At 46.0% G+C, this 60,948-nt stretch overlaps 1 protein-coding gene across 1 annotated transcript; it reads left to right on the top strand.

Moving 5' to 3' along the window:
* Window positions 1–3,346: 3,346 nt before the first annotated feature.
* Window positions 3,347–47,743, top strand: LOC144682420 (high affinity choline transporter 1-like). Its single transcript, XM_078544830.1, has 9 exons — window positions 3,347–3,530; window positions 8,011–8,124; window positions 9,667–9,822; window positions 9,928–10,076; window positions 18,478–18,621; window positions 18,955–19,108; window positions 35,870–36,087; window positions 37,862–38,335; window positions 47,675–47,743. Exons 1-9 carry the CDS (start codon window positions 3,347–3,349, stop codon window positions 47,741–47,743), a joined length of 1,662 nt encoding a protein of 553 aa, XP_078400956.1.
* Window positions 47,744–60,948: the final 13,205 nt, after the last annotated feature.

Below are 60,948 nucleotides of genomic sequence, written 5' to 3'. Positions count from 1 at the left end.
ACGTGAGGTCCGCACAGAAGCGCTATGCACTCCCTGTGTGGGCGGGGGGGAATCCCTAAACCCAAGAGTGTGCTCTTTCGCGCATGCGCATGAAAGAGCGCACTCATCTCCCTGAGGCTAAGTGCTGCCTCAGGGAGATCGTCTCGAATGTACAAATTATTAAAAGTAGAAAAAAAATCCCTGACATGTCCGCTCATGTGACACTGTCAGGAAGATTCCAGGTGACGGTGACTAAACTTGTTCTCACTGAAGAGGTAATAAACCAATTGGATCAATGAGTACCTGAGTGCGACCATGTTCCTTCATCATTTTGTGAGTCAGCTGAGAAGGTGGAAGATGAAACTCAAGTGATCAAATACACTGATATCCACATTTACCCGATAGTGGTGACCCCTTTGTAAATGCACCCACAGCTACCCATCCACCACAAGTGGTAGTTAAGAATGCAATCAGTCAAATAAGTCCAGAACTACAAACAGACCCAAACCATGCAATATCCGCCTCTTTCTTCTGCATTGAATGACACAGATCTTACTGCTACACCAGGGTTACTGGAATTGGGGGGAAAGCAGGATGCTGATCAAGTCCCTTCCTCACAGCTTCTTAACCTGCCTAAATATTCACTTCCAGAAGCAGTAGTCCAGGATTACCCAAGAGTTTACACACAAGAGGCTATAAGGAGTCATAAATCCAGGTGTAAAGAAAGATGGACAAAACCACCAAAAGGAACCAGGGTAAACTCAACAGACGAGGAAAGGGAGCATATCAAATGCAAAGGAAGGGGCAAACTCACAAAACCTAGTCATGAGAGAGAAGCATCAGATTGAGAGAGATGTAACAGCAAGCAGAGGAAAAAGAGGATTAAGTCTCGATCCAAATAAGAGAACATCCATCATCTGTTTGGACGAACTAGATGGCAACAGTCAAACTAACAATGCACCAGATACTGCAACTCTTACCAAAGGCCAAATAAGTCAAAGTAAAGAGGTCCAAAGAGAGGCTACTGATTTTTCAAGTCTGACAAGAACATGATCAGAGAGAGTCGTGGAACCTCCAGACTGATTGAATCCATGAAGTTAGAGACTTGGGGGCAGAGGGGGTAATATGTAAACATAAATATAAAGTATATATGGACAAAGATTGGAGATGTAGTATTAGGATGTTCAAGGTTGAAAAGGTTAATGTGTGGGACTGGAGAAACAGCACCACCCACATAATGATGTAAGAGACACATGACCAAGAGTGGAGAAGAGAATGCTCATGGTTTAGACTGAGTAACATCTATAGTCTTGTATATCTGTATATAAGTTATGTTCATCCAATAAATTGTTCAGGCAAACCCATGTCTCAGCAATCGTTCCTTAGCCAGTCACAACCAATATGCAACAGTAGGCACAGTAAAATTCAGCCCATTGGGTCTAATTCTGGGAATTAGATTCTAGGAATGGTGTTAAAGCTTTGGAGAGGTTTCAAAGGAAATTCACATGTATGTTTTCAGCGAAGAGGGACTTCCGTTACCTGCAGAGATTAGAGAAGCCGGGATTGTTCTCCTTAAAGCAGGGAATGTTAAAGGAAGGTTTAATAGAGGTGTTCATAATCACGAAGGGTTACCATACAGTAAATAAGAAAAAATTGCTCATACTGGCAGGAGAGTTGATAACTAGAAAACATAGGGCAGGATTTTTCCTAATACGGGTGGGCGCAGAGCCGATCGCGCCACCATTTTATGCGGGTGAGCCAATTAAGGCCCGCCTAGTGTAATACTGTGGTAGCCCTCAGCGTTACCTGTGCGGATGGGGGAGAAGGGAGAGTCGGGGCCAGCGCTCTTTCACACATGTGCGCAAAAGAGTGCTTCAACCTCCCTGAGGCATGGAGCTGCCTCAGTGAGGTTGAATCGATATTAAAATGATTAAATAAAAAGCTTAAAAATTCATTCAAACATATCCCCTCATGACTGTGTCACATGAGTTGGGACATGTTTTTATATTTGTGGAAATTTATTTATTTATTTAATAAAAGCTTCAGGAAACCTCATCCCGCTAGTAGATGAGGTTTCCTGAAAAGCGCGAAGGCTGCTTGGCTATTTCGCCTGCCCGCCAACCTTAAGGTTGGATGGGCAGTGTTCACAAGTGCTTCAATTAATTACATGTCAGCGGGCGCGCAGCCGACTCTGGTGCGCGCCTGCTGAACGAAATATCACGATGGTGTGTGATGACGTTGGGACGCTCGCCCAACATCATCACGCGTCATTTTACGAGTCGTCATGTCGGGCCCGCCCCTACACGCCGACCGGAAAATTCTGCCCATGGGTTTAAAATAATTTTAAATAATTATTTAAAGGGAGGTGAAGAGATTTTTTTATATGCAACCACCTATTAAGATCTGGAATGCAGTACCTTAAAGGGCGGTGGAGGCAAATTAAATAGTAACTTGCAAAAGAGAATTGAATCATTATTTTGAAAGGGAAAAATTGCAGAGCTATGGGGAAAGAGCAAGAGCAGAGACTAATTGGTAACATCTTTCAAGAACCAGCACAGACACAATCAGCTGAATGGTCTCTTTATGTGCTGTACGATGATGCTATGAATCATTTTTGATCATGCTTCTTAACCCTTCATTTCTATAAACATACACACATCTTTTACTGATGTAACTTAGCTGTTACTTTCCAGGATATATATTATTAATATCCACTAGATCTCTTTGCATTACGTTATAATGATTTAAATATGTTATAGCACCAGGCTTTATATTTGCAGGAGGTTATATGGAGTAGCTCAGTTTGAAATTGTAGTGCTAATTTGGAACTCTGGCTCCCAAGTTTGAGCTATCATGAAGAAAGATTATAGTTGTAGATTAATGTTAAAATTTTGAGTAGTTCAGATATGTAGAGGTTTTCCCAGTTTCAAGTTGACATGTTAGCCTTGTCAAGACTACAGATGGCAGATTCAAAGCATATTGATTGACATCAGGCATTTCCCTCACACACCTACCTCAGGGTGAATAAATAGCAGCTAATCTTTTCTGATTGTTTACAGTTGAGGGAGATTAGTTAAGGTTAGCGTGGTTAAAACTGTACTAATCAATCAACACAATCAGAATAATTTTTTTTAGCATGCAGATTTTTAAGGAAGAACAAAAGAGGCTTCCATACTTCTGGCGAGAATTCCAGATAGTATCTTAGCAATGAATGTTAAATCGATCAGAATTGTCTTCCATAAACAAATTTTAAACATTGTAAGACAGATTTCTCTAGCAAATACAAATAGACATGTGATGAGAAGTTCTGTGCATGCACGAAAGGCTGAAAACAACATTTCCTTTTCTCCAGAAGGTTCTGAGGAAAATGGCTGTTAACATCCCTGGACTTGTGGCAGTCATTGTCTTCTATGTGCTAATTCTTGCAACTGGAATTTGGGCTGCTCGAAAATCGAAGCAGGAAGAGAAAAAATGCACTGGAGACAAAAGTGAGGTGGCCATGGTTGGAGGGAGGAACATTGGAACCTTGGTTGGGATTTTTACGACAACAGGTAAATAGACATATCTGGAAAAGTAAAGCTGCTGAACGCCACTTTCGTTGCCAAATAAAAACAATCTTCTAGGTATCAGAAGTTGTGAAATCCAAATTCCAAACACTTGTAGAGTGGGCAACCTGCAATGCCCTACCTTTCCTGTCTAATACAGTCACATTCGACAGAACCCAACAAGTCACCGGAGTAGATCCTAGTTGTCTATTTTTAAAGTGATTAATTTATCATGGAATTAGGTAAAATCTAATCCATTGGTTCAATCAACAAGTATGAAGGGAACTCCAGCTGGTATATAATATGCAGTGTTCAATAAGAAGTTAAAGAAGCCACACTCATACTAGGCATTCCTACGAATGAGGTGCCAACAAAGCTACAACACAAGGCTACGTGAATGCTCAGCAATGGAAACAGCATATAATTGAAAGAGCTAAACAATCCCATAACCAATGAATCGGATCAAATATTTGTAGTCTTTCCACATCCAGTTGTAAATGGTGTTTTATTTGTTCATGGGATTTGGGCGTCACCAGCAAGGCCAGCATTTGTTGCCCATCCCTAATTACATTTAAGAGCCGTTAAGCATCAATCATACTGCTGTGCATCTGGAGTCATATATCAGCCAGACCAGGTAAGGAGTGCAGATTTCCTTCCCTAAAGGACATTTGTGATCCAAATGGGTTTTTATGACAATCAATGGTGGTTTCATTGTTGTGCCTTTTTAATTCTAGATTTTTATTAATTGAATTTAAATTCCACCAGCTGCCATGGTGGGATTTGAACCTATGTCCCTAGAGCGTTAGCCTGGGTCTCTAGCTTACTAGCTGAAAGACCTTATCACTATGCCACAGTATCCCCTTAATTGGTGGGCAATTGAACAACTAACAGGAGGAGGAGACTCTTTGAACATCCCCATCCTCAATAATGCCAGAGCCCAGCATGTGAAAGATCAGCATCAAAAGAAGCATTTCCAACCATCTTCAGCCAGAGGTGTCAAGCGGATGATCCATTTCAGCCTCAGGTCTCCACCATCATAGATGCCAGTCTTCAGCCAATTTGATTCACTCCATGTGATGCCAGAAATGTCTGAAGGCACTGGATACGGCACCAGCAACATCCTGCGTGTAGTGCTGAAGACTTATTGTCCAGAACTAGCCATGTTCCAGTACAGCCACAATACTGGCATCTAGCCAGCAAAGTGGTATATCGCGCAGGTATGTCTTGTCTAAAAAGCAGGACAAATCTAATTCAGTCAAATAATGTCCCATCAGTCTAATCTCAATCACCAGCAAAGTGAAGGAAGGGATCATCAACAATGTTATCAAGCAATACTTACTCACTAACAACCTGTTCACTGAAGCGACATCTGTGGAGAGAGAAACAGAGTTCATGGTTCCAGACGATGCCCTTTGATCAGAACAGTTCTGGTGATCAACCTGAAACATTGGGTGGATTTTTGCCACAGAGTTAGGAAACAGGAGCTGGATTTGTTTTTGGGTCAGAATTGGCCTCCGGTGGAAACTGGTTAAAGTTAAGATTTTCACCTAGGGAAGCTCTCAATTGATATAAAAACAGGTTTCCTGACCATTTAGAGCCAGTGTGGGGACAGGAACAGAGGTGGGTCAGATGAAGTAGGAGACCCATTTTGACACACCACAACCGCCATTACAGAGGCTGCTGGTTATCGTGAGGAAGAAATCTGTGGTTTGTGTCAAAGCCTTCCCACTGCACCAGAGGCAAGTGAGGTGTCACAGGGAGCCAGAGGCCTGGCACCTGTGGAAGAGCTCCCCCTGGTTCATCGATGTCGACCTAGATCTAATGCAGGAGGCTGTGTGAGAGAGGAGGGAGGTTCTCTTGCCGGAGGGTGGCAGGACGAGGCAACCTTGCCTTGCAGCAAAGCTTCTCTATGTTCAGCATCATCTCCTTGAGTCTCCAATTCCTCCTCCTCATTTACTTCCTGCTACTGCTGCTCCAATAATGAGCTGTCTCCTTCCAGGGCCTCACCGACCTCAAGGTCCACACTTCTCTGGAGGGCCATGTTATGGAGAATGCAATGGATTACTACAATGACTGAGACCCTTGCAGGACTGTACTGCATGGCATCATCCAACTAGTCCAGGCACTGGAATCGCATCCCCAGAAGCCCAATGGCCTGCTTGCCCTACTGAGCAAGTGGCATTGATTGTGTCGCTTCTGTGCCCTTGGCAGCATTGCCCCTCGTTCTTCTGCCCCCATGATGCCAAAGGGTGCTGATCCTGATCAAAACCTGATCAAAGCTGAGTACCTACTCTTCCTGCCACCTGCACAGTGCCAATGACACCCCCTTACCAAGTATTGAATTCTGCTCTGTTTCTTTTTCCAGAAGTTTTTCCATCCATTCTATGTCCATCAACCTAGCACCAGTGAGGCAACATACCTCTCAGGACTCTGGCTCAATGCCCTTGACTATAAGATTCTGCATTGCTACCACTCTCCATTTGCCTCTCACTCTCTTGGGCAGTCCACTTCTCCTCAGTGATGCTCATGACCACCTTTCTCTTCGTGGTTGAAACTGTCCACCTTACACTTGTCCAACACTATATTGGACAGTTCTAACAATTCAGGGATCCTGTGAGCATACGTGAGCTACGTCTCCCTCTGCTGCAGCTGCTTCATTCTTCCTACACTATCCCTCTGACTTGAATTGTCCAACGCTGCCTCCTAGCTGAACACAGTCTGGAGAGTTTGATCCAGAAACCCCTCATCTTCTCACAACAATCAAAACTCCTCTTAATCACTTCACACATAATTACAGAAGAAAATAATCTTGTCCAATGGCACTTCAAGCCTGAACTCCCTCTAAAGCTGAACTTCACTATGTTTGTGTGGCAGCTTAGTAAAATATTGCATGCAAGAGGTAATGTCACCTGCCAATTTGAAACAAGTTTTACACCCAGCATAGTTAAACTATTTAATAGGGAATCAGTTTGTTTTTATTGTATATTGGAAGTCAGGGATTGATAAGGGGGCCTGAAATTCCTATAGGACCACTCCACTGGTGGAATAGCAGCATAGCAGCGTGGCCAAATGCAGAGGTTCAGACCCCATCCCAAATTATGGGAACATGATCGTTTACATATGTGGGACAGGCACATTGTGCTTCAGTGGAACCCATTCTAAACATTTAGCAAAGATTGCATGCTGCTCCACTGGTGTAGTGAGGGCTGAGGAGGGGCCATTTTTTTTTTTAATCTTCTGTGGAGAAAAGGACCTCTTATTGAGTGTGATCTGTCCTTCTTGGATTGATTTCCTCTCTGACCAAAAGAAAGGGGGCCTTTTTAAGGCTGCAGCAGGACTCATGCAAACTCTCGGCTGACAAGAGTTCTCCTGAAGATACGGAATGGGTGGAACTCCCAGAATCCCCAGATATGCCTTATTAGAGGCGGAGTGGCCAGATGATCTGCTCACAGAAACACCCTCCCCCAACCCCACCAATAGAAATGAGAAAGCATGGGAAATGGGGTGAAAACGTTGTCTAACTGCTCCACCTGACTTTTTGTTTTCCAATTTGGGGTTCTCTGGAGTTCTGTCTTGGTCTAGACCATAATGGTGGGGGTCCAAAGTCTTCTCTAAGTTCTCACAGTAGTGTAAGATGTCCATTTTCCCTTTCTAACTTCAAAAAACACAATCTTGAAGAATGCTATGCTCTTTTGCAATTGGTGGTTGCAATAGAATAGCTGATCATGTGGTCTAATCTTCAAGAATCCGCCTAGTAAGATTATGGCAACTAAATTACAATGTCACACCTTCATTAATATAAGTGTGGCACAGCAGGTCTTAAATGCATTGCAGTAGTCAAGTCTGAAGATAGCAAATATATGAAAGAGTCACATGAGGGAACATATTTCATTACATTTTTATTTTCTTTTTGTTCATATATTGCTACATCTCCCTGAGGCAGTTCTGGCCCTCCAGCATGAAATCACAGTCCAGTCCCAATCGCGCGCAGGGGTCAGCTTCCCAACCTCCCCTGATCGCCCCAGCCGAGCCCGCTCGACATGGGCTAAATTCTGCGCCAAGAGATGGCCCAGCCCAGTGCATCCTCCTGTTTAACTTCTCTACAGAACCATACCTAACAGAAAGGAAAACTTGCATTTATATTTATACTATGTTATTATATTATACTTGCATGACTTCAGAACATCCCAAGCATTTTCAAGTCAATGAAGTACTTTTGAAGTGTAGTTATTGTAATGTAAGAAATAATGATATATAATGATTTGAAATGGGTTAGCAACTTCATTAAAATTATGAACATAGTAATTTTACACAAGCATGTTAAGCAATGCACCTAAAGTCGAAGTGAAAACAATTTTAACCTCTATAAAATCTGTCATATATGGTAATTTGGGAATCATGCATATGTCGGTGTGACTATTGTAGCTATGGCACCAAGTTACAAGTTCATATAAACCATCTTACTTTTGAGCTTTACTTTTTACAGCAACATGGGTTGGAGGAGGCTTCATCAATGGAATTGCTGAAATAGTTTATCTGCCACATCGTGGAATAAGCTGGACACAGGCACCCATAACTTATTGTTTGAGTCTTATTTTAGGTAAGAGCTAATAAACAAAATGGCACAATGCAAGATTAGTCCAGCTACACAGATTTAAGTGCAAGCAAAGATGCAATCCTCTTAAACAAAAGTAAATGTGTGACCAGGAACTTTGTCGTTGTTCAGCTGGTATCCTGGAGAAAGTATTGCGCAGTATATTACACCTAAGGAATTTATTTAATCTTTTAAGCATGTTTATAACCTGTATTGGTTTAAATTAAACAAAATTTGAAAAGTTCATTGGATAACAAAAGCACAGTGAATGACATTATAGTCAAGAAATTAGGTATTCATGTAATTTATAAAGATAATGCAATGGCACAAAACACTGGCACTCGAATGTGTTTCACCACAAAACAATAGGACACAGGTTTTCACCCACAATTTTCTAAGTGGTAAGCTGTTGATCTCAGCTGTATAACTATGAGTAAGCAAGTGAAGACCAAGCACTTTGCTCAGGAAAGAGAGGAAAATTGGAGAGAAATTTGGTTGTTCTTAAATGCTGCCTAATAGAAACTCACCATCAGCAGAGTTCTGGGAGTTGGTCGCCTCACAGCTAGGGATCTAAGATTGGTGAATAATGTGAAGAGATCATCAAGATGGGAAAATCAGAATACTTTTATAAAAAGGATATGGATTTGAAAGAAGTTAAATGTTACTGAAGTATGACCAGCCCTTAATCATCAAATATTAAAATGTACCTACAACCCCAATCCTGCCGGTACCATCATCAGCAGAGCACTTGTCAGTTGAATATTGTACATTAGATAAGTTGAGATTGTGGAAGTTTTGTTCAGTTTAGTTTTGAGCCCAGGCAAAGAATTCACAGTTTACTTTCTTGGGAGCTGAAATAAATTTGTGAGTCTCGACCAATTCAAATGGAATGTTGTGCATCTGAAGGAACTGGTTTGATGGGCCAAATGGTTACACAGTTCCTTACAATCTGATCATATAAACATAGATGCAAGTGCCATATATTAGGGAGCCAAAATTTTTCATTGTTTCACTGGGTCTAAGAGATTTTGGGGATTGGGATTCTGTTCTATTTGCCTTGAAAGAGTTGGGGCTTCCTTTGGCTTTTAAGATAAATGAGAGCAAAAAGTCAGAGCTGGGAGCAGAAACCAGCTCATGCAAAAGGTCCCACTACTTTGTCCCAGTTGACACCAAGTGTATCAATGCTGAGCAAGTTGAGCTATACTGGGATTCAGAAGGAGAAAAGTGGGCCCCAAAAGCCTGAGCACCTGAAGAGAGTGGTTCTACCTTTTAAAACATGTTTATTAACAGGGGGCCGTGTAAGAGACCATAGCTGGAATTGGGTTGGTTAGGGTGGAGCAGAGGAGGGGTTAGTATTTGAGTGCCACGAATAGTGATTTGTACCATTGCTGTCATGCTAATAAGGTGCCTACCCACTGGTCCCATCAACTTTGGCAGGGTCAACACTGGGGGGCAGTGGTAAGGCACATCCTAGCAAAACAAACAGAATTGCAATGTGTAGATGTTTTGCCCTTATAAATATAGCTTCCACTTTTACTTTTAATGCAGGTGGCCTTTTCTTTGCAAAACCAATGAGGACCAATCAATATGTCACCATGATGGACCCATTCCAGATTAAATTTGGTAATATCATGGGTAGTCTCCTCTTTATTCCAGCTGTATTAGGAGATATATTCTGGTCAGCTGCTATTCTTGCAGCATTAGGTAAGTTTTAAAAGTTTGCTGAATATATACATATTATTGTATTTGTTGGCTGGCTTATTTATTATAATTCCATGATTTATTAACAATGATTCACATCTATTTCAGGTTCTACGATGGCGGTAATTTTGGATATTGAAACTTATTTGTCCATCATTCTGTCAGCTTGTATAGTTATTATATACACATTATTGGGTGGTCTCTACTCTGTGGCATATACAGATGTGATGCAAATGGTTTTCATTATCATCAGCCTGGTAAGTATTTTCTAAGTATAACCTGATATCAGAAATTCTGAAGAGTTATCTCTATAACACAATTAACCCTGGAGTTCCTCCTGGGTAAAAACAAGTCAAACAACATAAAAGATTGCAAAAATTTGGACATAAATAAATGTGTTCTGTTTGTAACTATGGCCAAACATCTGCAATCTTTTCATTGCAGCCATTGAACCCTGTACCCACAAAATTCACTACAATACAAGTTTCCTCCAATTGCACCTGTTTCAGGGATTTCATTAGATTGCTCCCAGGTTCTCAGGTACACAGGCATCTTATCTATGGTCACATGAATCCAACGCAAATCAGCTGCTGACTAAAGGCGAGTTCAAGCCTTATGCCTGGCCTGCTGCTGCAGAAATCATACATCTTAAAAAAAAACTTGAAGGATGACTCATTTTTAGGCCAGGGAGAGGAAATTAGGAATACATCAGAGTTTGTACAGAACAATTTAAATCAATTACTGCAAAAGTTTGCATGACAAAGAAATTAATAAGTGCTTATTGTCTTCAGCCTCATTCAGAAGGGAATTATTCCCCACCTTTTTTACTAATCCACCCTAATGGATGCCATCTACAAGACGCACTGCAGTAACTCACCAAGGCTCCTTCGACAGCACCTTCCAAACCCATGACCTCTACCACCTAGAAGGACAAGGGCAGCAGACACATGGGAACATCACCACCTGCAGGTTCCCCTCCAAGGCACACGCTATTCTGACTTGGAGCTATATTGCTGTTCCTTCACTGTCATTGGGCCAAAATGCTGGAACTCCCTCCTAACTGCACTGTGGATGTACCTACACCATATGGACTACAGCAGTTCAAGGAGGTGGTCACCACCATCTCCTCAAGAGCAATTAGGGATGGGCAATATATGCTGGCCTAGCCAGCGACGCCCACATCCCGTGAAAGAATAAATCCCTAGCACTGTGAAGCTCCATTGGCTCTGCTCCAGTCATGAATTAATTACATTTGATTATGCTGATTGATTCATGGGAGATTTTACATTCAGTCTTACGCTAATTAGCTTGCACAGCAACTTTGTACAATATCACTTTGGCCAGACAGGTGCACATTTTAAACACAATTTTCCAATTGCACCTTAGAGATTATTTGCTTACCTCTATTTATTGCATGTATTATGGAAAAGATGAAAATGGAAAGATGGACAGCAAAACTTTAATTTAAACAATTTTTAAAACGTTAAACATTATGTGACATTTTGTACATCGCGTGCATGATGCTACAATTCAGATTGCATTGTAGCATAAATAACTGAAAGCTCAAATTTCTCCCAGAAAACTATTGAGCTCCGGTCCTGGGGCTGCCTGTGTAAAACTTTGGTTGCTCAGTTGGAATAGTTTTGAACAGCCCTGCTACGTGGAAAAATTGACTTCACTGAACATGCATTGGCTTTGAAAAGTGCAATGTGGAAAAGATCTGAAGTCTGTAAGATCTATTTTCCAAAAGAGCAGTCGTGGAGATCAATACAGGTTGTGAAGAAGGTGCTTACCTCTTTCTTTCTCCTTTCACTTGCCTTTCAAATCATTATCATGTGGCATCATGTCCTCAACCATTTATGTCAGTTTAGTTATTTCTATCCATGTATAATTTCAAGCTCATTCTTTATCAGACATTGATCTTTTTTTGGAAGGATTTAATTGACTTGGGGGTTGGCAGGGATGTTGCACCATTAGCTCAGTTAGCTAGATGGCTAGCATGCAGTTCAAAATAATGCCAACAGCAGTTTGTCACTGGTGGCAGGCGATTGCCTTCCACCTGTGTGTTCCATCCCTGTCCTGGTTGAGGTAGACTTGGGACCTACCTTCCTGCCCAACCCCTGAGAGTGGAAGGCAATTACCAGTTACCACTGACAAAAACTGCCAAGAAAATGGCTCAGGATGAAGCATCAGCAGGCAATGAGCCAAGGATCTGTGTTCGGGCAGAGCAAACATGAACGAATGAATGAACAAATTTACATAGCAATCATTTCTGCATGGACTTTGTAGTGATGAGAAAATTGGCTACCATTGTTGTAGGTGGAAGTCCAGTGCTGACACACTTTCACCTGCTTAACATTCAAGGGGCAGATCTACCCTGTTGACTCCTGAAAGGAGGGAATTGCCTGAGGGAATAGTATAGATTTTCCTTCAATTTGTTCGTAGGTCATTCAATTAGAGCTTTTTCATTTTGCTCTAGTCCTCCGGATGATAGGTAGGTTGTCATGATTAGCAAGATTATTTGATTTATTACACATATATTACATACAATTATATAAATATCACAATATGAAAACTGTCCATTTGCCCTATTTGGCTAGAAGGCTAGAGTGTGATGCAGAATGACGCCAACAGCGAGAGTTCAATCTCCGTATCAGTTATAGTAGTTCATGGAGGCCTGCCTCCTCACCTTGCCCCACACGTGTGTATTAATGTCATGACCAAGCTCAGGATAGACAAGAGCTGGAAACCATGCTGTTGAAAACGAGTGAATATTTATTGGCTATTTACACTGTTTATAGGGACAGACTTTAGCAGGACTCCTTTAGAACCTTTTTCCCTCAGGTTCCAGTTACATGTGATCTGACATAATTGAAACATCACTGATGATGCACTCTGACAATTAGCATAATAGCTATTACCCCCTTATACTACACCTCGCCCCAGGTTTGTCATTCTACTCAGAAACTATTTCCATTGTTATCCTACTCTCATTACCCCCACCCCCACACTCTCTTACATCGGTGACATCAACCCCTGACTGTGGTCTTAACTCTCTTTGAGGATGTATAGAATTTATGTGCTCCATAGGCTGGGATTTCCCGCCTGCGTTGGGTGTGTTCGGTGGCGTGAGTGGACAATATGGTGCAATCGGTTTCATGATGGCGTGAAACCAGTTTGCAATCTTCCACTCAGCCCATCAATGGTGGGCCGCATTCTCAGCCATCGGATGTTGGGAACCTCATTGTAATCCATCAGTATATCATTATTAGGCCAGATGTGCGCATGGGGGGCCGCACTTTGTTCAGGACTTCAAGGTTTGTTTGCCTACCTTGCTTTGGTCAGCAGTCGCCGTCATCAGCGCCAGGCTTCACATACAGCACCACATCACTTGTAAGGGAGCTCATGGAAGGTCTCTAGCTACCAAAACAGTCATATTTGGGTGGCTTTTCAATAGCTGCAGGGCAAGGTCTTGCTTGGGGAAGGGGGAGAAGTGACCTCAGGCAAGGGAAGAGGCTGCAGGATGAGGGCTGTATTGCGGAAGGTGGGTATCCCAGGGTATGTGTGGGGGCACATGTTGATCAATGCAAGTGGCCTCAAGATGGTGAGGGCTGAGGAGGCAGCCTCCAGAGGAGTTGAGGCTAGATGGACATGTGAGGGTATGTGTGTGAGAATGGGTGGTGATGTCCCTTGAGCTGGCAGTGAGTGAGATGCCAGTGAATGTGCGATGGGCTTGAATGTGTGTGGCTAGAGTGATGAGATACTTGCCATACCCTGGCTGCAAAGATGAGATCATTCATCCTCTATCTGCGTTGGATGGCCAAACTCTTCTATGGAACATTGGCACTGATCACCACTGTCACTGCCTGCCATACTGGATTAGTGATGATGCTGACCATCCTGCAGCCAGAACAAGGGTAGAGGACATCACGACAGGCCTCCATGGCAACCAAAAGGCATTCCAGTGACGCATCATTAAACCTGGGGTCTACAGTCTTTTTGCCTTTCGTGGACATCTTCCCTGTAGTAGTCATGGGCTGGAAGCACTGAGATGTGTACGCATGGCTGGACTTTAAATATGGCGCTTGGCGTGATGAAGCAGTGAGGTGATGGCATGATGGGCAAATGAGAGCCTGCCCACCATAGAAACGAAGTGTTTCCTGGGAATGCATAAGTAATGAGGCGGGTTTGAGACGATATGGCGTGAAAGCCTGCCATCACGGCTGGCAGGTAAAACGTCATTTTACTCGCCCGCTACTGTGCTTAGCGCAGATCTGGGATGATTCCGCTCATAATCTTTTCCTTGGAAGGCACCGATCTCCGCAGGCAGAGATTTCTGCTTCTGTTCCGCAGGATAAAGGTGATGAGCAGAGATCTTTATTTTCTTCTCCTTTTTCTTTCCCTTCTTCTTGGTACTCTGGGGAAAGGTTGAAATGCTGTCTGGTCTTACTTGAAAGAATGCAGCTCATACAGTTCCTGTGAGGGTTTGTACAGCTCTAGAAGGTCTACAAACTTCTACTGCTGCAACAAGCCTAGTATGATGTAATGCCTCATCCATGACTGAATCAGACGGATGAAGAGAAGGACAAAGAATATCCTGAAGACAAATTGATAATTGTCCTGCTAATACTGTAGGAATTTCTTTTTCTGTAGTTAGTGGTTCAACTTGCACACACTCTTCAGTGTGAGTTTGCTCCTCAGTGGGCCTGAACTTCTCTGGAACTTCATCAGAATATACCATGTCACCAGCATCAGCAATGAAAGGAACATGCAGAGCCAGAGAAATTACACTTTCCTGCACATCTATGGCATTAGTAAGATCTGTAGTAAGCACCTCCGTAGTTTTTGGTCTCCAGATTTAGCTTCAGATACAATGATAGCAGGGATTTATTCTACAATGGTTACGGTGGCAATAGTTAGAACTTCTGGTCTCAGTTCTACATTGTACAAAAGAGTTCTTGCATCAGGTTCTTGTTGTATGTCATTGGTGTCTTCAGAAGATTGTACAGATGGATTTTCAACCTTATCACGTTCTTCAATAATATGCTCTTCCCCCTCAGCAGAGGTATCTGGGCTGTCATCATCTACGCTGTCTTCAAAAAGTAAAGCAAGGTACAGGATTCCTTTTTGAAATCATCGATCTCACTGGCATTTTGGTTATGATCCTCTTCCACCCTTTCCTGAAAGAGCAAATTAAGGTCTAAAATATCATCTTGTGGCTGGTCACCTTCTTCCTTGGTGCACCTGTCTCCCACTTTGTCTAGCTTCTCCTCAAAGAGAAATGCAAGATCTACGATGTCCTTCTGTGGCCATTGGGATGGAGTTTTATCAATGAAGACTCTTGTGGATCTACCACTTCTCCTAAGAATAATACGTGCTGTTCTGCAGTACCAGCTATTTCTTGGACACTTGCAGAATGGAATGGTCTGCCTTAAAATTTTTGACCTGAAAATGGAAGCTTCCTGCTGCAGCATACTATTTAAAATGCCCCCTCTTGTAGCAGGAGCAGCTCTCGGCATTAATGACTGGGCAGGCTTTGTGCTTTTGAAGTTTTTTTCCCTCCACAACACAGACATAGAACAATGGCGCTTACCGCACCCTCTTCTTACTGGCTCTGTTTTCCAGCAGGTGCTTATAACTCTACGGTTCAGGAATTGGACTGAGTCGGTGGTCTGCCCCCAGGAAGGCTCCTTATCACCCCAGATGCATAACCTGTTTTGCTTGCAAGGTTCAGTCTGCCTGGCTAACTGTAACGCTTTGGACAAAGTGGGATCTTCTCCTGACTGCAAGAAGTCTGACAATGCTTCATCAATCACGCCCACTACGATGCAGTCTCTGATGAGCTTCTCTGTCAATGTCCGATGCCCACAGTTATCTGCTAAGTGATATTGGCATTTTTAAAAGGTTCGATATTCTCTCCAGGGTCCTGTCTGCGCCAGTTGAATTTTGCCCAGTATATTATGGTATTGCGCCTTAGGCTAAAGTAGGAATCTAAGGCCTTGATGACCACCTCGTATTTAGTGGTTTCTTCCTCAACCTGCTGCCTTCTTAAAATGTCGTCGGCCATAGCTGCCGCTTGCATAGAGGAGAACACTGACCTGATCCTTATCTGGTTTCTGAGTGAGTCCGGAGTTCAGGTATCGACTGAATCGGCAACACCAGTAACTCCAGTGCGCAGCTTGGCTGAGGGCCTCCATGAGGTCCAAGGGTTCAGGCAGAAGTGAGACTTTCTCCATAGCTCTGTTACTTATCCTCTGATTGTAACTCTTCAACCGGTCAAATAACTTCAAAAGTATCTGCCTCTGCCTCATCACTTCATAATTTCAAACAGCTTTATCAAATCATTTCATAATCTCCTCTGTTCTATCCAAACAGCATTCATTTTTAAAGTTCTATTTATTTGTATTTGCTCTTACATGGGAGTATCCTAATGATTCTTCACCATTACTTGCTCTATCTCAATATACTTCCTATAGTATGGAGACCAAAACTGCACAATGAACTGCAACAGTGGTCTTGCTGAGGTTTCTTACATATCATTAAATCTTGACTTTAATATCCTATGCCTCTTAAAACACAGTTTTGAATTTTTTATGGCACCTGAGGTGTTTCTTGTGAATGTGAATCTCAATAATCCTCTGTTCTTCTACATGGTCCATCTTTTCCACAATCAAAATATAATTATTCACTTATATTTTATAAATCAATGTGCCACTTCACATTTTTGAATTTTACTTTCTCCTCCATTCCACCATTTTGCTGTAATGCCCTGGCAGCTTCCTTTGGTCTTCATAATTATTGACTTTTATTTTAGTATCATCTGCTCCCTCTATCCCTATATCTATATCATTGACATAGTGAATATCAGCAGCCTTTCAGCCCTGAAGGGACACCATTACCCACTTCCAACCACTTCAAGGAGTGAACCACCCTTCACTCCTACTCTCTGTTTCCTCCTTTCTAACAAAGTTTTAATTCGATTTGCTCCTTCTCCAATTCCATACATTTTAGTGTGCTCCAATAGGCTCAGGCTATTTTACATACATTAGAAAAACTAAAGAATATTTTTAAATTTTCTAGTGTGATTAGAACACAACATAACTTTAGAGTTACAGAAATGTTCAAAGCTAAGGGTATGAAGTGACATGTTAGTTTATATAAACTTCATATTTAGACTCTTGAGGAAATAGATATTGCTGCACAAATCAAAGTGATGCTACCTACAATTATAGGGGAATATCTACATATTTCTTCAAAAATCATAAACACATGAAAAGACTAGGATGAGGCAAATCAAATAGATTGCAAGATATTATTTTCATACATCATTAAAAGTTCAATGCACCGTCAAACTGCTATGACCACTCTTCTCGAAAATAATCTGTTGTTTTGAAAATCTCTCCCAAAACTCCACCATCCAGCATTGACCTGATTACAAAACCCCTTTCAAAAAAATCAAGTTTATCAGAAGGTCTCTCACTTTCTGTAGTCAGGCTTAAAAAACAAGTTCTCTTCAATCCTCTTTAAATGTTTTACAATCGATCTGATAATGTTTTACAATCAATCTAATAATGTTATCTTTGATAAGGTTGCAATATGCAATTAGACAGTAATGTTTGATAATGATAAAACGTGACAATATTAACTTCAAGAAACCATTAGCAGGAATGCAGCCTTATTCTAGGGTACTTAAATGCAGTAACCTTGAGTATCAATAGAGGTTCTGCTAAACTCCTGCTGTAGCTGCAGAAGTAGTCCAATAGAACCCACTGAAAAAAACCCAATTGTATTAGGCACCTGCTGATTCAGGGATTCCTTAAACAACCTTCACTCACTACTTATAAAACCAATCCCATCAATGAATGCCTTCAGGAATTAAACCTCGATTGAACTCCCTAAGACAGGAGGCTGCAGGTCAAGTGGACTAGCCACCAGATGGGTGCAAATGGGTCCCACCAGAGAGTTCAGGCAAGGGAGTAGCCTGGACCCCAAAGAAAGGACAACATTTGTTAACTAAACTCTCGATCAACCCCCTTTATAAAGGAGTACAAAGTAGAAGTAGATAGGGATTTCAGGAGAGCCTAGAATCCACAGATTTTTGTAGCATGGGCCAGATGGGTGTCATAGGTCAATCCAGAATGGCCCCGTGCAAATTAGGTACCTTCCTGTTGATCCCGTAGATATTGTGATCACAGCCTACAGATTTTTGAAGTAACTGTGTCACTAAGAGTCCACTATAGAATGCTAATACAAAAGTGCAGGAGGAACAGCCTTAAACTGTGCTTAGCAACATATATAAGTTGACCCATTTCCTTAATTAAACATCAGATCAAAATGCCAAAATTATTGGAACATGATTGGCAGGAAATCTTACGGGATTTATTTTAAACTTAGTTGTATAAAGTATTAAAATGTTAAAAGACACCTCAGTGCAGAATTACAATAAGTTCCACAGCTACACCGTTACTGAGCATAATTGTCCATAAAACTGGTAAGCTTGACTTGTTGATTGTATTGTACTACTGTTACAGCACTTAAAGTGCTATAAAATATCTCTGGTTGCTTAATATTAGAATCATATGCTAAAAAGAGCCTTCATGATTATCTAAGGTAAAACAGGATTAAATTACAATTATTTTATTTTGTTTTCCTTACTAGTGGCTTTGTGTGCCGTTCACCATTACAAATCCGGCAGTTACTGACATCAAATATACCATGGTAAATGAACTTTACCAGAGCCCATGGATTGGTAAAATAAAAGTGAACCAGATTGCCCGATGGATTGACGATCTACTTTATATGGTTAGAATTCTTCACATATCAAACATTGGTATTATAATTATGCTAATTAGTCCATAATTAAAATTGTCAAAGCTTTTGTGACAAGGTTTGTTGTGATAACATTCAGGGACATAAAGTGTACAGAGAAGAGGAGATGTTGTAGTTATATATGTCAGATTCACTTGGGAGATTAATAAAAAAAAGTTGCTCATTTGTAATTATCTTGTGTTTGAGATATTGTGATGAAAGCATGCAATTAAATTGTTTCATTGCTTGAAATAACCATTGCTAAATAATTTACTTCTTGGATATCTTTGTTTTATCTAAAATGCCAACCTTATTAATTTCTTTCAGACTTTGGGAGGTATTCCTTGGCAAGTGTATTTTCAGCGAGTTCTTGCTGCATCATCAGTTTCTCAAGCACAGAAAACATCTTATATTGCTGGTGTTTTATGCTTCATTTTGTCTTTCCCTTCCATCATTATTGGTGCAGTTGCTGTTTCTACAGGTATGGAATATAACCCATCATACTGAGATTAACAAAACACTGGCATTGTTTATTCTACATGTGAGACACTGATTATGATGGCCCTTGACATAAGCGAGCACACTAAACTAGCCATCATGCAGAGGGTATTGTTTTCATTTTACTGGCATGCAGCTTCTAAGCATTCTGAGGAGAGAGGAAACTTGTTGACTGTATCTAAACAAAACCTAAGAAATGAACTATACATTGCCAATCATGATGACCTCAAATTTCTCACAGCCTTTTGGAATGTAGGACAGCAATGCAATGAGACTTCAGCCACCTATGAGGTGACACAGCTGAGGCCATCAGAACAGGTGGGATCAACTGTTATGACCAAGTGAGGAGGAGTGAGCTGGTTCCCCTTTATTCAGCCCCCTCGATTGGTTGCAACAAATGTTTTTTATAATTTCTTTTCTCCGTATATGCCTTTCCCAATCCAAATGTATTTACTTTTTAATAAGGAGCCAATCAAACCAGGTTTTCTTGAGTCATAGAAAGAGTATGTTTATTATTTACTAAGCCCAGGGAAAAAAATAATAAAAGACATGATGGCACACACACTGATTTCAGAAGCAGGAAAAGTCAGAGTCCAAATATAAGTTAAAAGAATATACGATTAAGTCCTTTGCTTGTTCTTGAGATGTAGATTGTTGAACTTTGCAGTTGTTTGAACTTAGCTAGTTTCCTTTAAAATCCTGGAGTTCAATTGAAATTCAGGTAACTGCACTTTGCTGGAGACAATATTAGTTTTGGAGAGAGAGAGAGAGAGAGAGAGCTTCTTTACTGCTCCTTTCAGCAGTTTTTTCCAGATGACTTTGGCTTTTCGCTCTAGTTTTTGGTTTGGCAAAACCAATTCTTAAACTTCCTGTCTGTATATTCCAAGCAGAAATTCGATTAACATGCCTTGCAGTAATTGTTGTCAAACAAGTAATCACATTTTTGATCTTTCATCTTAGAAACTTCTGACACATTTTAAATTAGTAGGAACCAACAGGTGATGGGGTTATTTCATCCTCCACAGGGGGTTTTGAATGTCTGTTGGGTAATTGCCTGGCTAGCAGTTCCCATTCTCTTAGCAGAAGTACACTTGATTAACATCTAGCACTTTGCATTTTAATGCTTTCCTTTCAAGGGTCCCTCACAATTGGACCTTGATACTCCCAGGTATAGAATTCCATGAGCAGCATGTCAGCAGTGCAACCCATACAGTAACGTTCCAGAAAAGATCAGATTACAATTCCTGACATCAGGTGACTGTGGTAGCCATCTATGGTCAGTGGCTTTTTTTTTGTATTTCTTTTTAAATAAATTCCTCCTTAAACAGTTCAATATGTTTTTGGTTAGCTGGTGAAGCTACAGGTAGATCTCACTCAGTTACAATTTCCTGTTGTCATGACGCAACTTTTTTCCACATTTGTTGCTGAGCCAAAGAACATGTCCCATATAAGCTGTCATCATTATAATCATCATCCTCTTGTTCTTGTTCCTCCTCATTTGGTTTGGGGAAGGAAACTTGCTGCTGCAAGACTTAAAAGTCTGCAGTACCTGTAGAGGCAGCAGCTTCCTGAAGGGTAGGCAGACAATTGAATTGAAATTAATTATTACAAAAGAATTCTGAACTTCTCAAGATCCTTTTCATAACAGCACAAGAGTTTTCAGAATCCAAAACATTTAATTTAATTCCCATCAACTCATGGAAAGCAGTCTCAGACTGATCTATGCTTTTATGAATCATTTCAATTGTTTATAACTTGAGAAGCATGTTCTAAAGTGTTGAAGGTTCATGTGGACTCGAAACGTCGACTCTTTTCTTCTCCACCGATGCTGCCAGACCTGCTGAGTTTTTCCAGGTAATTCTGTTTTTGTTCTAAAGTGTATAGTCTGTCATGCCAAGGAGGTTCAAACACTGATATTTTTTATGTATATAATGAGATCCTAATAGAGCAAATGGCACTGAAAGTGATTGTTGGGATTGCATGGGAGAAACCTGCTGAAGGAAGTAACCTGAGCCAGCTGGAGTGAGGTGGCAATAATATTCAATGTCACCTCTCTTGTCTCCAGCATAGCAGACCAGTATCAGAAAGATTCAATAACCTGCAAGGGCAGTTGAGGAAGTAGAACTGCTACCTTCACCTTTTCACTTTGGTATTATGGACCATCACCTTCACTTTGTAAATGGAATGACAAATTGCCCTGCACAGTGGATAGTTGTGCAGAGACTCTCTAGCTCTGGAACTTGTTTGAAACTGCCCTCGAGGATTGCTTTTTGCATGCTATTCTTTCCAACACTAGCTTCTCCTGTTAAAAGGTCCTTCCAGCACTTTTACCTCCAGCAGAGTGATTGCAGACATATGGCAGCTGACCCAGGCTATGGAGTTCTAGAAAGGCATTCTAGTTTGGCTATCAGTGATGGTGAAGTCAATGGGCTGAAGCCAATTGAAGGCAATTGAGTGCAAAACTGCACTTTCACCTGCTGCAGCGTTTTAAAGAAAATCTAGAGGTGTCCCTATCTCATTGCTTTTCTTAAGGGCTGCACAGCCATTCCAGTTCATTTCCTCTTCTTCTGCAGGTCAGTCTCAGTAACAGGAGGACAGATGAGGAGGAAGAGGAGGAGGAGTGAGATGATGATTATTAAGACGGTGATGATGGCAACATGACAATGAAGAGCCTGGCTCCTTTCTTACTGGCCAATACAATGAATGGTAGGAGTTATGCTGAAGTCACTGTCTTCATGTACACCAGCAACAGGGAGGCATTTTTCTTAATTGCAGACACTAATCGAATATTTGTAAGCTTCATTGCAGTTTGCAACAATTACTCTCCCCAACCTATAGTAGTGTCCCAACACAAGTTGATCCTATGGATAGTTTTGCTGCACCAAGTTACGAGTTGCAGCATGAACCTCATTATACCTTTGCTCTGCTGCAGTCTGAGGCCACCGCACGGGTGTCATCAGCCACGTCCTCTGCAGGTAGCTCTTGTCCCCAAGGAACCAAACCTGCAGCCTCTGTGGACCCTGAGAGTGGAGGAGTTGTACATACTCCCTGAAAACTGCGCACAGACTTGCGGCATGCGTTTGTGGTGGTCGCACACCAGCTGCACAACCAGCGAATGGAAGCTCTTGCAGTTGACATCATTGACCCCTTATTACAACAGAGATCTGAATGCCCCGTGAGTGTAGTCAGTCACACTCTTCACCTGTGGGAAACCCGAGATCTAGGCGAATCCAATCCCTCTTGCATCCTGGCTGTCCTGGTCCCGGGCGAAATGCACAAAGTTGTATGGCCTCGCAAAGATGGCGTCTGTGACCTCATGGATACATTTGTGGGTGGAGACTTGTGAGACCCCACAGAGGTCACCTGTGGAGCCCTGAAAGGAGCCAGTGGCATAAAAATTGAGCCCTGCAGTCACTTTCATGGCCACTGGCAGTGGATGCCCTCCATGTCCCCATGGCACTAAATCCTGCAGTAGCTGGCGGATGTGACCGACCATTTCCTTAGACATGTGCAGTCTTCGGTGACACTGGTTCTCGGTCTGGAGGAATGAAAGGCAGTGTCTATAGACCCTGGGTTTAGCTAGGCGGTGACCAGTGACTGTGGCTCTTCAGCAGTGTGTGCGGGAGCCCCAGCCTCCCCTTCTTCCTGAGGATGTTGCTTCTCCCTCTGGGCAGTCAGGCACCTCCATCGCTCTCTTCCCTGTCGTCTTCACTCTCTCTAAGCTACAAGGCATACAGCTAGTTCCCCAGGGCCCATGCTTTTGATGTACTCCTCCTGCAGTATGAAAGAGAGTGGCGCATGGATTAGCTCTCCTGATTTAGTCTGAAGGCCGCTTAATGCATCCCGGAGAGTGCTGACCACCACTTGGATGGTCAGAGGTTAGTGCACTGCATGGCTGCCCGAAACCCCATCTACCTCCGTCCCACTCCACCTGACCGATTGGCAGCAGCTTTGTCCACTGGGCTGCATGCTGTGTTCTCAGCTCAGGCACAGGCATTCTCCTAACCCACACTGCAAAGCTGCACTGTTAGCTTGTACCATGGGAGAGACTGGTCCAAACCGGGATGATGACATAGCAAGGGGCTATGAGCGCCTCCGTCAGTGACTGCTCCATGGCTAGCGTTAGTAAGGAGATTGTACAACGTGCGCAGTCGTCCAACTGTTCTGCAGTCCACTAAAATGCTCATTAGTTTGCAGTCTGTGCCTGAGGGGTGAAAAGCTCTGGAGCATTTGGTGGCACTTCCATGCCCCTGTGTTGCTTGAGTGGGCAGATAAACTGGAGACCCAACTCCAAGCATGTCAATGTGGCTGCACCTGAACTGTCTCAGCTGCAGAGGTATAGTCACTTTATACAAGGTTTCCCTAATGCGTGGCCACTTCCCTCTCCCCCCACCCCGCACATGCTTGTGCGCTACCTTTAACAGCAGTGCAGCCCTTGCCCTCAACCACAGGGCAGCCCTTGCCCCTGCCCTCTCCAACGTGCCTCAGCCTTGAAGTCCAACAGGTGACCCAGACGAGCACTGTGCAACGTTACTGTGCACTCACCTCCGAGTTCCCCTCAAAATGCAGCCCGCCAAGTGCACGCCTTATATATGCTATTGTGAAGCACATCGGCATGGAATCGCACCGACGTGGATGGACGAGCCGCGTGGTGGGATCATTCCGGCGGGCTGGCCTTATAATGATATGCAGATGTATTACAATGAGGTTCCCAATGTCCGATGGTGAGAAACACGGCCCACCATCAACCCCTCTCTGGCTGCAGAATGGTCAGCGGTGTGACCAAACAGGCTTGAGAGGCGGTACCAGTGGTGATCAGTGCCAATGCCTTTTTTTTTTGCAAAAATATACTTTATTCATAAAATATGTTCAATCACATTCCAAACCATTCCAAAAACACCATTTCAAGGGTACAATCCGGTTCAACTTTTGCAAAATATATCACCAGGTGCATCAGTACAAACAATATTACAATCGTTTACAGTCTTTCATTTTGAGCTGTACAGCCCGAGGGGATTTAAACAGTCCCCAGTCCCTCGGTGCACTGTGGCAGAAAGGTCTTAGACAGCGACCCTTCCCCATTGCGCCTTTGCGGCAGCTGCCCCAAGCTTTAGTGCATCCCTCAGCGCGTAGTCCTGGACTTTGGATTGTGCCAGTCCGCAACACTCGGTCGGGGACAACTCTTTGTGCTGGAAGACCAACAAGTTTCGGGCAGACCAAAGCGCGTCTTTCACCGAGTTGATGATCCTCCAGCTGCAGTTGATTTTTGTCTCGGTGTGCGTCCCTGGGAACAGCCCGTAGAGCACGGAGTCCTGTGTCACAGAACTGCTCGGGATGAACCTCGACAGCAACCACTGCATCTCTCTCCAGACCTTCTTTGCAAAGGCACAATCCACAAGGAGGTGAACAACGGTCTCTTCCCCACCACAGCCACCTCGAGGGCAACGTGCAGAGGGGGTGAGACTCCTGGCATGTAGGAAGGATCTGACGGGGAGGGCCTTTCTCACCACCAGCCAAGCCACGTCTTGGTGCTTGTTGGAAAGTTCTGGCAATGAGGCATTCTGCCAAATGACTTTGACAGTCTGCTCGGGGAACCATCCCACAGGATCCACCCTCACCTTTTCCCTCAGGGCCTCTAAGACGTTACGTGCTGACCACTGCCTGATGGACTTGTGGTCAAAGGTGTTTTTCTGCATAAATTTTTCAACGAGGGACAGGTGGTACGGCACGGTCCAACTACTTGGAGCGTTCCGCAGCAGCGTGGCCAGACCCATCCTTCGCAACACCGGGGACAGGTAGAACCTCAGCATGTAGTGACATTTGGTGTTTGCGTACTGAGGGTCTACGCACCGCTTGATGCAGCCACACACAAAGGTGGCCATCAGTATGAGGGCGATGTTGGGCACATTTTTTCCCCCTTTATCTAGAGGCTTGTACATCGCGTCCCTGCGGACACGATCCATTTTTGACCTCCAGATAAAGCGCAAGATGGCTCGAGTGATCGCCACCACGCAGGAGTGTGGAATGGACCAGACCTGCGCCACGTACAGCAACAGCGAGAGTGCCTCACACCTGATGACTAGGTTCTTACCCGCAATGGAGAGGGAGCGTCGCTCCCACATGCCCAGTTTCCTTTTCACCATAGACACTCGCTCCTTCCAGTTTCTAACGCATGCCCTGGTCCCTCCGAACCATATCCCCAGCACCTTCAGGCCGTCAGCCCTGACAGTGAAGGGGACAAAGGATCGGCCAGCCCAGTTCCCAAAGAACATGGCCTCGCTCTTCCCACGATTTACCTTGGCTCCCGAGGCCAGTTCGAACTGGTCGCAGATGTGGATCAGTCTGCGCACCGACAGCGGATCCGAGCAGAAGACGGCGACATCGTCCATGTGCAGGGAGGCTTTTACCTGAGTGCCTCCACTGCCTGGGATCGTCACTCCTCTTATGCCCGGATCCTTCCTGATGGACTCGGCAAAGGGTTCTATGCAACGCACGAAAAGAACAGGCGAGAGAGGACAGCCCTGCCTGACTCCAGATTTAATCGGAAAGCTATCTGTTTCCCACCCATTGATTGAGACTGTGCTACTGATGTTAGTGTAGAGCAGTTGGATCCAATTTCGAATTCCCTCCCCAAACCCCATTTTGGAGAGCACATCCACCATGTAGGTGTGCGATATTCTGTCAAAGGCCTTCTCCTGATCCAAGCTGATGAGGCAGGTATCCACACCCCTGTCCTGTACATAGGCAATCGTATCCCTGAGCAGCGCGAGGCTGTCAGAGATCTTCCTGCCTGGCACAGTGCAGGTCTGGTCAGGGTGAATCACCAATTCCAGAGCGGATTTGACCCGATTGGCGATGACCTTGGACAGAATCTTATAGTCCACATTCAACAGTGAAATGGGTTGCCAATTTCTAATTTCCTCCCTTCCCCCCTTGTGCTTGTAGATGAGGGTGATGATGCCTTTCCTCATGGATTCTGACATACTACCAGCCAGGAGCATACTCTCGTACACTTCTAGCAGGTCTGGGCCGATCAAGTCCCACAGAGCCGAATACAACTCCGCCGGCAAGCCGTCGCTTCCGGGAGTTCTACTCTTCTCGAAGGACTCAAGGGCCTTAGTCAGTTCGTCAGGAGTTAGCGGTTTGTCCAGGCTCTCCCGCGTACTGTCGTCTAAGACCTCCGTGATAGAGGACTGGAAGGACTGGGAGGCTGTGCTGTCCGAGGGCTTCACGTCATACAATCCGGCATAAAAGGATTTGCTGATCCTCAAAATGTCGGACCGTGATGACTTTACTGAGCCGTCTTCTTCCTTCAGGCTGCTGATCACAGAGCTCTCTCTGTGTACCTTTTGGAAGAAGAAACGTGAGCACGCCTCATCCTGCTCCACGGAACGGACTCTGGAACGGAAGATGATCTTGGAGGCCTCCGAGGCAAAGTGCGAGGCTTGCTGGCTCTTCACCTCTTGGAGTTCCTCCTTGACATCGACCCCCATCGACTGCAGCCGGAGCAGATTTTGCAAGTTTTTCTGGAGTCGGGACATTTCCCTCTGTTCCTTTCTAGCTTTCTGGGTGCCTTTGAGGATGAAAAACCTCTTGATGTCTCCCTTGATCGCTTCCCACCAGTGTGTCAGGGACTCAAAGAGGGGTTTCACGGTTCTCCAACCTTTGTAATCCCTCTTGAGCTCCTCAATGTTCTCTGGGGTCAGCAGTTGCACATTTAGCTTCCATGCCCCCCTGCCCACCCTCAGGTCCTTCTCCAAGTGGCAGTCCGCCAGTAGGAGGCAGTGGTCAGAGAAAAACACCGGCTTGACGTCGGTGGATCTGACTGTGAATGCACGGGACACAAACAGGAAGTCTATCCCGGAACGAATGGACCCGTCTGGCCGCGACCAGGTGTATCTACGCTGTGCTCCATCTGCAGGGTTGCTGAAGACGTCGTGCAGCTTGGCATCCTTAACTGTTTCCATCAGGGATCTGGACGTAGCGTCCAATCTGCTGTCGGCCCTGCTGGATCGTCCAGCTGCATCGATGATGCAGTTGAAGTCACCGCCCAGAATGACCGGCCTGGAGGTCGCCAGCAGCAGTGGGAGCTGCTGAAAAACCTCCAGCCGCTCAGCCCCTTGTGACGGGCCATACACGTTAATTAACCGGAGTGGAGCGTTCTTGTACATTACGTCTGCTACGAGGAGGCGCCCGCCCACCACCTCCTTAACCTCGGAGACGGTGAAGTTGCCTCCCCGCAGCAGAATACCCAGGCCGGAGGAACGAGAGTCGTTTCCGCCCGACCAGATCGATGGCCCATGGGATCACCATCGTGACCATTGCCTGTAGGAGCTGAGGTGCGGTATCGCACACTCCTGCAGAAACAACAGGTCAGCTTTGACCTTGGCAAGGTAGTCCAAGGTCGCAACACATCGCGTAGTAGATTTAATGCTACGCACATTTATGGATACAATCTTTAAACCCATTTTAAAGCATTTATTCTCCTACCAAACCTATTGTCTCTGAGAGTCCCAGACCCTTAGTCTGCTCCTTCATACCCGTAGTGAGTTCAAATTCCTTCACTTTGGATGGGCTGAGGTAGATCTCCTTGGCAGTGTTCTGCTCAGGTGGCATCTGGAGGTTCGCGTAGAGAGCGGGTTTTGAGATGCCCTTTGCTGGAGAAGCTTCTCCAAAACACACCCCCTCTGGGGTGTTGCTGTTCCCGGCTTCCTGGAGCTGGGGTGCGATGATTGCCTCACTGCTCCCAGATTCCAGGGGCTGTGGTGCACTGGCCTCCTCAGGTTGCAGGCAAAGTTGGGGTGCGCTGGTCTCCTTGTTGTCTCCAATGTTCTGGAGCTCGGATGTCTCGTCCTCCAACGCCCTGGAGCTTTGTCGCCTCTTCTGTCGGTGCCGCCCTGGCCCTTCTTCATCCGAAGAGCTGCTGCCCTTGTCATCCATGTCGGATGGGAGACGCCTCTTGCCGCTTTTCTGGGAAATGGCTTTGCTTCTTCTTCGCTCCTTCTTCCTTTTGGCGTTCTTCACCGTCCGCCACTCCCCCTGCTGCTTTTCCACTGCTGCCTCCTCCTCCATTGATTCGCTGTCCTGAGGACTGGGAGGTTCAGGGGGTAGTGCTGCTGATTGGCTATCTGTTGCCTCAATCTCTTCCTCCACCTTGTCTCTCTCTGTGTCCTCCTTTGTCCCGTTGAGCTCCCTGGGGGCCTTGGTGGTTGGAGTGACACGAAGCGTTTCTTCTGCTTCCCCCTCGTTGGCTTTGGCTGACTGTGCGTAAGTACGGCAGCATTTGGGGCAGGTCCTGTAGAGATGACCTGCCTCGCCACACAGGTTGCAGCACTTGGCCTGTTTGCAGTCCTTTGTCTGGTGCCCTTCCTGTTTGCAGATCTTGCAGAGGGAGGCGCTGCAGTTGGCCGCCACATGACCAGCCTTGCCGCATGAGCGACAATGCTTGGGTTGCCCAGCGTAGACCAGGTAGCCACGGTTTCCCCCGATAGCGAATCTGGAAGGAGGGTGGAAAATGGCTCCCTTACCGTCGGTCTTTAGCGTGACCTTAAACTGGCATTTGCCTGTCCAGATCCCCAACTCGTCTCGAATCTCGGTGCCGCTCCCCACCCTATCGAAGTACCTGGTGAGGAAGGTGACCACGTCGGCGACAGGGACGAAGGGGTTGTACAGATGCACCATCACCACACGTTCCCGTTGCAACGGCAGAGAAAAGAGCGGCTCCGCCGTCAGGATCTTCATCTCCGGCAGGTCTCTCTTCTCCTCAAACACCCTCAGGAGCTGGACGCAGTCTGCCACTCGCTTGAACGTTACGTCGAAAAAACCAGCTTTGGGGAAGTCCTGCAGGGTGAAGATCTCCGGAGCTTCAAAGCCGCACGCCTTCAACAAGATCCTCCTGGCGAAGAAGACCCGATCCATAGGTAATCCTCCTTCGCTGTCCTTCACCGTGACTCAGACGGTGTTAGGTAACCCATGGTATGGATTTCGATTGGTTGCCAATGCCACACAGAAGAGTTTGGCCATCCAATGCAGATAGAGGATGAAGGATCTCATCTGTGCAACCAGGGTGTGGTAACCATCTCATCACTTTAAACTCACACACTCAAGCCCATCATGCATTCACTGGCATCACACACTGCCAGTTCAAGGGTCATCACTACCCAATCTCACACCATACCCTCACATGTCCATCTGGCTTCATCTCCTCTGGAGACTGCCTCCTCAGCCCTCACCATCTTGAGGCCACTTGCACAGATCAACATGTGTCCCCCGCACAGACACTGGGATACCCTCTTTCCCCAGTACAGCCCTCATCCTGCAGTCTCTTCCCTTGCTTGAGGCCACTTCCCCCCCTTCACCAAGCAAGGCCTAGCCCTGCAGCCATTGTAAAGCCACCCACATGTGGCTGATCTGGTAGGTAGAGACCTGCCCGTAAGCCCCCCTAAAGTGATGTGGTGCTGCCTCTGAAGCCTGGCGCTGATGACTGCGAGTGCTGACCGAAGCAAAGTAGGGCAAACAAATCTTGAAATCCCGAGTGAAGTGCAGCCCGCCAGGTGCATGTCGATTATGTGCTGTCGTGAAACAATTCAGCATGTTTTCTCCCCGACGTGGGCGGACATCCAGCGGGGGGACGATTCTTGCGGGCTGGCCTTATAATAATATGCAGATATATTACAATGAGGTTCTCTACATCCAATGACAGGAAAGGTGGCCCGCCATCAGTGGGCTGAACGGATGATCGCAAACTGGTTTCACGCCGTCATGAAACTGATCCCGCCATATTGTTTGCTCACGACACCAAACAGCCCGATGCCGGCAGGCACAGAAAATCCGGCCAATGTCTGTGTTTAACCATTTATGGTCAGATTGTAAAGAAACCAGCCTGACAGACATTCTTGAGTTTAAACACAATTTTTATTGAGCTAAAAACTCACCCAGGTAAAGACATAAAGGTAGTTTAAAAAGGTAAACTCATGTCCCGACCTTCGACACACACACATGCACACAGGCATGTAGATTAACAAGTTATACAGTAGGAGGTTACTTTTTAGCCAAATTGAAATTCAATGATAAAAGGCAGAATTTGAGAGTTCACAGTTATGAGTCCTTTGCTAGTATCCATGGCTGCAGCAGAATTTTTCCATGGTGGTCTTGAAGTTTTAGTGGAGTTGAAGCCGATGTAAACTGCAATTTCTGGAGAATGTCTCTTTTTTAAACATAATCCATCTTTTCCAAAAGTCAATGATTTTTGCATCTGATGTTCCTTTCATTTGAAAATTCTCTATCTCTGTGCTGGATTTCAAACTGTAGTAGAGATACAGAGTGGAATTTTATGGTCCTTCTCACTGGTGGGATTTTGTGTTCCTGCCAAAGTCAATGGAGTTTTGAATGGCTCGCCGTATTTTACAGCCCCGCCCCCATTGCGACATGACTGTGAAATTCTACTCACAGTCTTGAACTTGAGAGAGAGGGGGGAAAGAGAAATGGTTACTGGTCCATTGGCAGATTTCTTCCAGACTCCTATTTTAGCAGCTTGGGCGTCGTATTAAAAACATTTCAAAATGGTTATTCTGGTCACATGACCTCTCTTCCCAATGTGGTTTCAGAAGGTAATTGATTATCAATGTCTGGTCAGATTGAGGCTATTGTTTTATGGCCTAGGTGATTAGATTCTGTAATGTCCCAGCCATTAACTCCTGAATATCTATCCTCCATCTTGATGAGTTAGGATGGACACCTTCCATATAGTTACTGTCCCTGATAAATTTTCTGTCTCTGCTTGAGAAATATCTTTATTAAAATGCAAATGGTGAGGTCCAATACAGTTTCAGTTCATCTTTTGAACTGGTTCTTGGCATTAGCAGGTGTAAATTCCCATAGGAGACTGTCATGGTATGTCTTAATTGTAATCTACATTGGAACCTTCCAGAAACTGGTCAACTTGAAATACCAGATGTCAGGTGACCTGTAGCCATCTTAAGTCAGTGTCTTTGGTTGTTTTTTAAAAGGTCCTTTTAAAGCAGTTCAATATATATATTTGATCAGATGATGAAATTAAAGATTAATATCACACATGAGGACATCACATCATCGTGACAAAATAAAGCTCCAAAGCATGTGGGGAAACCCAGACTACCGAGCTTCCCATCTGAAACTCTATCGGCTCACTGGTATAGCCTACCCCTGTTAACATTCAAGCCAAAGTGGAGTCATGATCCATGAAAACTATTGTCCAAAGTCCGATCCTTAACTGTCTTTCCTGTATAGAGCTGAGAGATTGGACTAACTCATGACAAAACCATTGTAAAACTCCCTACTAAGCAATCTTTGATATGAAGACTTTATTGTTTCTGGTCACAAGCAATCTGAACATCCAGGATACAGAATTCCTTTCTATTTAGGAAGTTCAACTAGTTCACAGTGTGATCTGGATCCCATTTATTGCTCCTGAACTCTGAGAAAACCAACAACATAAGGCTTTCATGCTGCTTCTTGAGAGCCATCCCAAAATGGATGCTGGCAGTGCAGAGCTGCTGAGCTGTGAAAGGCTGGCAGCTCTCAAGGGAAGACATGGCTGTGCAGCAATTAAATGACCCTGGGGAGCTGGGAGCCCCAGCCCTGCTGCCGATTAGAAACTTTATTCCATCGGGGCCCCCACAGATTGGGTTGGCGGGGGTGCCACCGCATTTCATAACAGATGACGGGCCTCTCTGCCACCCACATTAAATTCCACCAATGTCATAAAATAGTACCAATTGTGATAGAATTGTTTGGGCGGTTGATCTAGCCTATAGGTCTGTGTATAGAAGCTAGCACAGGTCAACATAGTTTCCATTGTGACATTTGAAATAAATTCTATGAAAGCAGAAACCCTCACTCTTATCCTAACAAGAATTCCGTGGCAAAGGGGATAGTTGTGAATTGTTCTCATCCTTCTGCAATGTTGCCACTTCCTTCAGTTATTCACTTCTGATCTCCTCCTCTTCCCCTATCACTGCATGAAGTGCAACCCTCATGATGAAACCCATACTACCCATAACATCATTTGCTGTGGGTGGACTTTATAAATGAAGTCCCTCACTCTGTCACTTTAAAGTTCAGCTCCATAGCACCTCAAGGAAAATAAAATTACCAAAATACGTAATCAAATCTGTGATTTGGACAAAGATTGCAGTAAACACTTTTAAATGCAATGGTTGTTGGGATCGGCTGACCCTGGCAAGTCACAATGCCTCAGGTTAAACAGAGTGCAATTGGAAAGAAAATTATAGAGATTCAAACATATGACATCACCCCCTTATTTCCATCCAATTTCACTGCTAAAAGAGCTGACAAATGATTGGCCCATCTCCCAACCTGAACTAGAAATTTTGGCACGCTGAAAGCAGGTTGGGAAAGCTGCCAATGCATCTCCAACGCATCGAAAACTACCAGAAAATTTGGCTCAAAGTCTTTAAATTTTGACTTTAAAACCTTAATTTAAAAACTAAAGTATGTTTTGAATGAAAATTCATATGGGCAGAATTTTGATGATGTTGGGCAAGGGCCCCGACGTCATTGCAAACCCACGTGATATTTTGGTCGGCGGGTGTGCGCTAAACTCAGAAGCGCGCCCGCTGACAATTAAGAGGGCAATTAAGCCCATTAACAGCACAATTAACAGAGATTTTCCATTGCCCGTCCAACGTCACGGGTGGCGGGTGGGCGAATCGGCTAGGTGGCCTTTGCATTTTTCAGGAAACCTCGTTCACGGGCAGGATGAGATTTCCACGATAAATTAAATAAAAATAAATCTCTGTGGACAACATTTTCATTACCTACATTTTCAGGTGACTGATTATGGAGCTCAGGTGCTTTTCTCCAGTTTCTGTGACCTTTATTTTAGGTTGTTCAGGTCTTCAGCTCCCTGAGGCAGCTCTCTACCTTCAGTGAGCTTTCCGTGAGCGCTCGCCCATGCCCGCACTGACTTCAGCACTCGCCCTCCTCCTGCCCCCGTCCCGGCAGCACTGAGCCTTTCAGCGCGTGCTTCATGCTGGCTGGCCGTTAATTGGCCAACCAGCGTAAAATCGCGGTCGGGGGCTGATCACGGTTGGCGGCCCATTCCCCGGCTGATTCCGGACATGCCGACCGTACCCGTCCGCCGAACTGAAAATTCTGCCCGTGGTTCTTAGGAATGTTATTGGGCTATTTGAAAATTTGAATGAATACATAATGAACTCCAAGGGCAGAATATTATGCTAGGCTGTGGGTGCACGCCCGACACGCCTGTGCGGGTGCATCCCGACATCATTGCACAGTCTCACGATATTACGTTCGTTGGGCGCGCGCCGGAGTTGGCTGCAGGCCCGCCTATAATTAAAGGGCCTGTTAAGGTCATGAACAATCTAATTAAATTCAAATTTCCACTGCTCGTCCAACCTTACGGTTGGCGGGCAGACGAATAGGCTAGGTGGCCTTTACATTTTTTAGGAAACCTCATCCACAAGTGGGATGAGGTTTCCTAAAGCAAATAAAACATTAAATAAAAACTTTATTTCTGAATTAAAAACATGTCCCAGCTCATGCGACAGAGTCCGCTAGGCCTGGCTCTCCCTCCTCCCACTGCCCGCACAGGCAGCACTCAGCACTACCCCTCATGATCCATGCAGGGCTGGCCTTAATTGGCCTGCCCGTGTGAAACCGCGGTGTGGAGCCCATCGTGGGTGGCAGTCAGCTTCCTGACCGCCCCTGCCCACCCCCGCTGAGCACCCCCGCCAAGGGCAAAATCCTGCCCAAGAACGTTTGAGTTTGCAAATGATCATTCTCACAATAAACATTCAAAATTCCAGCTATTGGTTTGATCTTTTCTAGTTTTCTCAACGGCACCAACCACTGTTGTGTAATCACTAGCCAAGACCCCTATAGGGCAGTATTTTCCAGCCCCACCGTGGCGGGACCAGCCAAAAGTCCTTTGGCTTTCGGCAGAACCAGGACAATCCCGGCGGCAGGCAGGGCCGGAAAATCCCACCCATAATTTAAGGCTACAAGCTACTTTTAATAAGTATAAAAGATGGGCACTTAATCTGTTTATGTGATGTTGCTCTGGCTGCTTTTTTATTGGAAACATCAACTCATGTAAAATAGTGGACCAAATACAGCGATGTGAATATATTACATGTTCATTAGCTACTATTGATGTAATTGCTGTGTTTCAGTATCAAATTAGAAATCAGCATAGGCCTATGGCTTATGTTTAGCAGCAGCCTGTGGAGACTTCTCAAACTCAGCTCATTTCTGGTCAGTCTGGTTTGGAATTAGACCTAGGTCCCATAAATGAAAAGATAGGTTTTACTCATTGTACCAGTGCCCTAATCTCATTAGTTTAAGATATAAACCCACTATGCTGCTGACAATGCAATTCTAGTTCAGTACTGCTGAGATCAATGCTCCTAAGCACTGCATATAAACACGAGAAATAAACCCGCTTTGCTGACAATATGCTGTAGGCTCATTTAAATGTTTTTCCTGGTGCTCTCAGCATGTTTCTCATGATGCACTGAGGGCACCGGGGGTCAGGGAAGGGTTCGGAATTGCAGGCATCAGGAGTCTATGGAGGGCCAACGTGTTTCTTGGAATGGGAGATGGGACTGGGTAGGGAGGGTGAAAAAGGAAGGAGGGAAGAAAGGGGTGAAACGGGACAGCGAAAAGAAAATATTTTTCAAGGCCTTCCCTCAACTTCATCCCATTATCTGGAGGAGTGTTAATTTTATATCTTTGATATCCTTAATGACCCTCATTGTCCAGCCCCTCCACTTCCTGTGGAGAATACAAGAGCTCTGTTCTGAGTTTGTAGGTAACTGCATGGCCAAGATGAGGAGTTCACTATGAGCAGAATTTAATGCCCTCCCCTGTGGCAAGCTTGGTAGTGGGGCATTTAATCAGGCAGGAGAGCAGTGGGTGGGGACCTCACCCACTTTCTGTCACTTTCCCGATTAAGTCTGTGGCAGGAATGCCCATGGAAGGCCTTCCAGGCCCACACCCAACTTAGGCCCTAAAGTGGGAAATTAATTCTATAGCTAGGGGAATCAACAAGTGGGAAGCTTAAAAAGGAAACCCTGTTGGGGTTGCTTTCAGGCTCCTGGGGGTTCGGGGCAGGGGGCGGGGTTCCTTATGCCTGGTCAAACTAGAATCAGTAAGTGACAGGTCCAGTGAGAGCCGCCCAACTGCCCTTGGCACCAACCCCCCCTTCAATACATACCCCGTGGCACTCAACCCACAAACCCCACCCCCCCAACCCCCCGCCGTTATTCACCTGTGCCTGGGTCCTGATGATCCTAGGTCTCAAGTGAGTGAAGTACCGGCAACAGCTATTGCCTCCCCAGTGGGCTGCTGAGCAATGAAGAGCTCTTGGCTTTGGTTTGCTGGCAGCTGTTGGTGGGCAGAACTCCCAAGCAGGCCTTCGCTGGAAGGCCTGCCACTGCCCAGTTAAGCGCCTAATTGGCACTTAGTTCAGCAAGCCTTCCCGAAAAGAGACGACACAAGGCTCTACTCAGGTCTCCAGCAGATCTCCCTGTAGCTTCCATTAAATACTGCTTTATGTGTGAGACCCTGAATGAGAATCTCCTTCTTACCCTTCTAGAACATGGTGCTTTGGGAATTTCCGTACGAGTCAAGTAAAATTCTTTTTTTTTCAGGCTTCATGATTTCATGTTAAGAAATTACTGATGAAAACAATTCTAAATGCAAAATATCTTGTTTCTTCCAGATTGGAATCAAACAGACTATGGCTTACCAACTCCAAATGAAAGACAAGAATCAAGTATGGTATTACCCATTGTCCTTCAATATCTGTGCCCTGTTTACATTTCCATTTTGGGAATTGGTGCCATTTCAGCAGCAGTTATGTCATCGGCAGATTCATCACTTTTAGCAGCAAGTTCAATATTTGCACGCAATATCTACAAGACTATAATTAGGAAAACGGTAAGCATCTGTTTGAACTATTTAGAAAAAAATAGACAATGGAGCCCATTTAGTCTAGAGCAATGCCCGTTGGTAGTGCCGGTTGGCACAGTGTGGGCTGGGAAAATAATGACAGAAAATCTGACACAGCGGACCCATTTTCCATGTGACTGCTACTCTGCACTCCACTGCAGAATTAACCATGTTGTGAATATTGGAGTGTAAGATTTCTGCTTCACTGCTAAGAAATACGTGGGGCAGAATTTTACATTCCGGCTGCTAGCAGGTTTATAGGCAGGGTGGGGTGGGGTGGGATGGTTGTGACCATAACATTTGCCAAATGGCCTTCCCACCGGGCTCCCCTCCACTCTGACCTCTGCGCAATTTTACGCTTGGACGGAGGACGCCTAGGCCAGCCGGTCAGCCCGCCCTTAACCCAATTGAGGCCCTTAAGTGGGTCAATTATTGACCACTTAGGGGCCGTTTTCCACCCAGCTTCAATTTTCTGGCTGGCAGGAGGAGTTCATGGACACGGGGAAGCCCAAAAATGAACCATGTTACTGGGTTCAGGCCTCTGGCAGGAAGAGGGAGTGGCGCCTCCATCTGCAGCCTCCTTTTAACGTCGGATGACCCCACCCTTCCCAAAAGGCCTGACCACTGTAGATACTCCCTCCCCCATAGCCTCTCCACCAACACCCCAACCCCCTCTGCCCATCCCCCCACTATCTCCTGCCCCCCACCGCCCCCCGGCCCTCACCTCCCCACCCCACCCTGAGACACCCACACTTAACTAGTCCTTAGGGACTGGTGACTGCTGGACTCCCTCCCTCACCTCCAGCCTCTCCCCTGACACCCCATTCCCCCACAAACCACCCCCCCACAAGCCTTTCCTACCGTCCCTCCCATGAGACCCCAAAAATTCACTTTTCTGTGCATTGCCAGGGCTTAAGCTCTGTGCACTTCCTGAACTTCCTCTTCTGTCCACTGCAGCTTCTGTCACTGCAGGGACTAGAGAGCTGCTAGCCAATCAGATTGGCCAGCAGCTCTCCAAGGCAGGACTTCCTCCTGAGTGAGGGGTGGAAGTCCTGCCTGCAGCCAATTAACGCTCATTGGAGGGAACACATCCCATCCAACTCTGGATGGTGGGACAGGAAACCGTGCCATCCAAAATATCCTGGCCATTGTGCTTAACAGGACAGTGAAGATCCACTTAATGGAGGAACAGTTCATAGTGATTAAACCATTTGCTCTATGCTAGCAAACAAATTCCCTTCTCTACCCAATTGCCACAAGGACTGCAGTGGTTCAAGAAAGCCCATCTTTCCAAGGGCAATTAAGGATGGGCAATAAAGGTAGTTTTTCTGGTGTCGCCCACACTCTGAGAGTGAATATTAAAAAATGATGCATTGTAAAATTCTCATTAAATGCTATCTAATGTGTTATGTAACCATTCTAATTGGGTCATCTCTATTTGAGCTCCTCTGCTTTTGAATGTATTTCCAGCTATTGGCCACTGCATGACACAGAAGTTCCTCAACTGATAAAGCAGGAAACTACCATTGCAACGCTGCAGCTGGCAATGGAGGGATGCGGAGTGATGGCCCCTCTGATTTACCCTCCCTGCAGGGAAACAATCTGATCAGCGCTTGTCCACCAGATAATGGCTGTGGCTGGGAAATAGTGTAAAGGATACTCACCGCCATGAACCATGCTCAATCCCCAGTGTACTGGGGATTAATGATAAAAGAAAAATGTTGTCATATTTTACTAATCAGGCACATTATTTTATCCACAGGCTACTGAGAAAGAAGTGATATGGGTGATGCGAACTACAATAGTCCTGTTTGGAGCTGCAGCTACAACATTGGCACTTTTAACAAACTCAGTTTATGGCCTGTGGTTCCTGAGTTCAGAATTAGTGTATGCCATACTGTTTCCACAGTTTGTCTGTGTCCTCTTCATCCCAAACACGAATACATATGGATCAGCTGCAGGATACCTTGTTGGATTAACCTTGAGACTATTAGCTGGCGAGTCTTTCCTTCAAATCCCGCCTCTAATTCAATATCCAGGCATTTCCTTTGAGAATGGCACCCATCAGCAACTCTTTCCATTTAAAACTTTCACAATGGTGTTGTCCTTACTCTCCATTGTGATGGTCTCATACTTGGCCTCATTTTTATTTAACAGAGAGCTTCTGCCTGTAAGATTTGATGTTTTCAAAATTACCGATAAAACTCAGGAATTGCCTGCAACACCAGAGGAGCAGGTAATTTTAAATGATTATAATCATAAACAGGAGCCTGACAAGAACTGCATCTAACAATTACTATGTTAGTGTTCATTAGTTCCTCAGATACCTGTTTTCAGCAAAAGCGCTGTAACTTCAAAGGAAGTGTGATGGAAACCCCAATTTTGCGTAGAAACAGGATTTCAGTTGCTCCTCTATCTAAGTTATGATGAAAAGGCAGAAGCCTGAGGAAATTCACCCCCATCATTTTTATGTACATTCACAGTAATTGTGACCATGTTATGTTGAGATGTGATGCTTCGTATCATTATTGCAGGCTGACTGAGGGGTTCCTGTCTCCGAGAACCTCCAGCCACCTATACTGAGTCTTCAATCTTCTAACTGGAAATCTAGGTGGGATTCCATAATGCCGGATCTTCCTCACTACGCATCACGTTTCCAGCTCTAAAAGAAAATGGTCAGGAAATTCATCCTGATTTGGAATTTGAAGGGGTTAACATCACTTTGTCCTACACACTATTTCAGAACATTTGCAAATCATGCTGAGTTATGATTTTGACACCCATAAAAACACATCGTCCAGAATCATTCAAGTATAAGTCATAGACATCTGACTTCAGTGAAAATAACTATTGGGAGAGATTTAGACTGGGTTCACTGCTTATAGCACAAAATGACCCCCATGTTCATTTAAAGAACCTAATAAGAAAATTTATTGGACAGTTTTGAGGCTATTTCCCAATTATTTCGACTGCCACTTGGGATTGTTTTCCTTCTTACCAAACCAATGGACTTCTCAATAGGAATCTCTCAATTTGAACTTCTTAAGAGAAGGGAACAACCAATGCCAGATAGAGTAGACAGCACCAAGTGTGCTCTATGCCCACTCACCAGTCCACTCACATGCTGCTACAGATAGAGTTGTGTTCACTTTGCTTTCCAAGGGACCCCATGACAAAAGACCATGATATAAATAATGTGTGAAGGTCTGACCATTGTTCTGGGTGTAAGCTCCCCACTCACAGTATTTCATTCTTCCAGTCATACCGTAAGAAAGAAGAAATGATCAATAAGCAATATAGATTGATTGACTGCACTTCCCCAAGTAGTCGCCTCCCCTAGATTATGTACCTGGCAACCAATGAACTAGAGCCCCCTACAACCCGCATTAAAAATCCAGAATCTATGGGAATACAAGGCCAAATCTTGAATTATATTCAGGATATTTATTCCAGCACCAAGATACATGCAATTGTAGATGGGAGAGTTAATGGGGGAGAAGTTCATCCTTGTCACATCTGTTTTCAAGGCGAGGGCCAATTTTAAGGGCTATGAACCATGTCCCAGATAAGTCTCAGATGATATTCAGGCATTCCAGGCAGTGCCCTTAAAAAACAACAACTTATATTTATATAGCACCTTTAATGTAATGAAAAGTCCCAGTGCATTTCACAGGAGTGTTATAAAACAAAACTTTGATACCAAGCCACATCAGGAGATCTTAGGACAGATGGCCAAAGGCTTGGGCGAAGAGATAGGTTTTATGGTACATCTTAAAGGAGAGAGAGGTAAAGAGGTGGAGAGGTTTAAGGAGAGAATTCGAGAGTTTTAGGCCTTGGTAGCTGAAGGCACGGCCACCAGTGGTGGAGTGATTAAAATCAGGAATGCTCATGAGGCCAAGATTGGAGGAGTGGGATCTGAAGGAGATTGCAGAGATAGGAAGGGATAAGCCATGGAGGGATTTGAAATCAGGCATGGGATTTTAAAATTGAGACATGCTTAAACAGGAACCAAGGTAAGTCAGCAAGCAAAGGGGTGATGGGTTAACAGAACTTGCTGTGAGTTAGGACATGAGCAGCAGAGGCTTGAATGACCTCAAGGTTACAGAGAGTAGAATGTGGGAGGTCAGTTAGGAGATTAGTGGAATGGTCAAACCTAAAGGTAACAAAGTCATGAATGAAGGTTCAGTAGCAGGTTAGCTGAGGCAGGGATGGCATTTGGTGATATTAGGGAGTTAGAAATAGGCAGTCTTGGTGATGTGGTTGAAAGTTCATCTTGCAGTCAAATGTGACACCAAAATTGGTTCAGCCTGAGACCGTTGCTAGGGAGAAGGATGGATTGGGTAGCAAGGGAGCTGAGTTTGTGGCAGGGACCAAGCAAAATGGCTTCAGTCTCTCCAATATTCAATTGGGTAAAGTTTTGACCTATCCAGTACTAGAGTCGAACAAGCAAACTGAAAATTTAGAGACATTGGAGTTGTCAAGCAAGGTGATGGTGAAATAGAGTTGAGTGTCATCAGTTTACATGTGGAAAAAGATGCTGTGTTTGCAGTTAAATTTGCCAAGGGGCAGTAAATGGAGGAGAAATAGGAGGGGACCAAATATAGATCCTTGAGGGACATTATCCAGGCATTAGTCTTCTTCATTATGTTATTGAGGAGCCTAACACATGATTAAGATGTATACACTCAGATTTTACAGCATTTACTGTGAGCTGAGCAGCAGCCACCACCACTCCCCACTACCGGCAACCCCAGTGACCTACTTTAGGGTCACTGCTGGCGAGACAGCCAGCCCAAATGGAAATATTCAAGCAAACACTGGAGGTGCTGGGGACCAATGTCAGGAAATCCTTGGGCCGACCTCTTTGGATGTACATTGCAGTCCTGCCACCCGTTTCCTACCCATAATCAGACACTAACCAATTCCCTGGGCTCTGAAGAAGGGTCATACGGACTCGAAACATTAACTCTGTTTCTCCCTCCACAGATGCTGCCAGACCTGCTGAGCTTTTCCAGCATTTTCTGTTTTTATTCCACCCACTGATCCTGTTTCTCAAAAGTAGATTGAGGATTATCACTAGTGTACTCTACACATCATCTTGAAAAATAGGCCAACCAGTGCTGGGTGCCTCACAATGGGACATTATGGCCTTGCATAAAAGAGAGCATCATCCAGATATTGTTTGGAAGATAAAGGAGCCTCAGTTCCAATTGTTAATTTGCATCGGTATCTGGAAGTCCTAATAGATGCTAACTTCAGCCTGACACTGTCTTTCATTTTAGTGCCTACAGATTTTGGTGCTGAAACATATGACATAAAAGTTTTAAGATCAATTGAGAACCAAATTGGATTAAGCGACATCAACCTAGTTGTTTGGGAAAGTCTGAACCAAGTTCAGGGCGGACTAGGGATGTGAAGTGGCTCAGTTTCAGGGATTGGTAACTAGGGTAATCACATCCTAATATAACTGATCTAGGTGGTCAACTTACGTTCTAGGAGCTTAGTTCTAAAACACAGCCATTGTACAGCTGGTAGTGTGTTGCATGCATGCTGTAGACATTGGGCTGCAGGCTGGGTTCGAGGTTAGGTGGAGACCATCATCTACATGCCCACGGTGGAAAAAATAATTTAAGGACTTCAGGCACTACCAACAGTTTTGCTTAAAGTTCATAAGGAAAATTAAAAGAATGAGAAATCGATGCAGAAATGGTTAAAGATAGAAGCAACGAGAGTCGAGGTACAGAATGACTTGGATTATTGATATGAAGAGGAGGTTAAACAGCTGCAGGAGAATTAAATCCAGGAGATTAAAGATGAGGCTGTGAACAGCAAAGATCAGAAGAGGTTGGTTCAGAACTTCTACTTAATGGGCAGGATTTTATCATGGGCTTTGGGATCCCAATGTCAGGATGGAAGAGGGTCCTGAGCCTGTATGTGTGCCAGTAGAGGGACCGGTTCAGCAATTTTATCAGAGGCGGGTTCCGAATTGAGCACCTGGGGCTCACAGGCCAAGTAAGGAGAGTGGGTTGGCTCCCAGTGCTGCCGGCACAATCACAGGGCCAGCAGCTTCAGAGCTTCGCAGCAACACTGGGAGAGGTGGGTGTTCCTGGAGCAAAGGACTTCGCTAACTTGATTAAAATTAAAAAGCATGCTGGATAATTGGTAACATCGAAAAGAATCATAGATTAACAGCACCAATGTATTACCCATTTAATATAATAAAATATGCCAAGACACTTTGCAGAGCATTACAAAGCAAAATTAGACACTGAGGCACATATTAGAGAAGGTGGTCAAAACCTTGGTCAAGGAGGTAGGTTTTAAGTGGTGTCTTAATGGAAGAAAGAGAGGTAGAGAGGTTTAGGGAGGGAATTGCAGAGTTTAAGCCTAGACAGCTGAAGGCACAGTGACCAATGGTGCAGTGATTGAAATCTGGCAGGCTCAAGTGGATTGAATGAGATGAGCACAGATATCTGGGAGGGGATTGTGAGTTTGGAGAAGATTACAGAGGTAGGGGAGGGTGAGACCATGTAGGGATTTGAAAATAAGATAAGGATGAGAATTTTAAAGGAAAAGCATTGCTTGTCAAGAAGCCAATATAGATCAGTGAGCTACAAGTGAATGGGACTTGGTGCAATGGCAACAAAGTTTTGGATGACCTCAGGTTTAAGAGAGTAGCCAGGCAGGAGTGTATTGGAATAGTCAAGACTAGAGGTGAGAAGCCTTCAGTGAGGTTTTCAGCAGCCGAATGATGAGCCAAAGCAGGGACGAATTTGGGAAATACTACAGAGGTGGCAATATGTGGTCTTGGTGATAGAATGAATATGTGGGCAGAATGTAATATGACACCAATGTTGCAATCAGTCTGATTCAGTCTCAGGCGGTTCCCCGGGAGAGGAATGGAGTCAGTAACTAGGGAATGGACTTTGTGGCAGGATCAAAGACAGTGATTCCCATCTTCCCAATGTTTAATTGGAGGTAATTTCTAATGATTCAGTGCTGGAGCTTATTATATGGAGGCAAGGAAACCAATTGCTAATACTGAGAGATAAAGAAGTCAAAGATAAGACAACTGTGTGCTGAACCATGAGAGGGAGGAAAAATACCGCCTCATACTGCCCAGAAGCAAACTAAGTAAAGGTATAAAATGCAGGATCACAATGATTTTTCAAAACTACATACATGAAAACAAGACAGCATAAGAGAGGAAACATTTTATCTCCCAGGAAAAATAACTTAATCACTGTTGTATTCGCCATTATAAGGTTGCTTGAGAAACTATTGCATCATTTCTGGTAAAGCTGTTGTGTCTGAATGTCAAATAAATTTTTTTAGAGTTACCTAACCACAATCTCTTGCATAATCCTTGACCTTTGATATCCTAAATCAGGAAATCCCACTACATTGAGAAAGAGCAAGGGTCACTTGCCTAAAGCTACAATGCAGCTTAAATTTGCAGCATACAAAACAAGTGTCCAAACAATACTCTTTTATGTTTCGGAGATCTTAGGTACGTATCAGTAAGACTATCTCTCTGGCCCATGTGTAAGATCTAGAATGAAGCTGTAATGCGAATTTGCTGCAGTTGCAGGGAGGGAAGGCTTCAGCCTAGACCAACCTGTCACAGAATATTCTGGAGGATGAGCCAGCCTTGTGTGACATGTCATTGCCGATGTCTGAGGCATGTGTCATTGAACTACAATGTCTAGAAGACAAGGTGGCAGACTCAACACAAGATCTCCTGTGTAGGTCTTACCACTATATTATAATTAGACATCTTCCATTTGGCTCATGAGGAAACTAAAGTTTCAAACGGTGGCCTGAACCTTCATTAGGATGAGGGGGTCCCAGGCTTTTCCAAAAAGGTGCCAGAGGCCTGAAATCAGAAGTCCCACCCCTGAACCTGGCACCTGCCATTTTTGTCAGGGGAAATGGGGGCAGGTTATGCTTTGCACATCTGTGATTCACACTGCACATGTTAAAGTGCAGCTGCCTTCAATCAGAACCAATTTTCATTCACGTGATGTCCAAAACACAGCTTGTGCACTTTAGACCTATCAGGAGAAGATCTGAAGTTCTTTGGAGAGGTAGGGTACCCTTCTGGAGAGGAAGAATACCCTTTTGGATAGGTTCAGGGGCACCTTTGGATGAGGTCAGGTGCCCTTTGGGGGATGCTAAAATTAGACATGAATGTACATAAAAAGTGCATAAACTTATTGGAACTGTCAAAGCTCATTGAAACTGTCAAGCTGTCAAGGAAACTGTCAAAACTCCTTTGAACTGTAAAACTATCAAGGCATTTAAACCCTTTAAATCTAAAAAAAGCAGGCTGCAGTCTAAAAAAGGTGTTTGCCATTTCACTTTGTTTGCTGACATAAACCTGAAGGCTAACATTATAAGATTAGCGCTGCATGACTGATTTCACAACCTACCATTATCATAGGCCAGGATTTTTATCTTGTCAGGTGGGAGGCCACGATCAGGCCCCAACATTAATTTCATGCTGGTTGTCCAATGAACGGCCAGCCAGCATGAAACAAGCATTGGGGAACCTCAGCGCTGCCAGAGTGGGGAAGGGAGGTGTACGAGCGCCGAAGTGTGTGCATGTGCGGGGGTGAGCTCAGTGAAAGCTCCCTGAGGCAGTTCTGTGCTGAAAATTTCTAACAATAAAAATAAAGAATTAAAAAATAGGGAAAATATGCCCCCACTCACGTGGGGCAGTGAAAAATTTGATTGACTTAATAGGCCGCTTAATTGTCAGCGGGCGTGCTGCCACCTCTCGAGCATTATTCTACTATTGTTTGGGTTGGGCGCATGGCCGCCTGACAAGAGAAAAATTCAGCTCATAGTGTGGTACCTATCAGTTCACAGTTTGATTGACAGCTCCAAGTGCTTCTAAACTCTTTGCTGTGAGGCAGCAAAACGGTTCTTATCAATGAATGTTTTTTAATAGTGAATTCTCACTAATAGTCAATTTTCAGCATGAGTCCTGAGGCCTGCCCATGGTAGATATTGGTTGGCAAGAAGGTTGTAAGGGCAAAGGGTGGTGGCTTTGGGGCATGAGTTGGCACTTAGTTGGGGCTAAAAAGGGTGATAGGGTTGGTAGAGGAGCATAGGTTGGCATGGAGGATATGAGGGGCCATGGGGGTTGGGTGTGGGGCATAGGTGTAGGGCATAGGTTTGAGGGGCCATGTGGGTTGGGTGTGGGGCATAGGCTTGAGGGGCCATGGGGGGGTGAGTGGGGACATAGGCTTGAGAGGCCATGGGGGGTGGGTGCAGGGCATATGTTTCAGAATAACACAATATTCCCCAAAAGTATTTTTAAAATAACATCCATTTATCACAATTAGTATTAGTAAATAAGTACTATTGGCATAATTGATAGCACTGAAAGTTGATAAATCCCCAGGACCCAATGATTTACATCCCAGAGTGTTGAAAGAGGTGGCTATAGATAGTGGGTGCATTGGTGGTCAACTTTCAAAATTTTATAATTCTTGAATGGTGCCTGCAGATTGGAAGTTTGCAAATGTAACTCCACTGTTTAAAAAAGGAGGGAGAGACCAAATGAAGAATTACAGACCTGTAACCCTGATGTCAGTGGCAGGGGAAATATTAGAATCTATAATGAAGGATGTGACAAATGGACACTTAGAAATTAATAGTCAGATTGGGCAGAGTCAACATGGATTTATGAAAGAGAATCATGTTTGACAAACCTGTTGGAGTTTTCTGAGGATTTAACTTTCAGATTAGATAAGGGGGATCCAGTGGATCTGGTGTATTTGGATTTTCCGCAGACTTTCGATAAGGTTCCACACAGGGGGTTAGTAAATAAATTTAGAGTGTATGGGATAGTGGGGAATATACTGGCATGAATTGAGGATTGGTTAACGGACAGAAAACATAGAGTTGGAATGAATGGATCATTCTCAGGCTGGCAGGCTTTGGCTTTTTGAGCCCCAGCTGTTCACAATCTGTATCAATGATTTGGATGTGGGGACCAAATGTAATATTTCCAAGTTTGCAGATGACACCAAATTAAATGAGAATGTGAGTTGTGGGGAGGATAAAAGAGGCTCCAAGGAGATTTGGATAGGCTCAGTAAGTGGACAAGAACAGGCAGATTGAATATAACGTGGATAAGTATGAGGTTATCCACTTTGGTGGGGGGAAAGGAGGTGCAGAGTATTTCTTAAATGGTGAGAGATTGGGAAGTGTTGATGTCCAAAGGGACCTAGGTGTCCTTGTTCACAAGTCACTGAAAGCTAACATGCAGTTGCAGCAAGGAATAAGGAAGGCAAATGGTATGTTGGCCTTTACTGTAAGAGGATTTGAGTACAGGAGTGCCCACACTCTATTCACATATCTCTTTATTTTCCTTTTCTTCAACCACCTACCTAACCTCTTACTAAAAGTTTATATAGGGCAGGATTTTTCACTCGGTGTGCTGATGCACGCTCAACACGCCCGAGCGTGAAATAGTGCGCAATGGCGTTGGGCGAGAGTCCCAACGTCATCACACGCTTGTGCAATATTTCGGTCGGTGGGCGTGTGCGAGAGTCAGCAGCGCGCCCACCGACAATTAGAGGCCTATTAAGGCCATTAATGTATTAATTAAGTGTAATTTTTCACTGCCCGTCTAACGTTATGGTTGGTGGGCAGGCGGATCGGCCAGGCGGGCTTTGCATTTTTGGATGAGGTTTCTGATACTAATCCAAAAAAAATGTTTTGACAGAATTTTTATAATCTACATGTTCATGTGAGGGAGTCTGACAGGTGGGCACTTTTTCCTGCATTTCCAAATCTTGATTTCATGGTTTAAAATTCTTCAGCTCCCTGACGCTGCTCTCTGCTTTCAGGAGCTTTTATTGCGCCCTCCTCTGCATCCGCACAGACTTCAGCCCTCGTCCTCCTCCTGCCCCCACCCCAGCAGCGCTGAGGCTTTCAGAGTGCATTTCAGGTTGGCCGGCTGTTAATTGGCGAGCCAGCGTGAAATTGCGGTTGGGGGCGATCGCAGGCAGCAGGCCGTTTCCCTGCTGCTCCTGGGTCTGCCCACTGCGCCCGCCTGATGACCTAAAGATCCTCCCCATAGCCTCTGTTTCAAATACTAATTTCAATAATGTAGTCCACAGATTCACATCCCCTTGCTAAATGTCCTAAATCTCATAGTTAATCTTTGCCTACGCACGTTACATTCCCATTTAGAGCTACATCTCTTTCATTTCCTACTGAGTAAATCCCCCCTGAGCACTCTCTGCACTGTAATAACTTGTAAATATGCATGTATATAAACAGAGATATGTTTCAGGTCAATAGCCTTTCATCAGAATTATTCTGCCGATAGGTCATTGAACTGAAATGATCACTGTTTCTCTCGGCACAGTTGCTGTGAGATCTGTTGAATGTTTCCAGAATTTTCTGCTTCTATTTCTGATTTCCAGCAACTGCAGCGTTTTTGATTTTGTAATTATCTAACCCACCTCCAACCCACCCACCTGTGGCTTTAACTAAGGCAGGAAGGTGGTCAAGCAACTTCATTGTTATTCTATTTTTCAACTTTAACTGTTGCCAGCCTGGTTTCCTGAACCTGGAGAAACCCAGCAGCTACATCCAGGCCAAGGCTGCCAGACCCAAGAGATGACCATCATTCCACTTACATATTGGATCCAGCATGGCCGCCTGGGCAGCCCACAGTGTGCAGGGGAAAGATTTCCCAGATCCCAGTCAGGGTGTTAAAATCCAACCTCATATTTTCTATTTCTCTAGCGTTCTGGAGTGCAACAAGTAATTTTGGGGCCGTGATTTTAACTCTGGGTAGGTTTTACGTAGATGGATAACAAGGTGTGTTGGCAACCCACCTGCTGCTGCACAGTTTACCTCAGTAGTATGCTAACTCACCTCTTAAAAAAATGGGAAGTATTTGCCAGCCTCTAGGAAACTGGGCAGTCACCAGCATTCGGGTAGGTGTAGGGAAAAGGGGTTCGGGGAGAATCTCATGGGAGAAGGTGGTAGTGAATCCAGGATGGGGGAGGCCTAAACTTTCTTTGTGAAGCCTGAAGTAAACCAAACTGACCTATTATGCCTTTGCATCTTCATAGCAGTTCCTAACTCGCTTCAGCCTGGTGGGAAAGCCACAGTGGTTCCCCTGCCCATCCGTGAGTTAAAATGGCAGTCAGAGCCCGATAATATTTGCAGATTTAGAAAAGGACCCTGTTGGCTTTGGGTTAGTGACTTAGCCGTTCACCCAAAAACTTGCAGAGAAAAACAACAGGTAAAATCCTAGAATAAAAATCAGCAGCTCGAGGCATTCTATTCTGAATGCTTCTACCATTCATGAATATTCACTCATTAGAAATTCTCCTACGCCTTTTACAGAATACTGGATTCAGTATTTCTCCCTGAGTTATTGAGCTCATACATATATGTTTCTCACGTGTCGATGCAGACTCGATGGACCGAAGGGCCTCTTCTGCACTGAGTAATTCTGTGATTCTGTGATCCTAATGGTTTCATTCTATTTTTTATTAGCCTTGTATAAGAACTAGTTACCTCACTGCCCTTCCCTTACTCTGAACCTGATCTAATTTAAATGCCTTTCTCCAGCTGTCTCTATGTTCCTCTGCTATATAGTGGGCAGAATTTTCCCATTGGCATGCGAGGGCATGCCAATGCGTAAAATGACATGTGGTGACGTCAGGCCAACGTCCTGAAGTCACTGCGCGCCATCACAATATTTCGGTGGGCGGGCGCATGATGATCTCCGATGCGCGCCCGCCATTAATTAACGGGCCACTTAAGGCCCTTGAGGTGCCAATTGACAGTGATTTTTCAGCGCCCGTGCAACCTTCGGGTAGTCATAACGGGCAGGCAGACAGGAGACATTTGTATAAACCTCATCCACGGGCGGGATAAGAGGGCTCAGTGGGGTCACAAGTGTGCTCTGTCAAATATTTAATTTGCAAAGTAACTGATACTTGCCTGTGTGATCTGCAATACCTCAAAACTCATACCAGCTGCTTGGACTGGACTCACAACCTTCAGGTCAGCACTGTACAGTGAAGAATCATTTTGGGGCCTGCAAGGTTCATGAAGCCTTCCCTTAGCCTGGGAATGGGAGTTGAACTCTCCACTGGAGGCACTCCCTCTGAGGAGAAAGGGAGGGCTAGAAGGGGGAGGTGGCCAGGAGTGCACATTCAGTCTCCAGGGGAGCCACCTTTGGGAGGACAGGCGCAGGCAGAACAGGTGCAGGGCCAAGAGGAAGTCCAAGGCCGAAGGACCCGCAGAAGACGACACTATCCTACTGCCAGGGTATACAGAGCACGAAGCACCTACCTCAATATGACTGAGGTGCAATGCCGAAGGAGGCTCCGTCTGTCAAGGGAGACAGTCAACTATATCTGTCAGATGAATGGGCCTGAGATCTTCGCTAACTGTGTGGGTGGACACCCCATGCCAGTGGCTCTGAAGGTCACTGCTGCCCTCAACTTCTCCGCCTCTGGCTCCTCCCAGGGCTCGGTGGGTGATCTTTGCGGTGTCGCCCAATCAGCTGTCCACACTTGTGTCAAGCAGGTGACAGATGCTCTGTTCAGGTGTGCATTGACCTTCATCCACTACCGTTGGGACCAGGCAAGCCAGACACAGCGAGCCAGAGGCTTTGCGGCCATTGCTGGCTTCCCCCGCGTCCAGGGTGCAACAGACTGCACATATGTGGCCATCAAGGCACCAGCAGGTGAGCCCGGTGCCTTTGTCTACAGGAAGGGCTTCCACTCCATGAATGTGCAGATAGTGTGTGACCACAGGATGCTGATTCTACAAGTCTGTGCAAGGTACCCAGGCAGTTCCCACGATGCCTACATCCTCAGACACTCCCAGGTGCCGGGGCTCTTCAGTGCTCCAGCCCGGCTGGATGGATGGCTGCTGGGTGACAAAGGATATCCCATCAGAAGGTGGCTCATGACGCCTCTCCACCATCCAAGAACAGAAGCTGAGCAGCGGTACAATAGGAGCCACGGCTCCACAAGGCTGTGGTGGAGAGAACCATCGGTCTTCTCAAGATGCGCTTCCGATGCCTGGACCACTCGGAGGGCGCACTCCAGTACCCCCAGATCGTGTGTCGCTGATAGTGGTTGCATGCTGCGCTCTCCACAATCTTGCACTGGAAAGGGGGGACGCTGTGGACGATGAAGATGTAGACACAGTGACTGCGGCTGCACACGATGAGTCCAGCAATGGGTCCGAGGATGAGCACGTACAGGGAAATGCTGAGGGGGTAGATGCTGACCTGGGCATACTCCAGGGAGGCAGGGACACCCGGGAGGCTTTAATCCAATGAACCTTCAGCCAGCACACCACATATGGGCCTCCAGGACAAGCCTGGGCTGCACGCTCCATACTCGATACCTGAGTGCAAAATCTGCCTGGATAGGAACATTAACTAAGGGCCTTGTCAATAAAGCTCAATGTCACACAAATCACTCATAACATTATTGGTAACCATCCACCTGCAGAAGAAAAGAGACACCCTCAGCCATGGTCACATGTCTGAATTTAATGGTATAACAAAAGGAACTTAAGAGAACAAAATGACAAAGGTGTTCAACGTCACACCAAGTCATGAAGACCTCATTGTGGGCCAACACAACAGCACCAGTGATAAACTTGTGGTGTGCCTAAGGTGCCTTATGTTTACGCTTTCAGGTGGTACGTCTTGATGCTGCCCCCTCGCTGAGATTGGCATCTGAGACAGCCTGCTCACTCTGCTGTCCTGTTGGCCTCGATGACCTTGGAGGTCGTCATCTGGCCCAAGGAGTCTGTGCTGGCCCCGCCTGGTTCCACGACTGGCATCTCTCCAGTCGTCGCAGCCTCATCGGATGCAATGGTCACTGAGAGAGGGGCGGAGGAGCTGCCACCCTCATCCGGAGCGCCCTGAAAGGAGCCCACAGAGTTGATAGGCAGCTGCTGCGCCGACATGAGGTCAGTTCGGGCCTCCCTGCTCACTGTGGATAGATGGGCACCGAGCTGGGAAACTTTGTGACCAGACCATCTCCCACGCTGGCACTGACCAGCTGAGGTCAATGCTGATGTGAGGGCTTGCTGGTCCGAGCTCATCCCCAGGAAGTCCTGATTGGTCTCCTGGAGGAGCCTCTCCACGAGAGTCGCCACTCTCTCCATGGAGAAGGCATGGCACTCGGACATGAGGCTCATAGCATCAGTGATGGTCCGCGTAGACTCCTCCACCACGGAGACCAAGCCAAGCATAGCCTCATGTATCTCCCCCAGATGCTCCTACACACCCAGCCGCATTTTTTGCATCTGCTGCGCCGCGGACGACTCCAGAGGCACATCATCAGGCACCGACTGAGCATTAGCCTGGTCCCCTGCAGTCCTCTGACTGCTGGCACCATTGGCACTCTCGGTCTCTGCCAGCTCCTCCAGCAATTGTGAAGTGCCCTCACTGCTGTGCCCCGGGACACTAGCCGATGATCTAATTCCCACCGAGGTGCTAGTATCTGCGCTGGTTCCTGCCTGGCAGAGATGGTGTGACACTGGTGAGTCCAAGACTTCAGGGCCCTCAGGTGTGAGAGGGGGCCTCTGCTGCTCCTCCTCCTGGCCCTGCTCTGATGATGCTGAAAGGAAGAACAAGGACAGTGGGTCAGTTAATGTGGAGACAATGACAAAGTGCATCCCTGTCCCTGGATCATTATGCGCTCATCCTTCCATAAGCAATGGTCATGCTATGTTACAAAATTAAATCACTTAACATTCAGCACTGTCATGACTGAGAACAATGGTGACCTCACTGCTGGGCAAACATACCAGCCTGTGGCACCCCAGCCTCACCAACACCGGTGGACCTGGATGCATGGCGCCTCTCCAAATCTAGGGCCTCCTGCTTGAAACGGCTAAGCATCGCCACCCGGGCTGGCCCTCTGCCAGTCCTCACCCGCTCGGCTGCATTATGTGCATTCTTCTCCTGAAAAGGGAGAAGAGCATTGATTAGTGCCAATTGTACCTGGACTCTCTTCGCTGCCGTCCCAACCCAACCAGAGTGGGACATTGCAGGGCTCCAGTGTCTCCTCACCCCGCTGCTGCCGAACACTCACACAAAGGTGCTAGGCCTGTCTCCCACCCGCGGCTAAATGCAGCCTACATCACATTTGGCACCACACGTTCTAACCTTTCAGAGCAAGGAGGCGCAAGCACGTGGAGCACAGAGGACAGCAGATCGATCGGTGCCTATGCCACCTTGAAGCTCCCCTCCCAGCATCTCATCACCCTGACTTTGACATGTCCTGGAGTTCCAGCACTGCGCCTGGGTGCAGCTCCTCCAGGTTGCCCCCAAAACAGTAATGTGGGTCTCAGTGTACCACATGCTATGGGGGCAGAACCCATCTCTTCACCACCCCCTCAGGGTGACCTCGGCATGAGCAATATCTGCTGGCCCACCCAGCGAAGGACACATGCCGTCAATGATTCAATGCAATCACTACACTCAGACTTGGGGTGCCGGTGGGGGGGAGGGGGCAGCAGGGGAAAAGCCTCCCTGCAGGGTTAACTGACCAATGGCAACATGGCACTCACACTTCCCGAGCGCAAGGGGTCATTGAAACGCATACGGCACTGGATCCAGGTGCGCTACACCATGTCGTGGGAGCTCACCACCTCCTCCCAGGCACTTTTGGTCATGTGGGGGGACCTCCTTCTCCCGCCCTGGGGTACCAGCACCTCCCGCCGTGTTGCTACCTCCTCGAGGAGGGCAGCAACGCAATTGTCAGAAAAATGAGGGGCATAGTGCCCCCCAGCCCTACCCTCCTGCCTGGCCTGCTCACCAGCAGCGCTCTGGGGAGCCCTTCCAGTGTCCATGTTTGACGGCCTTTGAAAGGCCGCAGCAGCTTTTTTAAACAGGCCGCCGGGTCACCATTGGATCCAGCGGTCTTGCAGTCCTGCCGTCGCCTGCCCACTCCGGCTGTCCTCGGGAGCCATGATTCATGCTGGGCGGGCCTTAATTGGCCCACCCACGTAAAATGGTGGCACACGCCCGCTCCCGCTCCACCCGCCCGCCAGCCAGAAGATTCTGCCCAATGGCTCACACTGAGTTAAGGCACAGCACACTTTTCCTAGACAACTCTCATTTATCCTCAAAACACCAAGTTATTTATTGTTACTAATATGACTAGTCATTTATTTACATAATTTATTTTCTTCAACCGAAGGGTTTATGGATTCACTGACTGGCAGCACTAGATGACTCAGACTTGAAACCAGTGCACATTTATCTCCCCATCTTTGCTGAATCATTAACCTTTTCTTAGTGCCCTGGTGGGTGGGTTAGAGGTGTTGTCAGATAATTACAAAATCAAAAATGCTGAAGTTGCTGGAAATCAGAAATAGAAGCAGAAAATTCTAGAAACATTCAACAGATCTCACAGCAACTGTGCCGAGAGAAACAGTGATCATTTCAGTTCAATGACCTTTCAGCAGAATAATTCTGATGGGCAAATGATTATCACAAATACCTGCCTATTATACTTGCCTCCAATACCTGCCAATAGCCCACAGCAACCAGGCCTTGTGAACTTCATTTTCCACTTGATTTTGTCCAAATTGCTGATTTTGAGCATACTAAAATCTACTCGTCAAGTGATTAAAGAAACTCAATCTCCTACCAGCAGGAGTCTGGAATTGAAAACACTTTTTATACTTCTAACTGTTGTATCTTCAGCCTTTCCTCCTCTGATCTCTTGTTGGTTACTTTTTCATCTCTTCAGCTTGCTATTGGGCATTTATACTTCTTTGCCCTAAAGACTATCTTGATGCTACTTTACTGATCCTGAATGGGCCTAGGCCGTCCTTCAACAGTACCAAGGACAGAACTCTGTGAAGGATGAGCGCTGGGTTTAGTAATAACTGTCAATCGAGTCTAGCAATTAGCAGCTTTATTCGACCAAATATGACACCAAGGTTGTGAACAGTCTGGTCCAGCCTCAGTCAGCTGCTAGGGAGAGTGATGGAGTTTGTGGCAGAACTTAGTTGGAGGAAATATCTGCTCATCTAGTATGGATGGCAGAGAATTAGTCTGATAATTTAGAGACAGTGGAGCGTTAAAGAAAGGTGGTAGTGAAGTAAAGTTGCATGTAGTCAGCATATATGTAGAACAAGTGAGTCATTGAAAGGCAGCATGTAGCTGGGCCAAGAATAGGCCCCCCGGGAGACACCTGAGGCAATTGTATGGGAGCAGGAAGAGAATTTACTGCAGGTGATTCCCTGGATACAACTGGAAAGATAAGAAGTAGCAGAAAGGCGCAGCCAGCAAGTGCCGAGATGTTACAGAATTATCTGCAGATGCAGAGATTCAGTGCTACAACTGTGTCATGAATTACATAGGCCTGAGTTTTACATCCCACGCCCGATTGATTGGCCAGCCAGCATGAAATCGCAGTCGGGGGCAGATCGCAGTCGGGGACCCATTTCCCGACCGCTCCTAGGCCCACCAATCGCGTGCGCCTACCAAAGGTAAAATTCAGGCCATAGAATTGCAATATAATTTACAGCACAGAAGCAGGCATTTGGCCCAATAGGCCATTTCCCATGTTTATAATCCACAAGCCTTTTTCCATACTATTTCATCTAACCCTATTACCATACCCTTCTATTACTTTTCTCCCTCCTGTCATAATCTGTGCTATTTATCTCAACCCCTCCGTGTGGTAGCAAGTTTTACATTCTAATCACTATCTGGGTAAAGATGTTTCTCCTGAAAGTATTCCATACAGAAGCAGTCAATGAGGCAGCACTTAGAAAGAGCTCAAGATTGAATAGGACAAGCCACAAACCAAGAGAAATATAACAGTCACACCATATACTCAAAAATATGTGGTGGAAATTCTTTGGCATGTGGTATGAAAATTTATTCGAAGGGCCATATTGTTAAAGCATGCAATGTGTTGAATTAAATACATTGCAGTAAAAGTATTGTTAATTAAGCTGAACATGTTATTTCAGAGGAAATATATCATGTGATGGAGCTTAAGACAGTTCATGCAGGGACATATTAATGATTAAGTAAAAGTCCAAAGTTCTGTCTATGATGTTTTTATGCACTTTCTGCCTGGCTACACTTAATCCACACTCATACATTCTTCTTTTGCTTCCTCCTCTACCTAGTGCCTCATCCTCTTGCTGCACGGCTTCCCAATCTTTGTATGGTAAAATGTTGCAAGGTACAGCTGTTCTGTATGAGGGCTATAGAACAGGATGCTCAACAAGAAGATCTATCCCCTCTGTTTGTGCAGTCAGTGACAAGAGTCATCAATTTAAAGTGGCACTAAGGAATGGAGGAGACAGCAAGTTGTTGGAGCATGGAATGTGTTGACACAGGAAATTGCTGAAAAAGAGACCATTGCATCTTCTCAGGAAAAGATGGATAAATATTTGAAAGAGATTAAAAAAAACATAGACTATAAGAAGACAGCAGGGTTATTGGTTTAATTTTGGATCGCTCTTGAAACTAAATTAACTGAATGGCCTCTTTCTGTGTTGTTAATTTAATTAGTTCTAAATAAAGTGCCATGATGTCCTTCACAACCACCAAGAGGTTTGTTGCTGTGTTTGCTCTTACTTAGAGGCATAAACCTGTGATCAATTCTCTTGTGAAGTGTTGATGGTGATGGAAGGTTTTTGGATATTATCAAGACAGTGTGACAGTCTGACTCCTGGATCATAGCTGACTGGGATCTGGCTGAGTTCCAATGTTACTTGCCTTTGTTCCCTCTATTTAATCTTCTCTCTCTTCTCCAATTCCACCAATGCCATTCAAATGGCCAGTGGAATTCCCAGAGAGTATCATAAAACAATTTACAAATGAGGCAGGCCATTTAGTCCATCTTAGTTCACCCATTCAGAGGGAACATAATGCCTCTTGCTAATTATTGCATCCAATTATTTCTTAAATAATTCTAGGGCCAGAACTTTTCCCTTGTCGGGCAGGCTCGGTGGGAGCGGGCAAGGGTGGCCGGGAAGCCGACCACCGTCAGCGATCGGCTCCGCACCGTGATTTTACACAGCGGGCCAATTAAAGCCCACCCAGCGTAAGGCGCAACTACGGAATGAGCGAGAAGGGGCGGGCAGGGGCCAGTGCTCAATGTCTGCCGGGTCCAATGGCAACCCGAGGGCCAATTCAAAAGCAGCCGCAGCAGCCATTCGAAGGCTGCCAGTGAAGGATGGGGGCCTCGTGATGGAGAGTAGCAGGTGGACACGACAGGTGGGAGGGCAGGTCAACGGGGCAGTCGGCCCCGTGTTTCTCTGACGAGTGTCTCGCTGCCCTCCTGGAGGAGGTGGCAACATGGAGACAGATCCTTGTCTCCAGGGACAGGAGGGGGAGGCCCCCCAACCTCACCAAAAGGGCCTGGGAGGAGGTGGCATCCAGGGTGAGCTCCCATGATGTGGTGAGGCGCACATGGGTGCAGTGCCGTAAGTGCTTCATTGATCTCCTGCAATCAGGAAGGGTGAGTACCATGTTGGCATGGGTCAGTTAGCACAGCAATTAGGAGCTGTCCACCACCGCCCCCCCCTGAAGCTCACAGGTCTTAGAGTGTGAATGGCAAATGATAATGCAGCAGCATCTGGGCAAGGGGGTGAGCCCCGGCTGCTTGGGCTGAGTGTCTTGTGGCTCCAGGGCCACGAATCCTGCGAGGTGTTCCTCAGGTGGGGTTGGTCAGGCTAAAATGGCAATGCAGGTACAGGGTGGACTAATCAATGCTCCTCTCTACTTTCAGGAGAAGACATCCCATAACAATGCCAAGAGGTTGTGGACTGGCGGAGGACTGCCTCAGCTATTCATCCTAACTCGATATGAGCAGGAGGCCCTGGAGCTGGAGAGGCACCATGCACCTAGGCCAACCAGCCGCGGTGATGTTGGGGTGCCACAGGGAGGTAAGAGTGCAATGCACTGAGGTCAGAATATCTGTCATAGCAACCATTCCACTGTTGTCTCTATATTGATGTGGGCCTCAAACATGGAATCCCCATTGATAATGGAAAGGCGAGGGCTCCCTGATCCGGGTGCCAGGCATGCACAGAAACAGTGTAATGACTTCAACTAATGGCATGTTCTTGTTCTTCCTTTCAGGCTCACCAGCAGTCCATCGGGGTGAGGAGCCTGAAGGCCCAACACTGGCCTTAGAGGACAGCAGCCTTCACCACACACCTGCGTCACACCCTCTCAACCAAGCAGGCACCAGCACAGATACCAGCACCTCAGTGGGCATTAGATCGGCAGCTAGTATCTCGGTGCGCAGTGGTGAGGGCATTTCACACTCGCTTGAAGTGCAGGCGGAGGCAGAGAGTGCCCAGGGCACCGGCAGTCGGAGGACTGCTGGAGACCAGGAACATGCTCAGTCGGTGGCTGATGATGGGCCTCTGGAGTCGTCCCTGAGGCAGCAGATGCTGGAAGTCCAGCAGGGTGTGCGGGAGGATCTGGCAGAGATACATGAGGGAATGCGTGCCATGGTCTCTGTTTTGGAGGAGTCCATGTGGAGCATCAGCAATGTAATGACCCTCATAGCTAAGCACAATGCCTCCCCCATGGACAAAAAGGTGACTGATGGAAAGGCTGCTCCAGGAGCTGAATCAGGGGCATCCTGGGGATGCGCTCGGACTTGCAAGCCCTCACAACGGCAATGACCTCAGGTGGTCACTGTCAGTGTGGGAGATGGATTGGGCACCCAGTATCCCATCTAGGTGTCCGTCAACCAATGGTGAGCAGGGAGGTCCAAAGTGACCTCACGTTGGCACACGATCTGCCTGTCGTCCCTGCGGGCTCCTCTCAGGATGCTCCAGATGATGGTAGCAGCTTCTCCACCCCTCTGCCAGTGACCGTGACATCCGATGAGGCTGCAGCGACTGGGGAGATGCCAGCCATGCCACTGGCTGCTCCCTCCCATGCACCCAGGCTCCACAGGCCAGAGGGCACCCACAAAGGTCATCAAGGCCAACGGGACAGCAGAGTGAGCAGGCTGTCTCTAATGCCAATGCCAGTGAGGGGGGAGCACCTAGATGGAGCACCCACAAGTGCAAACTTAAATCACCTTAAGCACAACACTGGTGATATTTGTTTCCCCTTTACATTAATTGTGATGGATTGATTGTCATGGTGTGATGGATAACACCTCTCAATTTCATTTGCATTATGTATGCCTGGCACCACATCATTAAATGTGTTTGTGTTCAACAAGCCTCTGGGTGCTTCATTATTTCTGCTGGTGAAGGGTAACCCATTATGTTATGAGTGACTTGTTTGTCACTGAGCTTTATTGAAATGACACATAGTGCATGTTGTTCACCAAGCAAATGTTCCTGTTGAGTATGGAGCCTGCAGCCCTGGCATGTGGTGAAGGTTCTTATTTGGTAGCCTAGCTGAAGGAGCATTGGATCAAAGCCTCCTGGGTGTCCCTGCCTCGCTGGAGATTGCCCAGGTCAGCGTCTACCCCCTCAGCGTTCTCCTGGGTATGCTCACTCACGGACTCACTACTGGACTCATCATCTGCTGCCAGAGCAGCTACAACAGCATCTTCTTACCCCACTGCATCCCCCCTTTCCAGTGCCAGATTGTGGAGGGCGCAGCATGCAACCACTATCAGTGACACATGATCTGGGGGGTATTGGAGTGCGTACCCTGAATGGCCCAGGAATCAGAAGCACATCTTAAGAAGACCTGTGGCTCTCTCTCTTGTGGAGGCGTGGCTCCTATTGTAGCGCTGCTCAGCTTCTGTTCTTGGTTGGCAGAGAGGCATCATGAGACACCTTCTGAGGGGATAGCCCTTGTCACCCAGAAGCCACCCATCCAGCCGGGCTGGAGCACTGAAGAGCCTCGGCACCTGGGAGTGTCTGAGGATATAAGCGTCATGGGAGCTGCCTGGGTTCCTTGCACAGATTTGCAGAACCTGCATCCTGTGGTCACACACTATTTGCACGTTCATGGAGTGGAAGCCCTTCTTGTAGACAAAGGGACACGGCTCACCCGCTGGCTCCTTGATGACCACATGTGTACAGACTATTGCACTCTGGATGCGGGGGAACCCAGCAATCATGGCAAAGCCTCTGGCTCACTCTGTCTGGCTGGCCTTGTCCATGCGTTGGTGAATGAAAGTCAATGCACGCCTAAACAGATCGTCTGTCACCAGCTTGACACAACTGTGGACAGCTGATTGGGAGACTCCACAAAGATCACCCACTGTCCCCTGGAAAGAGCCAGAGGCATAGAAGTTGAGGCCCACTGTGACCTTCAGGGCCACTGGCACGGGGTGTCACCCACACAGTCGGAGCTGACCTCAGGGCCGATCCTCTGACAGATGGAGGTCACTGTTTCCCTTGAGAGACGGAGCCCCCTTCAGCATTGCACCTCAGACATATTGAAGTAGCTGCATCGCGGCCTGTAAATCCGGGCAGCAGGATAGTGGCGTCTTCTGCCGCCCTTTCCGCCTTGGACTTCCTGTTGGCCCTGCACCCCTTGTGCCTGCGCCTGTCCTCTCACAGGTCACTCTCCTGGAGGCTGAATAGGGACACCTGGCCTCCTCCCCCTTCTGGCCCTCTCTTCCTCAGAGGAGGAGTGGCCTCCAGAGAAGACCACAATCCCCGTTCCCAAGGTAAGGGAAGGCTGTCTGATACCTGGAAGGCCCCAAGTGTTATGATTCCTCCAAAGTCCTGAACTGAAGCCTGTTATTTCTGTCAAAGCAGCTCTGAAGCGAAGTGAAGATGTCCTGTTCACACAAGCAAGCAGCAAGAAGTTATAAGCTAAAGTACAAACTACTCACTTTAGCGAGCCCACTCACCTCTCTTATCCCGCCCGTGGATGAGGTTTTTGAAAATGCCCGTTGCGCCCATGCGACGCCCTGAAAATCGCACGGGGTAAGTAAACTCCGAGACAATTCGTGTCTCAAGGGCCTTGACTGGCCCGTTAATTAATGGCAGGTGCACCTCCGTGTTCATCGCGCGCCCGCTTATCAAAATATCGCGAGTGTGCGCCTTAACGTTGGCACACTCGTCCGACGTCAATGCACTTTATTTCTCGGTTGGACGTGTCGGGTGCGCAACCGCTCGCCGACCTAAAAATTCTGCCCCAGGAGTTTTGCCTCCACCACTCTATCAGATAGTTTATTCTGCATGTTGATCATCCTTTGTATGACAATGTCAGTCCAAAAGTTATCCTTTAGTGGTTTGAACATGCTTCCCCTGTTCTACTTCCACACTTAAATTTAAAATAACCTTACAGGTTAACTTTTTCCTTTCTAGTCTGCAAAGCTCAAATTTCTCTAGTCTTTCATAATCACTCAGGTCCCTGACACTGGACAGCAGCTTCACAGTTCATCCCTGCACTGCCTCAAGTGTTTGAATCCCTCTCTATTTCTTAGTGACCAAAATTTGGTACAACACTGAAAGTTCAGTTTCACCACAGCACTACAAAGTTTGACTTGTATCTTCCTGTTTTGGCGATGTAGTTCAATATCCTAACGATTTCTTGATTTTTTCATAAAACCATGTTTGTGTCATTGGTAAGGCCTCCATTTATTGTCCATCCCTAGTTGCCCTGAGAGGATGGTGTCAGGCCTGCTCCTTGAATCACTGCAATCCATGTGGTGAAAATGTTCCCATAATATGGTCAGACAGAGAGTTCCAGGGTTTGGCCCAATTATTTGGCTACAATTCATTGTAGCCTTTAAATACAACTGACTGGCTTGCTAGGCCTCTTCAGAGGGCAGTTAGGGATCAACAGAATTGGTGTCATACTGGAGTTACGTATAGACTAGACCAGGTTAGGGCAGCAGGCAATGTTCCCTCTAACCTCTGTTT

The sequence above is a fragment of the Cetorhinus maximus genome, chromosome 7, assembly GCF_964194155.1.
Source record: "Cetorhinus maximus chromosome 7, sCetMax3.hap1.1, whole genome shotgun sequence".
NCBI classification, from domain to species: Eukaryota; Metazoa; Chordata; class Chondrichthyes; order Lamniformes; family Cetorhinidae; genus Cetorhinus; species Cetorhinus maximus.
The sequence above is the reverse complement of the archived record's forward strand: the minus strand, read 5'-3'. Positions and strand labels throughout refer to the sequence as shown.

Bases quoted from the DNA above. Each gene is read 5' to 3' on its own strand.
- LOC144682420 (XM_078544830.1), top strand. From the start codon at position 3,347: ATGGCTGTTAACATCCCTGGACTTGTGGCAGTCATTGTCTTCTATGTG. The intron at 8,125-9,666 runs GTAAGAGCTAAT...CTTTTAATGCAG, and splicing joins TTGTTTGAGTCTTATTTTAG to GTGGCCTTTTCTTTGCAAAA. The intron at 18,622-18,954 runs GTTAGAATTCTT...AATTTCTTTCAG, and splicing joins TTGACGATCTACTTTATATG to ACTTTGGGAGGTATTCCTTG.